At 45.1% G+C, this 70698-nt stretch overlaps 1 protein-coding gene across 1 annotated transcript; it reads right to left on the reverse strand.

Annotated features, from left to right (window-relative positions):
- Window positions 1-1479: 1479 nt before the first annotated feature.
- Tgm6 (transglutaminase 6) lies at window positions 1480-31910 on the reverse strand. The gene is made up of 13 exons (XM_046432995.2): window positions 31778-31910; window positions 24111-24284; window positions 23303-23545; window positions 22463-22581; window positions 21898-22026; window positions 19881-20058; window positions 19272-19410; window positions 18213-18316; window positions 17896-18138; window positions 15884-16225; window positions 6357-6511; window positions 5947-6080; window positions 1480-4763 (listed from the first exon to the last, which is right to left on the reverse strand). Exons 1-13 carry the CDS (start codon window positions 31782-31784, stop codon window positions 4610-4612), a joined length of 2121 nt encoding a protein of 706 aa, XP_046288951.2. The 5' UTR covers window positions 31785-31910; the 3' UTR covers window positions 1480-4609.
- Window positions 31911-70698: the final 38788 nt, after the last annotated feature.

Raw genomic sequence — 70698 nt, forward strand, 5'->3', positions numbered from 1 at the left:
TGTGAGCTAGTTTCTTAGAATAAATCTTCTCTCTCTCTCTGTGTCTCGTTGGTTCTGTTCCTCTAGTGAACCTTAATACAACCACCACCAGTACCCCAGCCTCCCCTCTGGTCGCTTGCTCCTGTTTAAGAAACAGTCTTATAATCCACTCTGAAGAGGAGCCCAGGGGTCTTTATTTCTTCCCTCCCTCCCTACCTCCTTCCTTTCTTTTTTGGTACAGGAATTAAACCCAGGATACTTAACCCCTGAGCCCCAGCCCCAGCCCTTTTTTATATTTTATTTAGAGACAGGATCTCGCTGAGTTGCTTACAGCCTTGCCAAGTTGCTGAGATTGGCTTTAAACTCGAGATCCTCCTGCCTCAGCCTCCCAAGCTCCTGGGATTACAGGCATGTGCCACCCCCTGGCACCCAGGGGTCTTTCTGAGGGATAGCCTCTAAGGCCTGAAGAAGCCAAAAAGATGACTCAAATGAGAAGCTATTAGAGGGGTCAAGGTAGTACTGTGTTCTGAGTCCCTCTTGTGGGTTGCCATTGAGCATTTGAGGGTCAGGGCTGCTGACTCATGTCAAGAAGAGGGCGATGAGCTGCAGGACACTTGGGCACGCTGGCTTAATTCATGTCCTCCTCAGTATCTGTGTCAGTGTTCTTGGTTGCAAGGAAGAAAAACTGCCTCTTGTTGACTTCAGCAAAAGTGGACGGGGTGACATTAGGCATGAGATGAAGCCAGGCACCACGGCTGTAATCCCCAGGGATTTGAGAGGCTGAGATAAAGGACTGCAAGTGAGGCCAGCCTCAGCAATCTAGTGGGGCCCTAAACAACTCAGTAAGAACCTGCATTAAATAAAAAATTTTTAAAAAGTGCTGGGGATGAGGCTCAGTGATAAAGCACTCCTGGTTTAAATCCCCAGTACCGAAACAAAACAAAACCAACTGTGAAATGGAGGAGAGCATGCTGAGACAGATCAGACCCAGGGTGCAAAATGGCTTTCCACAAATATCCAGGGGGTCGAGGAACAGGCAGCAGGAAGCAGTCTGGTTGATTGTAAATTTCCAAAAATAGCCACAGCAATATTTCCAGTCCCACAAGCGCCTCTAGAATCTTCCCCACCTTATGCTTTCCCTTCCTTTGAAACTGGGAAGAACTCTCTAACTGCCTTGAGGAATGGAGTGTGGCACAAATGACACAGGGTGGCCCCCAGCGCTAGGCCAGGGAGGCTGATGGCTTCTTTGGCACCCGCTCTCTTGAAGTGCTCACCTTGGCAACCAGCTGCCATGTTGGGAGGCCGCCCAGGCCCGTGGGAGGGATGATGGGCAGGTGTTCCAGCTGCCAGCCCCAGAGTGGGGATCGGCCAACAGCCAGCGATAACCGCCAGCAACCTGAGTCATTGAGACGGAGGAGGAGTCCAGAGTCTGCGAGCTGTCCCTGAGGTCTCAGAGAGGAGCTGTCCCCGCCCCGCCCTCCCAAACTGCAGATTCCTGGTCAAAACAGTTGTCCTTATTTTAAGCTGTAGTTGTTGGGTGATTGGTTGCATAGTCGTTGGAACACAGCAACTGTGTAGAGCAGAAGCCCCCCAGCCAGGACACTGTGACCGTGACACCACACCACTCCAGTGTCCTCTGACCTTCCCTCCATCCTGATCTTCTAAGAGCCAAGTCCCAGGAGGCAGCACGTGATTGGGTCAAGGTGCTTAGCTCAGGCTCTTTGGGGACAGGTTGAAGAAGACTTGATGTGTTTCAGCCTGAAGAACAGGAAGGGGCTGTGGGAGACAGGAGCCAAGAGCTGCCCGCCCTACCAGGGAAAGTGACCTCCTACAGAGCCCCTGGGACAGCCATGCTGTGGTTTGGGCAAGTGGGGGGACATTATGGGAAGTAGTGGAAGCTTTAAGAGGTGGGGCCTCGTTGAAAGTCTTGTGGTCACATAGGATATGCCGCTGAAGGGGATATTGGGACCCTGGCCCTTCCTTTTCCTCGATCACTTCCTGGCTGCCATGAGGCAAGCAACTTTGTTCTAACACATGTTCCCTTCCATGATGTGCTGCCTCACCATAGGCCCAAGAACAACAGGCCAATTGATCATGGACTGAAACCTGTAAAACTGTGAGGCAAAAATCAACCTTTCTCCTTTATAAGTTGATTATCTCAGGCATTTTGTTATAGAAACAGGAAACTAACATAACTCCCAAACTTACATGTCTGTTTTGTCTGCCTGTAACATTTTCTCAGACTTTTGCATAGCTGTCTCTTCACATACAATAAACACAGAGGCTATGAGTGCATTCTCTGATAGCTTAACTTCAAATACTACACCGGTTACTTAAGTGCTGTGCAGTTGTGTGCAAGTGATTTAACCTCTCTGTGCCCCAGTTTCCTTATTTGAAAAGAGAAAAGAATAATAGGAACTATTTCATCCAGTTAGTTATATGAATATTAAGTAAATTAATCTGTGTAAAGCACCTGAAACAGTTCCTAGCATGCATACTACTTTAGATTTTAATCAGTTTTTATTGTTATTAAAATTTTAGCCTTCTCAGAGAGACCTTCTCAGATTCCTCTTTATAAAGTAGGGCTATCCTAACCCCATCACTTGAGGAGAAGGCTGTCACTTTATTTTCTTTCTGGCACTTATCACTGTATTTAATGAGCTTATTTATTTTAAAATTATTTACTTGTTTACTCTTATTTCTCTTTGCTTCTCGTGACTTTTAAAAGGTCATGATTTAACACCTGCCCCCAGCAGCTAGAGGGTAAACCCTTGTGAGCATGAGCCTGGGGAACACATGTCACCATCCTGTCCTTGGGATTGAACAGAAGCAGGTTGAGGACACAGCCCAGATCCCCTTCCTGGAGGACTCTGTAGCCCCCACTGGTAGGAGAGCTGCCCGTCAGCTGTCACGGATTCAGGGACAGTCCCAGCTGCAGAGAGAGGTCTCACCCTAAGTCCTGGGCAATCAGTGACCGATGGCCCACCATCTCAGCCCAACCAGAAAACTGTGACAGGCCACAGCGGCTCCAGAGCTGCCTGCGGGGTCCCTGGGGCTGTCGAGGGGCAGTGTCACGGTCCGACTCCTCCCTCTGCCCCCTCCTGCTTTCCCTAACTCTCTTTCCTGGGTGTTGATCCCTGGGATCCCCCTGAATCAGCATCCTGCACCCCAAACTGCACCTCAGGACCAGCTTCCTGGGACTCTCTCCCTACGCTGCTGAGCTTGAGGAAGACCCGCTGCTGTTGGCAGTCACTGGAGGAACAGAGCATCTGGAGATCCCCAGGAACACCCTCCTGGCCGACTTGCTGAGCCTTCTGTGGAACACAGCGTCCCTTTTCCTGGGAGTGATACATGTTGACTTCAATCTCAAAGAAGTGGCTGCCTGCCCTGCACCTCCCGCTGATCCTCCCATATGGAGCCAGCATCAAAAACCCAGGTTTGGAAAGAGGATCTTGGAACAGAGGCAGCCCAAGAGCTTCTCCAAGCTCATGTTCCATAGGATCATCAGAGAAGAGCCTCCTTATGGGGCCCCAAGGACCACCCGCCACACTGTGTGCTTGCCCTACCTGCTTTGTGCAAAGCCCCCTACATCGATTATGCTCCACTGAATTGTATCCAGGAGGCCTCTCACCGCAGATGAGTCTGTGTTGCTGTTGTTCAGATGACTTAAATTATATCATTGATTTTAATTTCTTGGACTATCTAGAAAATTTCGGAACAGAATTTCATATCTAAGTTCATTGATCTCCAGGGCCTGATGGTATCTATCTGGTCCTTGGTGTCCTGTTTTGACTCCAAGCACACGATGTGCATGGTGCAGGCTGCTGGGATGTTTTGCAGAAGCGGCGCTGTTTGGGCGCCAAAGAAAGAAATGTCAGGCCTAGCTGGAAAGGTCAGTGAGCTCCTTGATCCTAACCGGATCAGATCTGGGGCTACAGAGTTCAGAGGAATACAATCCATTGGATGGACCCTTCTTTATCTTTTTCAGCTGCTTTCTGGACTCTGCCCCTTGAATCCAGAGCCTTCATCTCCCCTGAGGGAAAAATCTCTCGATGTTTAAAATCTAATGCTTTTCAGGAACATGATTTTGGCATAAGGCAGGGCAAGTAGCAATATGCAGGACGACTCTGCCTCCAGGTGCCCTGGGCCCAGCCAGGCCCCTCCTCTCCGCAGTGGGAGTGTTGAGGGATGCTTTAGCTTCCGGCTCTAACATCTGGGCTCTCTGTCAGGCCTGGGGGAGGACGGCTGGGTCTGGATGTGGCTAGGGCATTTGAAGGGTTGAGAGAGACACAGGGACAGGTGAGCTGGAAGGGCAAAGAGGCCACAGCAGAGTGGGCCAGGGTGACTGGGACTCTCGGAGGTGTTAGTCTCCCAGCCAGGAGCTTGATGAGAAGGGGGAGAGGATCCCTAGGTTCTTACTTCACCTATTTGTCCAAAAGGTTCAGGATGAATGAGTCCAAACCTCATCTTACAGATGAGGACCTCCACCCAGAGAGGGAAGGGCTTTGCCTAAACTCACAGAGTAGGGCAGAGACTGAAGCAGGACTGACCCAGGCCTCTCGGCTCCCATAGAAAGGTGGCGAGGAGCAAAACAGGGGCCGAATGCTCCCCCTCAGTCCCTGAGGGTCTGTCATTTGGCTGTGGCCACGTCAACAATCACAAAGCCCTTGATGTCCGGGAAGTGGTGACTGACGAAGTCCACCTGAAGCTGCCTGGGGCCACTCTTGGATGGGGTGATGTTGAACTGGACCAAGGCCTTCTCCTGGGGCTGCAGGCTGGGCACCCTGGAGGACAGGGAAGGAGGGGAGGCAGGCCATCAGTCCTCTCTCCGTCCTGAGTCTGGCCTGCCAGCCCACGGCTCCCCAGGGCCTTCAAGATCAATTTCACCTGGTGGCTTAACGTCCAAGCCTCATTAACATGTTTCCAGATCAATCTTCCCTGCCGGCTTCAGCCAGTTAATCTCCTCCTGGTGCCCTGAACAGACCTCACCCTCCCCAGGCTTTCTCTCTAGCGTTCCTCCTGCCTACCATGCCCTCCCATGCCCACCACACCCACGGCCCACACCAGGCTTCCCTTCTCCGGGAGGCCTTCCCCAACTGTCCCAGCCACAGACACCTCTGCCTGGAAGCCCTCCTAACCTCCTGGCACCAGAAAAGCTCCTCATTTCATCACCTAAGGCCCAGCTCAAATATTCACTGGTACTTCTCCCTGGGCCCACGACACCCTGACTCAGGGCTGCCTCTGATCTCCTGGACCCCGGGGATCTACCCCTCTGTTTGCAGAAATCACTCTTCTCACGGGAAAGGCCATCTGTCCCTGAGGGTCCTTCTGCAGGCAGAACCCCAGGGGTTCATCTTGGTGTTCCTGACCCTTTGCACAGGGCTTAGAGCTGGTCCATATGATCAGGAACTGTGTGAGTACAGGGTGAATGACCAGCGCTGGACAATGAATCAACAAATGAGCAGAACTCAAGGGAGTGGACAGAGGAACGCAGAAATGAATGAATGAGAGGGTGAGCGAGCCAATCACCACTGAGTGCAGTAGCGGAACGAATAGTGGAAGGAGTGAGTGAAAATGTGAATAAAAGTGACGACAGGAATGAGCGACCCAGTGAATGACAGGTCAGCGGGTGGGAGAGAGAATATGAATGAGTGAGACGGGTGAGTGTGTGGCTGAGGAAATTAATGATTAAGTGGATAAAAGCTGATGTGTCTTGTTCTTGGGGGTTCAGAATCTCTCCTGTTCCCCTCCCAGTTGTTTCTCCCCAGTCCATCCTAGGAGGAAGGCAGCCCTTCTCCCTAGCAGCGCTGGATCTGAATTTTGAACCTGTGGAAAGATGCTTCAAGGACTTGAACTTTGGCATACTGTCTGTTCACCTAGGGCTTTGTGCACAGTAGATGCTCATGAATGCCAGTATGAAAGTGCTCCCTTGCTTTCTGGGCTCCCTTAGTCCACGGTGGCACTTACTCTATGCTGAGCTGTCCTTGGAGAAGGCCACTGCCCTCCACCATCAGCACACCATCCTCCACTTTCTCCAAGAGGGGGTTGACCACCGTCACTTCCACTGTAACGGCCACCCCCACGGTGGCTGGGCCCAGCACCTGGAAGGGCAACACCCATGAGCCATCCCTTCTCCTCACCATCCCTCCAGGAACCCTGTGGTCCTGGCTAGGTCAGAAGTTGGGGCCCTGGTCATGACCATCCTGCCTGCACCCACTCCCCCTGGCACCCACCAGACCCATCCCCTGCATCCCCACCTCTCCCCCTCACCCTTGGGAGCTGAAGTTGGTGTTAATGGCACGAGCTCCCTAGTTTTTGATGTCCTCCCCCCAGATTTGAAGTGGGCCTACTGGGAAGGTAGATGTGACAGAAGCCACCTTGATGGTGATGAAGTCCTCCAAGGTAATGTCCTTCTCCACCAGGAGCTTCTCTCCTTTGGAGACAAAGCACATGGCAGCCAATAGTATCTTCTTATCTTCCGTCAGGTCTTCTTTATACTGAGAGTAAGATATTGCTACTGGAATCTTCTTCTCTGGAAGAGAAAGCAGAGGTGGGAGGTGGGGGCTTGATGTTTTTCTTCAATGGTACCCCCAAGGGGAAGGAATGCCCATCAATAGCTATACCCTTTCTGGTCCTGGCAACCATCCTGAGAAAGGCATTATTCTCTTGAGTTCATAGATGAAGAAACCTGAGGCTCAGAGAGGGTAATTTTTTTCCCCCAAAGCCTCATAGCAAGTTTATCAAGGAGCCAAGATGAGAAAAAATTCAAATTCAGGCCAGTAAGCTACTGTAACACCGGATTATCTCTCTAAGAGCATCCAGAGACATATCTGAAATTTTCTCTAGTTATTCAAGATGGCAATCTCTCAGTTCATCAACCATTCCATTAGGAATTCAGTCACTGTTTATTGACCACCTACTATGTGCCAGGCACAGAGAAGAAGGAAACCAAAGACTGCCTCAAATTTCCAATCCAATGAGACCCACTTCCTCACAACTTCTCTAAAACTTCTTTCTCCAGAAAGGGCTAGTCCCAGTCAGTCCTAGTAGCTGTGGGAAGGCTTCACTGACACTCCTTCTCAGTCGTCTTAAGTTTTCTGAGCTCCCATGGTCCTGGGTGTCTCTGTCTCCTTCTCACCAGGCATAAACACCCTCCCTAGGTATTCTCTTCTTAAGCGTATGAATTGCCACAAACCATGTGTGACCATTATATTTGTGTTTGGACCAATATGTATTTTTTTTCTTTTAGGTGTAATGTGCCCTTTTGGTTTGCTCCAGGCCCCACTCTATTGCTCTGCCACTGCTTTCTTTATCTCTCTTTTCTTCCTGACCCTGATGGCATCTGAGTTTTGAACTTGTGGAAAGATGCTTAAAGGACTTGAACTTGGTGCATACTTTCAGCCACCTAGGACTTGCCTCAGTAGATGCTCCTGAATGCCAGTGTGAAAGTGCTACCTCGTCTTTTGGGCTCCCTTAGTCCAATAAGTTTTTACCGGAAAAGCCTTTACAACAATATTAGCAATAATTCATTATTTTAAAAGTTAACTTTCACTAATGGATTAAAGCATGCTGGGTACTTTGAAGCACTTTCATGGATTAACTGATTTAATCTTCACAACAATTCCATGAGCAAATATGATTACTATCATCCCCAACTGATTGAAATATAAAAATAAGGACAAATACCACCAACCATTATATATTTGTTAGGTGTTAGGAATTATGTTATATAATTATAATTATATATAACATCATTTGTTCCTTGCATGGTGATAGACCATGGCTCCTCACGTGGTCCTGGGACCAGACACATCAGCATCATCTGAGATGTTAGAAATGCAAATCCCCAGTTCCAGCATAAAGAGCCACCATATGCCACCATGATAGGATGGACAGAGCTTTGAACACCAGTTCAGACTCTGGGAGAAAGGAAGAGAAGGGTGAACTATCACAGTGTCCAGACCAGAGCTTCCTGAAGTTGTTTAAGTCACGGACTCCATGAACCACCCTAGGAAAGCTGAGACTCTTTCCCTAGAAGAGTGATTCTCAACAGCACCATCCATCAACCCGATACAACTGACAGCCTTCGAATACATCACCCAACAACAGCAGAACACACATTCTTCTCAAGATCACATGGAACATTCACCAAGATATATCCCATTTTGTGCCATAAATAACACATTAAAGACTTTTAAAAGAATAGAAATCAGCCCCGTGTGTTGCCAGAAGCCACTCTGTCAAGGGTGGAAGTTAGCTCTGAATACAAACACCTGTTAGCTCTGAATACAAACACCTGTGCTCTGACCAGCAGGTGAAAGTCCCGGAGGGCCAGAGGAGTCCAGCATCATATGCTCTTATGTTTTTTTAAAAAAAATGTTTAATTTTAATTTATTTGTGGTACCAGGGATTGAACCCAGGGGTGCTTAACCACTGAGTCACAGGTACGGCCCCTTTGAGTTGCTTAGGGCCTTGCTAAGTTGCTGAGGCTGGCTTTGAATTTGTGATCCTCCTGCCTCAGTCTCCTGAGCTACTGGGATTACGGCGTGTGCCATTGCATCTGGCTTCAACATGCTTTTAAATGAAGAGGATAAAGCTGACCACATTAGAGAGAGCAAGAGATGCCTATAAATTGCAAATGGAAATTAGACCTCACAGATACAAAGTCTTTATCACCTTCTCCAAATACAATAAGGGAAGATGATTTTGTAGTTTATGCGTTATCTTGTCTACCCCAATGAAGAGCTATGGGGGAGTACGTGAGGAAGAATCAGGGACCTAGTTACTACCAATTGCACTGGCGATTCAGAGTCTAGAGCCATGCTCACAGCATAGGAATCCTGAGCCCACTTCTGAACAGTTTGCAGATTTAAAAAAATTTACATTTCTCCATGTCTGCCATTCCCCATCAGTAAATAATTTAATTCAACGGCAAACATGGCATTGAGCTTCCTCTAGGAAGCTCTAGGAAATTGGGTTGTGGAAACACTGAGTCCTCCCCCTTCTTGTGGGTCCTTTCCCTGCCCTGGGTGACCTGCAGCATCCCATGATTCCACATGGCCACATGTCTCTGCTTCTGAATGCACTTTTGTCTGCAGGCCTTAGCACTCTCCCATCAGGAGGTAAATGTACACTCCTTCCTCTTGAATCTGGACTGACCGAGGAGCCTGTTTGAACCAACAGATGATCATGGAAGTGGTACTGTACACCTTCCAAAATTGGGACTTAAGAGATGGGCAGCTTCTCCCTTCTCCTTTTGAAATACTCCTTCCTGGAACCATTGTACCCTCTCATGTCTTTGTACTTTTGCAATGTAGGTCTCCTCCCCACTCCAAGAACTTGTCCCCAGGTCCCTTTCTACTTCTAGTAGCCTTCCTTGATGACTTCCCTTCCTGTCCCCACTCTCTGCAGGGTGGTTTTCCATCCCCCAAGATCCCCACACCACATAGCAGCTCTAAGCACATCATCCTGATATTGTCTGTTGTCTTCCCATTTCTCCATAATCTCCAAATCACAAATTCTTCATTTTATCTGTTTTTATTGTCTTGATATGCAATGAGAATTCAATGAATGCTTACTTAATAAACTAATAAAATATGGATAAGAACCCCTGCAAAAAAAAAAAAAGAAAAACACAATAGAAATCATATCATGTATGCTCTCAGACCACAGTGGACTCAAACTAGAAATCAATAACAGAAAGATAGCTGGAGAATACAAAATACTTTGAGATTAAACAACACAAAGAAGAAAGCTCAAGATAAAGTTTAAAATATTTTGAACTAAATGAAAATAAAAGTAAAACACTTCAAAGTTTGTGGGATGCAGTGAAAGCAAAACTAAGAAGGAAATTTTTATCATTCAAAGCAGATAGTAGAAAAGAAGGAAGGCTTAAAATCAATAACCTCAGCTTTCACTAGGAAACTACAAAAACTAAATCCAACATAAGCAGAAGAAAAGGAATAATAAAAATCAGAGCTGAAATCAATGAAATTGAATGCAGGAAATCAATGGAGAAAACCAACAAAACCTACAGCTGATTGACAAGATCAATAAAAGCAATGAGTTTCTAGTCAGGCTAAGGGGAGGGGGAGACACAAGTTACTAATATCAGAAGGGACACTACTATAGATCCCATGGACATTAAAAATTGTTGAGGAATTTGTGGAAACTATATGCCCTCAAATTTGATAATCAAAAATGGTTAATTTGATAACCAAAACCCTTGAAAATTTCAATAACCTATCAAAACTCACAGAAAGAGAAGCAGACAATTAGAATGCATCTGTATCTATTAAAGAAATTGAATCAAGCTGGGTATGGTGGCACATACCTGTAATTCCAGCAATTTGGCAGGCTGATGAAGGAGGAATGCAATCCAAGGCCAGCCTCAGCAACTTTATGAGACCCTGAGTAACTTAGTGAGACCCTGTCTCAAAATAAAAAATAGGGCTGGGGATGTGGTTCAGAGATAAAGCACCTCTGGGTTCAATCCCCCTTACCATAAAAAAATAAATTGAATCAGTATTTAATATCTTTCCAAACAGAAAGTACCAAGCCTTGATTTCTTTGCTAAGTAATCAAGGAAGAAATTACCAATTCAATCTCTTTCAGAAGATGGAAGCAGAGGAATACTTCCTAATGCATTCTGCGAGACCAGCATAACCCTAATATCAAAATCTAGCTAAGACATTACAAAAAAAGAAAACCAAAGACCAATAGCTTTTATGAACACAGATGTAAAGTCCCTCAACAAAATATTAACCAATAAAATCCAATAATGTACAAAAAGAATTACACATCACAATCAAGTGGGGTTTATTCCAGGCATACAAAGCTAGTTAAATATTTGAAAGTCAATTAATGTAATCTACCAAATCCACAGAAGAAAATCATACGATTGTAACAACAGATGCATAAAAAGAATTTGAGAAAATGCAACACCTGTCCATGATAAAAAAAATTCTCAGCAAACAAAGAACAGAGGTGAACTTCCTCAACTTGTTAAAGAACATCTATGAAAAAATCTATAGCACACAGCAAACTCAATGGTAAGAAACTAGAAGCTTTCCCTTCAGGATCAGAAACAAGACAAAGATTCTCTCTTGCCATTCCTTTTCAACATCATAGTAGACATCCTAGCTACTGCAATAAGATAAGAAAAGGAAATAAAAGGTATACAGATTGGGGGAAAAAAGCAGTGTTTGCTTATAGATGACATGATCAATTATGTAGAAAATCTTAACAAATAAAAACTTCCAATTATAGTAAGATTATAAAATATAAGATTAATACACAAAAGTCAACCACTTTCCTATGTACCATAAATGAACAACTGGAATTTGAAATTAAAGACACAATACCATTTATGTTAGCACCCCTCAAAATTAAATACTTAGGCATGAATCTAAAAAATATGTTCACTATCTATGTAATGAAAACTAAAAACTCTGGGAAACAAATCAAAAAACTAAATAGTTGGAGAAATATTTTAAGCTCATTATTCTCAAGATGTAAGTTCTTCCTAATTTTAATCTATAGATTCAATGCAATTTACATCAAAAGTATTATTTTGTAGGTCCTGAGAAGCTAACTGTTTTTGAGACTTGATTCTATGTTGCCCAAGCTGGTCTAGAATCAGTGGGTTCAAGTGATTCTCCCCACTCAGCCTTCTGAGTAGCTGGGATTATAGGCCTGTGCCACCTCACCTGGATCTTGCTAAACTCATTCTAAAGTTTATGTGGAGAGGCAAAAGACTCATAATACTTAATGCACTACTAAAGGGGAGTACTAAGAAGGAGGAACTGGCCCTGTCCCACTTGAAGAGTTACTATAAAGCTTCAGGAATCAAGGCAGTGTGGCTGGAGAAAGAACAGACAAATAGATCTATGGAACAAAGTAGAGTTCAGAAATAGACGTGCACCAATATAATCAACTGATCTTTGACAAAGGAGCAAAGGAATTATAAAGAAATAAAAGTCTTTTCAAATGGTACTAGAACAACTGGATATCCACCTGTGGGGGAGGGGGAGGAAAGGGAAAAAAGGATCTAGATTCAGACTTCACATTTTCCCCCAAATTTTCTCAAAATGAACATACATTTGAATGTAAAATGCAAAATTACAAACTCCTCAAGATAGTAAGAGAAAATCTCGATGACCTTGTGTTTGGTGGTGACTTTTTACATACAACAATACAATCAAGCCTAAAGGCTTGATTCATGAAAAGAAAACATTGGCAGGTTGGATTTTATTAAAATTAAAAACTCTGCCTTGCAAAATGCACCATCAGGAGGTTATGAAGACAATCCACAGACCTGAAGAAAATATTTGCAAAAGACATGCCTGATGAAAGACTGTTACTCAAAATACACAAAGATCTAAAACCCGAAAATAAGAAAACCCAAATAAGAAAACAAACAACCCCAATAAGAAAGGAGCAAAGATCTAGAAAAATATATGGATGACAAACAAATGTATGAAAAGATATGCAATTTCATATGTCATTAGGGGATTACAAATTGGAACAATGAGATACTATTTCACATATATTACAAAGCAATGCTCCCCAACACACCACAACACAGTCTAGGAAATTCTCATTCATGCTGGTGGCAATGCAAAATGACACAGCCACTATGGTGAACAGTTTGGCAGTTTCTTACATAACTGAACAAACACTTATCATATGATCCAGCAATTGAGTTCCTGGAATGTATGCAAACAAATGGAAAACTTATCCACACAAAAACCTGCACAGGAATATTTCTATGGTTTGGGTATGGTGTAAGTGTGTCCCTCCTAGGGTTCCTGTATTTGAAGCTTGGTCCCCAGGTGGCAGTATTGGGAGGAGGTGAGACCTTTAAGAGGTGAGTTCTAGTGAGAGGTCCTTACATCACTAGCAGTGTGTTCTTCAAAGGGATTATGGGACCCCAGTCTTTCTTGCTGCCTGTTTTGGGCTACACTCTCTCTTCCTGCATGGCTCTGCCATTTGTCATGGGGCCATTACCAGAGCTTGCACTATGCTATCTGGATTTTCAGCCTGTAGAACTATGAACTAGATAACTCTCTTTTCTTCCTTTATTTTTATTTTTTGTGCAGTGCTGGGATTGAACCTAGACTCTGTACATGCTAGGCAAGTGCTGTACCTCCGAGCTACACCTCTAGCCTTAAATCTTTTTTCTTTATAAAGTTGACTGACCTCAAGGATTTCATTGTGGTAATGCAAGACAGACTAATACAGATATTTACAGCAGATTTATTCATAAACACCCCAAATTGGAGGCAACCAAGATGTTTTTCAGTAGGTGCATGGATAAAACCTGTACATCCATATAATGGAATACTTATGATTCAGTATTCTCATTCAGGAAATAAGACATCAAGAGACCAAGACACAAAACCTAACAAAACACATATAAATACATATTGCTAGGGAAAATAATGCAATCTGAAAAGGCTATAAAGGGTATGATTCCTGCTATATGATATTCTGGATAAATAAAAAACGGCAACAATTAAAAGATCAATGGTTGCCTGGGATGCAGGGAGTAATGACAGAGGGATAAATAGGTGAAGCACAGTGAATTTTTAGGTTAGAAAAACTATTTTGTATGTTTCTCTAATACTGGATACAGGCTATTATACATTTGTCAGAACCCATATAACATATAACATTAAGAGGGAACCCTAGTGTAAACTATGTACTTTATCAGATGATCCAGCAATTGAGGTCCTGGAATTTATGCAAATAAATGGAAAATAACATGTCAACACTGGTTTGTCCGTCCATGGTAACAAGTAACACTATACCAATGCAAGATGTTAGGAGAAGAGTGATGGTGGTTCAGCGGGTAGGAGGGAACTCTCTGTACTTTGCTCAATTTTTCTGTAAACATAAAACTGCTAAAAGATAAAGTCTATTTATTTAAAAATGAGTTATATATTTTAATTAATTATATGACTTAAGAGTCATATCAGTTGGCTTAAGAATATCACTTTTATAAATCTGTTCTAACAAAAATAGTCAAAATCCAGAAGAAAAAAATGGATTTTTTTTTTTGCACCAAGATGTTTACTTAGTTCTATTTTTAATAGCAATAAGCTGGTAATTACCCCAAAGAAGAGGAAAGATAAATCATCATATATTTATTCAAATATTACACATCTATTAAAATGATGTTTATGAAGAGCTTATAAAAATATTTAAATTACTTTGTAATATGAAAATCAGGCCACTAATGAATATTTGCAATATTTAATTAGAACTATGTTTTTTTTCCAAAGGCAAACAGGCATTAACAATTTGGAAGGGAAAACCTGTTAACAGTTTGTAGGTGGGTGGCAAGATCAGAGGCGATTTTTCTCTTTTACTCTTGAAATCTTTAATGAATATGTATTACTTTCAACATGAAAAAACATTGCTAAAAGCCAGGGGAAAGTGTATGTTAATTAATATTTCATTATGAAGTGTTATTTTGTGATTTAGCTTTTGTGACAAAAAGAGCTAAAAAATGTGTGAAGCCCCCTTCATATGTTTTCATGCCCTGTCAAAATCCAAAGGTTCACTTATCAGAAGCTGGTCTAGAGAAACAGCTTCAATTAAACAAAGTCGAACTGATGCTTTAGAGTTCAGAGAGCTTGTGAAAGAAGAAAGAGGGAGAGGGCGAGAAAGGGAGAGAAAGAAAGGAGACAGAGAAGGAAAGAGAGGGAGAGAAACAGACAAAGAGCAAAGGACAGGGAGGGAGAGAGAGGAAGGGAGAAAGTGAGAATAATCAAAGAAAAATCAAATAGGATACATTTAGTAAATCCTATCAAGTATGATATGTCTATGAAAAACAGTTCATTGATATATATATATTAAATATTTATTACGTATATAAAATATGTATTAAATATTTTTAATTGTAGATGGACACAATACCTTTATTTAATTTATTTATTCATTTTTTTATGTGGTGCTGAGGATCCAACCCAGTGCCTCATATGTGCTAGGCAAGCACTCTACCACTGAGCCACAATCCCAGGCCCCTTTGATATATTTTTAAAAAGCAATAAAGTCAGATAAATTTATACAAAAAGCTTCCAAAGGACTGGCGCTATTCTATTTTGTGGTGAAACATCTAGGATGAATCTTAGGCCAATACACCATCAGGCATGGACTGAGCCGCCCACTGCATATCCCCTAGTCAAGGGACTGCAGGGGGTTGAGGCAGGTGTGCCAGGAGTCTAGCATCCCTGACCTGGAATCCTGGCTTTACCACTTTCCTGCACTTGATCAGGAGTGTCTCCAAGGTGGGGTTGCTTGGGTTTGGGTCCTTCCACTACATGCATGGACTGTGTGACTTTGGACCCTGGATGTGAGTTTCGTCCTTGGAGTGACCCAGCTACCATCTGTGCCTATGCATGTGGTTGTGGGTCTCTGTCTTTGCATCAGAACTCTCAGGATGGCCTGTCACACAGAAGCACCTAAGGAACATCTCTTTCTGGTCCTCTCCTCCCACACAGAATACATGGAGCCAGATGGGCTCCAGAATTTTTTTTGGATTTTAGAAAAGTAACAGAAGGCATATGCCATACATTTTGACCAGCTTCCAGACTGTGTTGATTCAGCCTGTAAACATTCACATTCATCCGGATGAGATAGAGACTATAAATCGCCTCACCACCAGGTCAGTTTGCCACCAGAGGACGGGGACTTTCATTACTATTATTATCATTTGCCCCTCTAAGCTTCAAGTTCTCCCATCTGCAAAGTGGGGCCAAGAGGAAAGGCATTGAGCACAAAGCTCAGGAATGTCCCCTTCCTTCTTGGGAATGGGCGTAGAACCAGGGGCGCCCATGCCACCCTCAATCCTTGCAAAAGGGGGTGACTTAGCGGGGTCCCAAAAAGCCAGGGTTCTCACCTTCCTGCGGACCCAGCTTCACCGCGTGGGACTCGTGCAGGATCTCGGCCACAGGCCTGCGGGTATAGAGGACGGTGGCGCCGCTCAAATTGACTTGGACTCGCTGGGCCCGAGAGGTGAGGTTGGTCAAGCACAGAGCTAGCTGCAGGTCGTGACCCAGCACTGGCGGCTCCAGCACCTTGAACTTGCCGGTGATGCTGGGCTTGGTGGCGGGCTCCAGGAGGTCTTCACGCCAGAGACCCCGCCCGCCGGCCCTGCGGATCCACGTCCTCCTCCCCCTGGCTTCCACGCCAAACAGCTTCTTCACGGCCTTGCTGTACACCTGCCTCTCCTTCCGGGACCCTGCAGGGCACCGCACAGATCAGCTGCGAGACCTTCTTCCTTCTTCCTCCTCCGCCTGCAGGGTCCCCCTTCTCCAGGTAGAACTGTCACTCATCACCACTTCAAATTCCCACGGCTCTCAGAGGTCTCAAACTGGCAGCCGGAGAGCCATGTGCAGACCTCAGCCTCTGCCTGTGTGGGGTTCTCTATTTAAATAAATTTATAATCTGCTGCCAATAACTTCAGAGCAGGAAAATTCACATAAAAATGCAGATTTCCAGCTTCTCTGACAACTGGGTGAAAATTCATTATTGTCATTATTACAGGATGTTGGTGTCTTCTGAAGCCATGGCTAAAAGCTTGGGGCAAAAGACCCCCGTTCTAAGCTCCAGAAAGTCCAGCAGGTGGGACCAGCCATCCACTTGCAGGACTTGAGGGAGAGGTGCCCGTGTAGAAGAGGCCTCACCACCCAGCCCCACCCGACAGTCAAGTGAGCACCATGTTCCTAGAGATGGGAACTCAGCAAATGTTGGTGGTGTGTGTGTGTGTGCGCACGTGCATGTGCAAGAATACGGTGGTGTCAAAAAGAATCCAAATTAAGGTTTGGGGTGTCTGCAACAGGAAGGGGCCTCTGGTAAAGACTGGCGGTGCCTACCTGAAAAGGATAAAGGAAGCTGGCATATGTTCTCTCTGGGAGGTCTGCTTACCTGCCTTACTTACCTGAGCGACGAGAAGAGACCTGGAGGGACAGGCTAGGTGGAGACAGCCAGCCAAGACCTCTCTCCCCAACCCCAGGGGAGGCTCCAGAGCAGACCTGTCCCCTCTTGCACAGCAACCTTCCAGGGTCACTGCTTTAGTTTGTACTCAGGGGAGAGGAGGAGACAAGCTCTCATTCCTATTTGAACCCAAACTCTTTTTACTTAATAACATTAATATATATATAGCTTTAGGTGGACACGATATCTTTATTTTACATTTATATGGTGCTGAGGGTCGAACCCAGTGCCTCATGCATGGTAGGCAAGTGCTCTACCACTGAACCACAATCCCAGCCCCAGTAACATTTTTTTTTAGACAAACAGATGTGGCTGGACACAGATGGATCAGATCACATTTGTGCTCAGGGACCCGTTCCTCCGTGGGAAGGGAAGACTGTCAGAGTATATAGTTGAAGGTGACTATGAGAAAAAAGTACAACCATCTTATTTTTGTACCCCAATAAGTACAGGCTTTTTCACAAACCAGCGGCTAATGAATGGCTCTGGCAGAGGCCTTGACAGATGACAATCAAGAGCTGCTGTCACTTATTTGGAATTATGTCTAGTGCCATGTTTCCTGGGAATTCAATATGAAACATGGGATACTATCATCATCGTTAGTAGTAGTGGTAATTACTGTTATCATATGCGAATATTCCTAACAGTGCCTGGCCTAGGTGGAGAGTCAAGGACATGTAGCTGTTATTAGATGCGGAACATCTTCTAACACGGAAGGGTACTTAGCAATCAGAGGAAGCTATTAATTTAACCTAAACAAAGGCACTGGCTCAGAACCCAGGACAATGTCGAATGGAAGCTGTGATTGTCACCAGACATCTGGGAAAGGATCTGGCCCTAGGCTACTGGGAACCAGCCCTCCACAGCCCAAGGGTCATCTGGGGAATTGAATAAAAGCCAGCATGTGGCCCTTACCTTCTGGATACTTGTAGAGGCCTGTGATGTCCACACGGGAGTCACTGCCCACCGCCTTGGTGCTGATGCACCTTCCAATCTTCTTGGTGTCCGAGTACACACGCTCCCGGCTCTCGTCCTCATTCCACAGCCAGGTGATGTAGTCAGCGTTGACCTCCGCAAACACGAAGGGGCCATCGTGGGCCAGGTGCACGTCACCCTCTCGGATGGCAGTGACTGAGGTGGGGCCACACTGGAACACACCTGGGCAGGAGGGGTGAGCGTGAGCAGCAAGGGGAGGAAAAGCAGAGATCTGGGACTGGCTCTCGGAGCCCTACCTTCGCTTTCTTCCTGGGGTGTGGCATCCAGAACCTGCCAGCCATTGTAAGAGGGGCCCAGGTCCTGCCGGGCAAACCAGCTCTCGTTCCAGACATGGAAATTCCTGCCATAGAGAGAGGGTGGGTGAGGTGGCCTTGCATGAGATCTGAAGTCCTGGGAGGGAAGCCCCTGCTGTAGACCAGCCCATGAGTGCTATGGCCCCCGCATGTCATTCACTCATTCAACTGAATCCACACAGCACTCACATGTGTGTGTGTGTGTGTGTGTGTGTGTGTGTATCAAGAGCCTGTTCTTCAAGATAAGAGAAATACAACTGCAAATACGACACAGCATCCTTGCTCTCATGAAAATTAAATTTTAACAAAGGGCACCCATGGGGATACAGGCAGCATTAAGTTAGGAGATAAATGAAACAAATGCAAGTGACAACGAAAGCTGTGAAGAAAAGAGGGGTTGAGTTAGAGAATAACTGCTGGAGATCTACTCTAGGTAAAAGACATCAGAGGCCAGACCTAAGTGCAAAGAAATTCACCAGAAGAAGAGCGAGGAGAACAGCGATCCAGGCAGAAGGAACAGCACGTGCAAAGGTCTGGAGATAAGACAAAGGTGAGTATGTTCGAGAAATAGAAAGCAGGTCAATATCTCCCGGGTAGGCAGGATTTAGATGATGGAGAGCTCTGTAGGCCCTGGTAAGAAGTCCCCAGTTTATCTTCAACTCTGTGTGTTTAGGGTGAGAATACAAGTCTAGAAAAAGTGATATCACTTGCACAAGGTCACACAGGAAGGAAGTAGCAGAGAGAAACCTGATTCCTGGTTTGCCTGACTTGGCATCTTCACAGTTGGCCTCAGAACACCTCTTTGGGAGGTCGTTGTCTTGGGAAAAATACCTTGACAAACATTTTGGGGTAAGCAGGGGGACTCTGACAGCCTGGGTGGTGACAGAGGATCCAACATCAGAAAGAAAATTTTGTATGAGGAAAGGAAGGGAGGGCATTTGGGGCTGGGCTGGTTAGACTCTGACCCTGACCCTGACCTTGAGACAGTAGCCCAGGACCCACCACATGCTGTCTTCTGTCAGGTCCTCCAGGGTCCGCCCGAAGGAGTCCACATATTTGTCCACACTCAGGTTTTTGTCAGTGTCGTGGGCCGAGTTGAAGTTGGACACCACTCGTGTCGCAATCCCCAAGCACCTGAGGACTGGAGAGCAGAGAGCTGGGAGGCTCCAGGAGTGGGCTCTGGCCCCCAGAAGGCTGCTCCACCCCATTTCCGGCCACCATCCCCACAGCCTTTGTCTACTGTGGCAGGTGACAGGGCTGAGACTTCCACTCCCTCAGACACCGTCTCCTGTACATTGTCTCAGGGACTTCTGGAGATGCCACTCTGAGCAGGCTCTGAGGCTGGCAAAATCTCAGATGCCACAGAAGAGTGACCATTCACTTTTCTGAGGGGACCCAAAGTCTAAGGGGCCACAGGGCTTGCCCAGGACACTCAATGAGCTAGAGGCAAAGGGAGGACTTTCTGCCAAATAAAAATCAAAAGTCAAGTAAATGAACTGGTCTCCTAGTCATTACCTCCTCACCAATGAAGACAGACTACAGCAATGCAAATATATGTAAATGAATGCAAACAGGGAGCAGGCTGAAGAGGGGGGCACCTCTTTCTGATACCTGTGCACATGACTCCAGCGAAGACCCAGCACTGGCCGTACTTGACTGGTTTGAACCTGCTCTTGAACCATTTCTGCAGGATGGCCACGCTGCCGCGCCAGTGCAGTGGGCTGGTGCCGCTGCCATATTTGCCCTGCCACTGTCCTTGCACGACACCCCGGTCATTGTTGCTGTTCACCTGAGCAGAGGAGACACAGTTCCATGCACCATGCAGGCTTCCCACAGCAGGAGCCCCACCATTATGAAATCATCTCCTACTTGGACCGGCTAGTCAACTGGGGTCACTCCTTGCTTTTCAATTGCCTGATAAGTGGGGGTCTCTGCTGTCTTAAAAGTACCTACATTTTTGGGCTGAGAGCATAGCTCAGGGGTAGAGCAGGTGCTGAGCAGCCATGAAGCCTAGAATTTGATTCCCAGAACCACAAAAACCAAACCAAATCAAACAAAAACTCTACTTTTTGGAACTACTTACAACTTTAAATTATTTTCCATTTGGATACTCTTGTTAAAAATCATCTATAATTCAGAGCATTTCCTATTTTAAATGATTTATATTTCAGGACTGCTAGTGGGTATAGTAATTAGAGAGATAGCTGACATTTATTGAATGCCAGGCTCTTTTCTAAGGATTTTGTTGTTGTTGTTGTTGTTAGCAGGGATTGAACTCAGGGGTGCTTAACAACTGAGCTACACCGAAGCCCTTTTTATTTTATTTATTTATTTATTTTTAATTTTCAGAAAGGGTTATGTTAAGTTGCTTAGGGCCTCACTGAATTTCTGAGGCTGGCTTTGAACTTGTAGTCCTCCTGCCTTAGCCTCCAGAGCTGCTGGGATTATAGGTATGCACCACGGAGCCTGGCTATTCTAAGGATTTTGTTTGTGCTAGTGAACCTTTTAAGTTTATGGTTCTATTTTCCTCCACAGGTTCTATTGTACCCCCCACCCCCCCTTTTTTATGAGAAAACTGAAGTTCAGAGGAGTTCAGGGACTTGACCAAATCATATAGCAAGTTAGTTAAAGGGGTGACCCATGAGTTCAGGACCTGGGTGTGGAGCCTGCACTACTGTCAGCTGGCTGTAATATTCTACTGTATGGGGTTGGCCATTGCTGCTGATTTTCAGAGCGCCAACATCTGTCTGAGGTCTTGAGGTCTTGAGAGCATCCACTATGAGAAGCACAGCTTTGTCCAATTTAGGGATCTCAGATTTCCATCCACTGACCTGAACACCTGCATGGATAGAAAGCACTAGTAGGTCCCTTCACTACCTGTTGTGGAGGGAGTATGTAGCCTGAGGTCAGTTAAAGTGGGCACTCCTCCCATGGAGAGGTGAGGTCTGTCTATGCCTGCTGCTCTTGCGTCTGAGCTGGCCTCAGACTGCATTGACCACTGTCCATTGTGGAAGTGATGCTGGAACAGTTTTCAGGCCCAGGCCTTGAAGCCTGGCAGGGTCTGCTTCCTGTTTTCTTGGAGCAGTTGCTGTGGGTGAAGCCAGCATTGTGTACGAGATCCCCCCACTGTGAGGAAGCCCAAGCTAGCCATGTGGAGAGGCTACATGGGAAGAAGCCGTGATGACTGGCCAGGCTTGGCAATTCCAGCCACCCCGGGCCCAGGACCCTGGTGTGAGAGTGAGGGAGCCATTTTGAACATTCTAGTTCCAGTAGATACTGTGTGGGCAGAAAATAAGGAACTGCTGAGGACCAGAACCAAGGTCCCAGATATATGGTCCCATCAAGTTATCTAAGACATTTGCAGCCACTCAGAAATCCCCAGTTGAAGCATCTTGAAGCAGAGACAAGCCATTCTCATGTTACCCTGCTCAAATTCCTGATCTGTAAATTTTTATACCATTGAGTGTGTGTGTGTGTGTGTGTGTGTGTGTGTGTATGTTGGGCGGGGTTTATGTAGCAATAGAGAATTAAAACAAGGGATGAGTTGGGAACCCCTAGGCTGTGGTCCTGGGTTGGCTTAGGGATTCTTGAAGGAGTCTATATATAGGGATAGCAGGGGACTCCTCACCATGGCACTGATGATCCTGGTGACATAGATGGGGTTGTGACGGTGGGACACATCAGTGGCTGGGTCATCTTGGTGACTGGGGCTTCGATCCAGGATGGACAGACAGATATCCAGGATGTCCTCCTCAAACTGCTCCCCAGAGAGGCTGTGTTTAGAGGCTGGAGCCTCACCCATATTCCAGACCTTTCCACAATCCCACCTGATCCCACAGTCACTTGTGTCTATGCAGGGGAGTTTTGTCCTAATCTCGTGCCCTGCCTCCCAGGGACATCACAGAATACCCTCAAGTATCAGAAATCCTTCCTCAGAGAGTTCCTTGGGGAACAAGAAGCTCAACCTTACTCATGCCCTCCCATTCAATACTTCCTATAACTCCCCACTAGGCACAGTGAAGTCACAAACATGATTTGCTTTTGAGCCAAATCTGCCTCCTATGCTCCTTTGGTTTACATGCTCTAAGCATTGGCTCCACTTGACCTCCTAGAAAGGAGTGGACAGCTGGGTTCCTGGGCTGGATTTTCCCATACCCCAGCCCACATCCCCGACTGGCTGCGCCCCTGGAGACCTGCCCGTAGTTCCAGCCCTGCGCTCGGATGTGCTTCTCCACGCCTCGGAATATGATGCCACTGTCGTTGAGCACGTACTCCTGTCTCTCTTCCTCTGAGGCCAGAAATACATCGTCCTCTGAAAAGCAGTCATCAGGCCCAGCGTGGGCTGGGGCTCTGGCCCTGCCGGCCTGGGGAAGGGGCTGCATCAGGGCCAGCAGCAGGACTGTGCCTGGAGGCTGACCGTGGCAGGAGAAGCAAGAGGGCTTGCAGGCTCCCGTGTTGCCACTCTATCAAGCCTCATCCCTCCTGAGCAGTCTTTCCCCAGGCAGGGACCAACCCTGGCCCAGCCCAAGACGGAAGGGTTTTGGGAATCCTGACACCTTTGGGTAGTCCTTTTGGATGCCAATTGCAACCTCAAATTTCTTAAATATTAATAAGAAGACTGATCCCAACGACCCCCTGCCAAGGCCTTGTAATGTATCTTGTGTGTCACAGCATTAGCTGCATGATCTCCCAACCATAGCCTCAAGAGTTAAGTGCTGGTATCATTTCTGTATTACAGATGTGGAAAGCGAGGCTCACAGAGGGAAGCACTTTAGCAGAGCTGGGACTACCCCAAGGCTGTCTGACACCCCAGCCTTGCTCTCACCTGCACTTGGGCCTCACCTGCCTATCAGGCCCCATTCCCATCCTCTCCGACACCAGGAACCACTGGATTCCTCTGCCCATGCCCACCTCTGCTAAGGCCCAGCTCTTGGCGTTCACCTCCTTGACCCTGCACCTGCCTCCCATGTCCCATCAAGAGCATGCCCACTTCTGAGGAGGCTTCCAGGAGAACCTGTCTAGGCAGCACCTACCTGGACACCATGGATTGAAAAGGAGAACAAACTCTCCCAGCTTCCGGTCACTGTGCCTCCTGCGAGAGGAAGCCCTGGCGCTCAGCTGGTAGCGGCCGATGACAGCATCAGGAGGGCTGGCGAGGCTGACACTCATGCTGCTCTCCGTCTGCGACTCCTTCACTGCTGTCCAGGCATCGCCCACCTCCAGCTCCGCCGTCTGGAACACAGCTTTGGTGTGGAGGGCCTCGGAAGCCTTGGGCCCTGGACGACAGGAGAGGGAGTCAGAAGACCCTGCCTCTAGGAAACCCGGCTTTGGAGAAGTGGGAAAGCTACACCTTGGAAGCCTCGACTTCACCCCTTGAGGTGCTGGGAGACTGCTGAGGAGAAGGGCTGAGCAAGCCTAAGAAGGCCAGAGTGGGATGCCTCGGCTGCCCGGACCCCCAGCCACTCCTGGGACAAGGGGAAAGTGACAGCAGCCTTAGGAACCCAAATCTACCTTATACCTGACCATGAAAGGATAGAAAAGTTTGGACTCCAAAGTGCCCACCCTCCCCCAATTTCCATATCCTTCTGGAACTCTGAATTCCTTGGCATGCATAGGATTCCAGAGAGGTCATCTCACCCACCCTGCCGTCTGCAGGCAGCACCTTCCAACTGTCCCCAGGAAGCGGTTATCAGAAGTCTACAGATTTAAGGTTCAGCTCCCTTGCAGAGACTTGCTTACCCGCCTAAACCCGGGGCGGCCCAAGGCAGGGTCTCCTTTGAGTGGTCACAGGACACAGCTATTCAACTGTAGACCAGAGGGGGCGCTGGTGAGCCCACTTACCTGTCTCCACCGTGAAGATAAGGGTCTCCTCGCTGTCCAGGTCTCCGCTCAGATCCAGGGTGAGGCGGAACGGCTGGCCCCTGCGGACCACCAGCTCAGGGCAAGGATACTCCTGGGTGTGGTGCGCAGCGCCGTTCCCCGACCGCTGCCAGTCCACGCTGGTGACTCGGACCCCTGCGGAGGCAGAGCGCAGGGAGATGAGGCCAAGGCTTCGGCACCCTCCTGTCCACGTCTGGCTTGTCTTCCCATCCTCTTCGAGCTGCCGGCCTGTGTTCATTCAGCCCCTATTTTTTGTTTATTTATATTTTAAGACAGGGTTTCACCTTGCTGCCCGGATTGGTCTCGAATTTATGGGCTCAAGTGATCCTCCGGCCTTAGCTGCCCAGGTGGTTGGGACCATAGGCGGTGCCACGCCTGACTCATCCAGCCACTGTTTATCACACACACCGTTGATTCTCGTTATTCTCGGTAGTTACATTCTATAAAGTCCCTGTGGGCACTGAATTAGTGAGTACTGAACTGTGGCTGATAGGGAAAATACAGGGTTAGGTTCCTAGGAGCTTAATCTATACCTGTGTTGTTGTTTAAAGGCACCCTAGTTAATATTCATTGTTGGGTCATTACTCTTGAACTCATTTTGCCAACAGCACTATAATTCAATGAATCTAACATTTATTTTCTCTGCAAGGAACATCATGGCCTTCTTGCACTTAGGGACACTATGGCAGCACTTCAACGCTGTGCTTGGGGCCATTTTAAATGGCAGAATTACCCACCCCCAAGAAATAAACAACAACAATCACACAAAGCACAAAAATGCAAAAAAACATGGTTTTAAATGGACCAAGAAAGGACATTCATTTGTAGAATGGAAGCTGAATCAAGAAGGCAGAGGGTTGGAGCTGTGGTTGTGGCCCAGCGGTAGAGCACTTGCCAGGCATGTGGGAGAATCTGAGTTCCCTCCTCAGCATCGCATAAAAATAAATGAGTGAAATGAAGGCATCGTGTCCAACTACAACTAAAAAATAAATATTAAAAAAAAAAGAAGAAGGCAGAGGGTTGCCTGTTTGACTTTAGCTGGAAGCATACACATTAGGCATCTCTATTTTTCACCACTTGTGGGCCAAAGTCTGGAGAGGGCTGGCCATCATGCTCATATTTTTAAAGGCTTCAGCACCTTCATATAATCCTTTTTTTTTCTTTTAATATTTTTTAGTTGTACATGGATGCTGTGTCTTTATTTTGTTTATTTACCCAGTGCCTCACACGTGGGAGTGCTCTACTGCTGAGCCACACCCCAGCCACCTCGCATAATCTTTTAATTAAGGGAGAGTGGCAGATTGTATTTTCTAAAGATGGTTGCCATTCTCCATGCCCTAATGTTACGATGTTGACATGTGTCTCACTGAGACATAGGTATAGCATCCCATCCCTCCAATCTGGAAGACTTGTGAGTAAAACAGAATGACACTCTGTACTTCCAAGGTTAGATCATAAATGTTGATACAGCTTCTTCTCGGCTCCCTTGAGTTGCCTGTTCTTGGAAAACCAAATGGCCGTGGAGACGCCCACGTGGAGAGGAACCAAGGCCTCCAGCCTCCAGTCTGCTGAGCTGCCAGCTGACCGACAGCTCTGGCTTGGCAGCCAGGAGAGTGAGCCATCTTGCAAGCAGATCCTCAGCCCCCAGTCAAGCTGCCCCAGCTGAAACCAAATGGAGCAGAGACAAGCTGTCCCTGCTGAGCTCTCCCCAAATTGCAGCTTCCTAAGCAAGAAAATGACTGTTGTTGTCTTTAGCCTCGAGATGGCATGGTTTGCCACACAGCAATGGCTAACAGAAGCACAGGGAGCCATGTCTCTTACCTAATCTGCAACAGCCTCCTAATTGGTCTCACTTGTGAGTTGGTTGGGCTGGTGCCATGGAAGGTCCACGGAAAAGACTAGTTTAAGCTTGGATTAGGCTGAAGGCGCCAGTCTGGCATTGTCATTTGGGGAGAACGACTGAACATGTGAGAAGGAACTCACGCGGGTGACATATGTGTCCCAAGCATGGGAACTCCGAAGGCCACTGCCGTGGCGAATGAACAGGCCTGCGCAGGACCAGGGTTCAATAGGGACCTTGTGTGGCAGGAGCCGGAACACAACTCCCTGCTGCCTTGGGGCTTCTCACACTGGGAAGTAGAACCTTCATGTCTGGTTGGCTCCAACAGTCCTTGGGCAGGTGCAGGCCTCTGAAGCCCCAGAACTTTGAGTTTAGGTGGCCTCTGTTAAGTCTGGAAACACAGGTAGGAACCTCCACATCTTGTACATGGGCTCATGAGGTCTACCTCAACAGAACTGGAGGAGCAGTTCAGGTTCACCCACATGGAAAATCAAATGTGCGCCAGTCACCACGGTGCACTCCTGTAATCCCAGTGACTCGGGAGGCTGAGGCAGGAGGAGTTCAAAGCCAGCTTCAGCCACTTAGCGAGGCCCTAAGCAACTTAATGAGACTCTGTCTCAAATAAAAATTAAAAAGTGCTGGTGATGTGACTCAGTTGGTAAAGTGCCTTTGGGGTTCTATTCCCAGTACAAAAACAAGAAGACAAAAAATAAGAACAAAACAAAACCCAAACAAACAAACAAACAAAAGCCACCACCAACAAAACCCCCAAAGGGGCGGGGAGGGAGTAGGAAGAAAGGGGCTTCTTTCCTGAGGGCAGTTTGGATCTGTGGCCCAGGAATTCATGTTGCTGCTTCCAATCACAGTGTCTGGATACAGGCCAGAACAGGAGGCTAGTGTCCCCTTTTACAGGATGAGTCAGGAGCCGGGGGTGAGGTTTGGGGTAGTAATTAGCTCTACTTGGCAAGCCCCCAGGCTGGATACAGGGGGGCGTTTGGGATTTGATGAGGGTTCCCGGGCCCCAGGATATGGGTTCAAGCCCTGGGGCATCTGTGTTAGATTCCTCTTTTCCTTGCCACAGCCCAAACTAGCTCCGGTCACCCTCTACACATCTGTAGCCTTATCACAGATGGGCAAGAGGGGGTGGGATGAGTCAGAACTGTCATTATGGTTATTATCCCAGAATCTCAGTGACCATCTCTCTCACAACTTCCTGCCCAACATCAAATTCCTGTAGCCAAATTCTTGGTGGTTACGTGACTGTGGTCCCAGCTTGCAACCTACAAGAGGCCCCTTAGCCAGCCCCCAAGTGTTAGAAAGTCTTTCCTTCTGCTGAACGAAGATCTTTTGACCTTACAACTCCTTGCCATTTGTCTCCACGCTGCTTCTCTGTCACCTCCGAAGAACATGCTTCTTTGAAGCTTTTGCTCTTTGATCATGTGGCAGACATAAACCTAGGGATCCAGGCTTCCCGTTCCCCACCCAGACTCTGCACCTGCCCGGTAACCCACTGTCTTGGTCCCTGTGTGATCCATCCTGGGAGCTGCTCCTTTGGTGGTCAGAGTCATCCACACCCATCAGCATCACACCCCGTGACCTGCCATTTGTGGGGTCAGCTCTGGGGTTCCAGGACTCTGCATGGGAAAAGCAACTGTTCTGGTGATTACAGTTCAATTCTGTCCTAACCAGTGTCCTCTCCAGCCCTCAAGGGAACAACGAGATTGATGGATACAGATGAGGGGATCCTACATACAGAGGCAGACCAAGGTGAGGATATAACTGTGCAGGAGATGGATTCCAAACTCAGTCAAATAAACTCGATGTCATCGCCCTATGCTCAGCTCAGATTCTGCTATGGGACTAAGGCTTCTGTCCCTAACCTAGGATCAAGGATGCCGTGGTATATTTATTTGTTTACTTGTCTCTTTCCTCCAGTGGATTGATGACACTTTAAAGTTAAGGTCTGGCTCTCATACGCTCTGGATTATCAAGGCCTGGCTCAGAGCCCAGGGTGTAGTAGATGCTCCATGAACATTATTTGGATGAACAAATGAGCGTCACTTCCTGTCCCTTGGCTGGGGAGTGACAAGGGAGCTGATGCTCACTAGCATCCTGGACCCGCCCTGGAGGACTGGCACCCACACGCCATCACCTGCCCGGACCCCACCCACCCTGTAATCCCTCTAACTCAAGCTGTCACATTCTAAAACCTGCCTTTCCTTCCTAACTTCCTGCTCTCTAAAACTCCTGGGGCTGGGAGGAGGGGTGGTGTGGCCTCTGCTGCAGGGGGCAGAGTGCTGCTGACTTCTCCCTCCAAGCCTCAGTTGGCCCATCTATGAAATGACCCAGAAGGTTGTCACTCAGCCCCTTGGTGGACACCAGGGAGGGGCTGTGAGTGGCAAGATCTGACACTCGTCTGGTTCAGTGAACCTATAGCTTGGTCCTTCACCCTGAGGACATGAGGGGTGAACTCCCAGGCCTGGGCTCCAGGCCACAAAGCTCAAGACTGAGGCTGTGCCCTTCAGACCCAGGGAAAGAAGGAGTAAGTAACAAGGGCATTTCCTCTACTACCTGTCCTTCCAGGGTTTGCACCCCCCACACCAGCTTTACTGCCCTCTTTCCCTTCTTTCTTTTACCATCTTCTCTTGGCCTTCCTTTCCACCCTGCACAGCCAGTGGGAGCCCGAGTTTAGAGGCACACACTGAGTTCTAGTACAGGCTTTCCCACTTGTCGGCTGTGTGACCTGAGGCAGGTGGATGAACCTCTCTGAAACTCAAGTCTCAAGGTCTCCTGGCTGCCATTTCAATGTTTTGCCAATGTATGCCATCCTGCATCTTCTACTTACTGCCCGAGTGGCCCTGGGTAAGTTGCTGGGCCTCTCTGAGGTTCAGATTTCTTTCCCTAAAAATGACAAGATCTTCCTCATACAATTTTTTTTAAAATACACTCTACTCTCATGTATATGTTTTTATTTTTTTAATTTTATTTATTTATTAGGTGTAGATGGACACAACGCCTTTATTTATTTTAGAGAGAGAGAATTTTAATATTTATTTTTTTAGTTTTTTGGCGGACACAACATCTTTGTATGTGGTGCTGAGGATCGAACCCGGGGCGCACGCATGCCAGGCGAGCACGCTACCGCTTGAGCCACATCCCCAGCCCCTCATACAATTTTAAGGAGGATTAAATGGAGTAATCATTATAAGTAGGGTAATGAGGAAATGCAGCGCCTGAGCCAGGAAATTCCAAGGGCGAAGGAGAAACCATTAACACACTAGACAGCGAGCTCCAATCAGGATGGTGTTCTCCTTCCAGCACTTACACGCGCTGGGTCCACGGTTTTGAGTTCCACAAATGGGGGGTTTTAGATTGTCACCTCTGTCCCCTAAATCTTCCCCATCACCCCCTCCTCCCATCCCCAGTTCCTACACACATTGTTTTTCTTTTCCTTCTCTCGACTCTGCCTCCTGCCTAAGCCATCACCTGGCCCCACAGCCTCAGAACGTTTTCCAGCTCATCTTCTTCAGTGCTGTAGGGGAACTGCGGCTCATGGAGGGGGGACCCCTCAGATTGCATGAGTGTCAGCGTGTCACTTCTCCTGCTCCGTAACTGTCAAGTCCACACACACTCTGCTGCCATGTCATAGGGGGCCTCCCAGTTTGGTCCTGGCCATGATTCCTGTCCCTGCCAACCTCATCCCTGCCCTCCGGCTCACTGGCCCACCAGGTGGCCACAGACATCAGCCTAAGTCCAGGCTTGGCTTCCAGGGAAGGGTGTGGAGAAGGTCCCCTCCTGCCTGTCACCCTCCCATGCTTGTCCCTGCTGCTCTCCCTCATGGCCTTGGGTGACACCAAAAGTCCAAATGATACTGCCATCCCCAATTCTCTGTGCCAGCCTGGGCATGGCACCCAGTGAGGCTGGGCCCAAGAAGCTCTGCTGAAGCCAGCAACATCTCCCCGACTCTGGACTCAGCATAATTGGTTTTTAATGGGCTCCATTATGACTCTGTCCTTAGTAGGCAGCCCAGGTACCTGAGCTCCACGCTCTAATGATTAATTAGGAAGTTGCCTGGGGGCCTTTTTGGGGCCACTGCCCAGTCTCCCTTTCCTTCCTGGTCCTTCCTCTTAACCAGTATATAGAAACCCATCAACTCCAACCAATGTCCTACCTAGAGCCAACCCCACACAGAACGTTTCACTTAATTCTTAAGATTGCTGAGCTGAAAGATGATTGTAATTTAATAATGTCAAAATGGCCCTATTTGTTTGCTAACATGGCTCAACTGGCAGGGGCTATGGAAGAATTGCACCGAGGAGAATTCTGGGATTACATCCCGGTTCTGTAGGGAGGAGCTCTGGGATCAACTAGTGATGTCTGCCATGGACATATTTAGTGGGGTGAGGATCCTGGTGATGGGTTTCTTTCCATCAGGATCTGGCATCACAGTTATGAATTCATGTCTGTTGCTTTGAGGAACAAATCCTCCCAGGAAGCCAGAGGGACCCAGAACCCCTGAGGAATTGAATTCAATCCAATAGAGTTCACATTCGAGGCATGATGGATCTGATCCCAACATTTTACAGATGGAGAAATCGAGGTTGAAAGAGAGGAGTGAGTACCCACCAAACGGGTACCTGACCTGACACTGGGATCCCTGCCACCAACTTTGCTCCTTCCTCAGCATAACTCGCTGCTGCCAAGCTTAAGACAGGTGCTTTATCAAATGCTTAGGGAAGAGGGGCCACATAGGGAAGCCCTGAAAATCAGGTCCTGGTAGAGGCAGAGCCAGTGTCCTCTGCACCAGTCTGACAGGAGAAGCAACCCCAGGTTTGGAAACAGGTGGTCTGGGTTGTCCTCAGGGGAGCAGACTCACCCCAGGAACCAGATGGACCCAGAGGCCCAATAATATTATTAACTGCTAGGAGGGAATATGAAAAGGAAGTTAAAATATGATAAAGAGATGAAAATACCTGACTTTGAAAGTTTATTTTCTAATAAACAAGCATTGATTCACATGGGGTCACATGATGCTGAGCAATTGAAAATACATAGAATTAGGAATATCCCTTAAACACCTGTGAGTTTGGGGCTTTTTCTGCTTACTGGCTCATTACTGGACCCCAGTATCTATGAGTTTCTGAGCCCAGGAAAGTGTGCCACTCACTCAATTAGGTCTGTGGGGACACGTTTTCTGAGGCTATTGTCGACAAGTTCTCATGTTGAGATCTTGTGTGACGGAGGACAGCACGTAGCAGGCCTGTGAGATAATTTGCATTCTGATCCCCATTTTTCAGATGAGAAAACAAAGGCAACAAGGGCAAATTCCTTTGCTCAAGGTCACACAGCTCTTTTCTCCTCAGATGGAATTGCCCTTGCCCTCCAGTCACTGAGGCAGGAATTCAGAGAAGACGCTGCTCATGGGTCCTCTTTCTCCCTCCCACACAGCTAGGCCCAGAATTGTCTCTGGATCCACAGAAAGTGCAGCGGGGGAGAGAGGATTTGAGATCTGCCCTCGCCTCTCTGCTCCTGCCTCCTCCAGTTCATCAAAGCGTGTGCAGGAGGCCTGGCCCCCACCCAGCCTCTGCATGGACTTGCTGGCTGGTCTGGGGCTGCTTCCTTCCATCCCCATGCCTCTATTTTCTGATGAACATGAGGGAAGAGCTGATGGACTGTCCAGCTCTAACATCTTAACAAGCAACCATCAAAGTTTTTATCTCACAGACACTCCTGAAACCTCCCCTCTCAGGCCCTCATGCCCCGAGGTCCCCAGGCCCTGCCCACTCACCTGCCATGCGACAGCCAGACAGACTCCTTGCCTCCTCACGGTGGTGTGTGGACCGTCAGGATGGTGCGTCAGAGTAGCCAGCCAGACCCGCATTAACAAGGAAAATCTCAGGACACTCCTAAGCAGGAAAGTCAGAATTCAAAAGAGGAGGCGTGGCCCTCCTCAGCCCAGCCACGACACCTCCAAGACACATAATCACCCAGTAATTGCCTTGGTTTGCACCCACAAGGTGTCCAGTGTGGGAGTGGATCCAGCCAAACATGGAGTGAGAGCTGGACCGAGTGAGGAGAGAGTCCCAGAAGGATCACAAGGCTGACAAGAAGCAGAACTGGGAAAGAGGGGGTGCAGGGAGACATTAGAGCTTATGGCCAGCCATCATTTATTTATTTATTTTAAAAAATTCTTTTTTTTTTTTTTTTTGGTGATTGAACTCAGGGGATTGAACTCGGGGGCACTCAACCACTGAACCACATCCCCAGCCCTATTTTGTATTTTATTTAGAGACAGGGTCTCACTGAGAGAGGCCTCTCAAGGGACATGGTTATCTGCTGCAGAGCAGGGACCAGAGCCCAGGAGACAGGGCACCCAGTCCAGGGCTACGAGAGAAGATTCCTGGGACCACAGCTCTCTTCTGTAGGCATCCACAGAGGCCCAGGCCCAGGACCTCTTGCAGGGACACACCCCCAGCACCCACACCCTCCCCACACACCTGCACACACGCACGGACAGGCTCGGCCTCCACCAAGAAGCCCTGAGCTCTGGAGGAGTGACTTTGGACTTCGGCCGCCTGGGTGTGCGGCCCACATCCTTAATAAACTGAAGGTAGCATCTCCCCTTCCTGGAACAACAAGGGGATGATTAAGACAACTCGTGGACAGAGCCTAGATGCTCAGGGAGCCTGACTCACCTGTCCCTCCCCTGGAGGACAGCACCCACTCTCGCCATCACTCATGATTTGGGAGTTGGACCAGTCCTTAGAGTGCGCCCACACCCCTGTGAGAGGTGCAAACAATCCCACCCGGGACCTCCGGGCTTTCATGTGGGAAGATGATGATGTCACGCTGATTTGCCTCTGCTTACGGCACCTCCACCCTGGAGACTGGGAGAAGACCCTTACCCGATCCCCCAGTGTAAACACCTGGACCCATATCTGGTGTCATATGGATGTGCCACAAATTCTTCTGCCCTTTGGACATTGTTCAGGGCTTCCTTATCACAGCCCACCTGCCAGGGTGACCTGGACTCTTGGAGGACATAAATAAGAAGCTCTTGATTCACAGTCTGTCCTGATTCTAGGAACTGGCTCCAGCATGGACTGTGGAGATCTGGAAGCCATGGGTGTCCCCTGACCTTGGGCAAGCCCTCTCCCATCCCAAACTTTGGAATAGCCTGCTTAAACCTGAGGGATGTGATTTAGAGGCATTCTAGCTCAAAGCCTAAGATCCTGGTCTCAGAGACTGTGGCATTTACGGCCTCTAAAAGACTCCAGAGTAATTAAATGGAGGGACTTTTATTTTCAGGGAAGCTGGTTGGGAAGTCCTCTTTGTTGGGGAAATGCTTTGATGGATGGCTTGGGGCGGTCATTGGCAGGGTGTGAGCTGAGCCAAGAGGAGAGGGAACAGGGAGGGGTGGAATCTGTGAGGAACCAGGAAGGGGCGAGCAGACAGCTCTGTGCCAGGGCTATCACCCAAACACTCAGGAAAGTGTATAAAAACCCAAAAGTGTTTGATGTGGTTGGATTTCTTATAGAAAGTGGCGAAGAGGTTGAGTTCTGCTTGATGCAAAGCAAACATATTTAATGGACTCTTTGCAGGCCCACATTGCCTTATAATTACTGTCATCTGGCACCAGCCCAGGGAAGCTCCTTCCCTCATGCCCCGCAGCCGGCTGCCTCAGTGGCTGGCCAGACCCCTGGGCCCAACAAAGCTGCTTTTCTGCCTACGCAGGATCAGGCTCCTCCCCACTAATGACAGTCTTGTGTAGGGTCCTCCTTTTATGTTTCATCTTGGGTTTGCCTGGACAGGGTCTCCCAGAAGACAGGGCATTCCAAATCGGTGCCCTTCTCAACCCTAAATGACAGTTCATATTCAGATTTAGGGGAGAGAAGAGTTGCTGGGCAGTAGAGCCCTAGGCTCTTTAATCTCCTGCCCAAATTGGCTGTGTGACCCTTGGTAGGTCACTTTACTTTCTCTGAGCCTTGGTTCTCTCATCAATGAGATAAGGCCTGGGCTACTTTTTAAGGGTTCCAACATTCTCTGATTCTAAATGATCAGGCTAGAGATGGCAGACAGGAGCCAGAGACAGAGGCAGCTCCGATACCCCAATGTAAACACCTGGACCCATACCTGGTGTCATATGGGTGCGCCACAAATTCAAATCTGTGCCCATGGAGCAATCAGATGCTTTGGAAGCAGTTTAATTGTTCCTCTGTCTATAAAGATAATACCTACTCACATAGAAACTCAAGGAATACAGAGAAGGAATAAAGGCACAAGCATATAAATACATTTATGAAAATTGAATTGTGCGTGGAAGCTGTTTTGTAATCTGCCCTATCTGCTTAATGGCATATCAGGCTCCCTTTTCAGATTGCAGCGTGTCAATGTGCGCTGGCCACCACTCGTGTCATCTCCTGGGAATTCACACGCTTCAGCCCACTCCCCATGAATCAGTGGGAACTTAGGTCCCTTCTTGTTTTCTGTCCTTATAAAGAAGTACAATATCTTTGTGCCTGTATCTTGGTATTTCTTTAATGGAACAATTTCTAAGAGGTAAAATTATTGAGGTGAATCTATTCTTCACAGCAGCTGTTTCACATGTAGGAATTTATCTGATGGATGGGTCCACACTTGTGTCTGTAGACAGAGGTGCAAGGGCATTTATGACAACCTTGATTGCATCAAAGATGCAACCATGTATGTCTCCATCAATGGGTTAATTTCAAAATATCCATGCAATAAAATAACAATGTGGCCGTTCAGAAATAGGAGATGGATTGATACAGGGTGGGCAAGTTTCTTAGATGCATTGCTAAGTTAAAAACAAAAGTAAGGTTAAAGAAGGAATTGGGGGAGGAGGAGGAGGGATAGAAGCCAGGAGTGGGGGAGAAGCTTGGTTTCTGAGCTCTTAGAAATATTTTTCTGCATAGGCAGAAAAGCATGTAGGCATGCACTGTCTCTCCAAAAAAATCATTTAAAAGAATAACAACACTGTGGTGTAGTTTGCTAGGCTTCCCTCTATATACACACATATTTTCAAAGTACCATTTTTCTTGCAGTATCTCTGGCCCTGAATGCTTTGTGGCTTCTCATTGCAAGGCCAAGTTCAAAGCCTTTACTACAGGCTTCAATGCTCTTTGTAACACAATCTTGACTTTTTTTTTTATATATATTGTTTAGTTGTCATTGGGTTCATATGCAGTGCTGGGAACCGAACCCAGTGCCTCACACATGCTAGGCAAGTGCTCTACCACTGCGCCCCAGCCCCAGCCCACAATCTTGGCTTTTTCCAAGGCCTCTTGTTTCTCTGTCTGAACACGCTGCCTCACATGGGCTCAGCAGCATCTCCTGGCTCCCACCAACCTCCCTTGGCATGAAGATGCTGACCAAACTGCCATCCAGCTTGCTCCCCTCTGGGAGGCCTGGCCTGGCCACCCCAGCCTCCGGGGTCTTGCCTGTGTGGACCTCCCTCTGTAATGACCGTGTCCTTCCACTTCAGACTCCTTGACTGAAGATGTGGCGAGGGCTTCCGACCTCTTGATCCCACCCAGTCCTCAGCAAGGAAGTCATACTAGAGCTCCATGACCTTTTGGGGAAAGTGGAAAGAGAGAGGGGGCCTTCCATGGATAGTGGAGGATGGAACAGGGGCCTTCTCCAGGGAGCAAGGCAGCAGAGGCCCATTTGGACTGTGCCCTGACACAGTGAGGGCTTCTTTTTTTAATTTTTTTTTCATTTCTTCTTTTTAGTTACACATGACAGTAGAATGTATTTTGACATATTATACATACGTGGAGTGTAACTTCCGATTCTTGTGGTGGTACGTGCTGTGGAGTTACTCTGGTTGTGCATTCGTATATGAACATAGGAAAGTAATATTTGATTCATTCTCTCTTTCCTGTTCCCATCCTCCTTCCCTTCCCTCCATTCCCCTTTGTCTAATCCAAAGTACTTCTATCCCCTCGCCCCACCTTATTGTGTGTTACCATCAGAGAGAATGTTTGGCCTTTGGTTTTCTGGGATTGGCTTATTTCACTTAGCATGATAGTCTCCAGATCCATCCATTTCCCGGCAAAAATCATTCATTTTTATAGCTGAGTAATATTCCATTGTATGTATAAATCACATTTTATTTATCCATTCATTTGTTGAAGGGCACCTAGGTTGGTTCCGTAGCCTAGCTGTTGTGAATTGAGCTGCTACAAACATTGATGTGGCTGTGAGTGAGGGCTTCTTCACATGCTTAAGACATCAGCAAACTGTAGGCATCAAAACAAATTTTTTTAAAAAATCAGAGTAATCATCTTGGGAAAAATAAGAATTTTGTTGAGTTTACTGAATTTCCATGTCACCATTGTTTTAGTTATATGCATTGGTAGGGCCCTTTGATATTTCCAGGGCTCAGGACCTCCATCTAGCACTGCCTTGAGGTGCTCAGATAGCTGTGAATCTAAGTGTGTGGTCCTTGAACCAGCAGCAGAGGCATCACTGAGAGGCTGGAGAGAAACACAGACTCTTAGCCTTACTTCAGACTCCCTGCTCTAGTTTGGATCTTAAATGTCTTAAAAGGCTCATGAGTTAAAGGCTTGGTGCTCATCTTGGTATTGGGAGGTGGTGGGAACTTGAAGGGGTAAGGCCTGGTGGAAGGTCTTCAGGATACATGGGGCATGCCCTTGGATGGGATACTGAGACTTGGCTCTAACCTCTTCCTCTCCGTTAATAACATCTTGGTCATGAGGTAAGTGGTTTTCTTTCCCTCATGCTCCTGTTGTGAGGTGCTGCCTCACCACATGCCTAAAGCAACAGAGCTAATCTATCATGGAATGAAATCTCCAAAATGGTAAGCCAAACAACATTTTTTTCTCTTGACAAACAGATTACCTTGGGAATTTGTTATAGTAACAGAAAACTGTCTAACACAATCCCTGAATGAGAAACTGCATTTGAACAGTTCCTTGGGTGATTCATATGTGCATTAAAATTCAGAAATCTAGAGCAGCGGTCTTCAGAGGGAGATTCATGGTCCCCAAAACTCTTTAAGGGAATTTCACAACATGATTAAGGTTTTCTTTGTTTGTTTGTTTGCCTGTTTCACTCTCATTCTCTCTCGGGTGGAGTTTTCCAGAGGCCACATGATATGTGGTATTGCAAAAATTGAAAGCAGAAGCTCCTATGAGAATCCAGCTGTTCTCCATTAAGCCTTACATTTAAAGAGATGGGCAAACAAGAGTGTCCATAACATAATTCCTAATAACAACAACAATAAATAAATATAAAACAATGGCGCTCTAATGCTTGTCTTGGTTTTGGAAAATTCAGTTATTTATCTTAAGTATATGTTATCTGTGTTAAGAGGCAATGGATTTATTATTATTATTATTATTATTATTTAATATTTCTTTATTTACTTTAGTTTTAGGTGGACACAATATCTTTATTTTATTTTTATGTGGTGCTGAGGATCGAACCCAGAGCCTCATGCATGCCAGGCGAGCGCTCTACCTCTGAGCCACAACTATAGCCCTGGGTTTATTATTTTTAAATGGATTAATGAATACCTAGTTTTAAGTTTCTCAGTGTTAACTTCCAAATTGGTAAATTCCCATAGATATTACCCACCCAAGCAAGTTCTCTGGGATTCTCAATAATTTTTAAGAGGGTCACGTCTGAGAACTGCTGGTACAGAACATGCTTCTCCTCTAGGATTCTAGTTCTGTCCCTTAAGAGAAAACGGAAGACTGACCAAATCACAGAGGAGGGGGCCTAGGACTAGAAAGGAAGCCACGTTCCAGAAAAACCCAAGGCAGCTGTGTTCTGCAGGGGCATCCGATCCCTCTAGAGGTTCCCCTTCTAGGGTGGGGAACCCTATTTTAAAGATTTTTTTAAATATATTTTTTTAGTTGTTGATGGGCTTTTATTTTATTCATTTCTTTATATGCAGTGCTAAGAATGGAACCCAGTGCCTCACACATGTGAGGCAGGTGCTCTACCACTGAGGCCCTGTGGCTCCAAGGGGCTGCAGGCCTGGTGCTGCCATGGGCAGATTCCAAGGCTGGATGCAGGATTTTCAGGGTGCTGTCACTGGGAGTCACTGACATCGCCTTGGGATTCATCTTCACAGGACAGTGAGTCACTAGGACCCATCAGAGCTAGATCTGGACTGGTCAGGTGACAGGCTTCCCGTCTCCTCTCTGGGCCTCTGTTAACTCAGCTATAAAATGAAGATGAGACTGCTTCCTCCCACCCCGGGCAAAGTTATGGGCAACTAATAAAAGGCTGTGAAGCTCTAGCTCATCTCTATACCATCTCACCTGACAGTAACAACCTTGGTCAGGGACCTAAGCCGCCGGAATTCAGCTCCAGGAGGAGCTGCCCACCCAGCCAGAAGGCAGATGCCCTTGTCTCATCCCCAGCAGACCTGTTCTTGCCCCCTCAGTGTGGGACAGAGAAGCCCTGGGGCACCCCAGGATGTTAGAGGTGGCTTCATGCACCTGGTGCCCAGGTGTTGCCTGTTCATCCATCTGTCCATCTTTCAAACATTATGGGGACCTAGCAGCTGCTCTAAAGCTACAGAGTTCTGTGTTTACTGTGTTTTTGCTTTGAATGCTCAGGAGTCTCCTTCTTCCTGGTCCCCTCCCTCATTCACTGATTCGTCCATTCTCCATTCATCCACGTTCTGAAATCTGTTTAACAAAGACTTCTCATGCCCACGAAAGGGCAAATCCCTGTACCCAGATGTCCCTGGCTGTGGCCCTTTTCCTATCAATGTCTAGATGCCATCTGATTCTAGATCCTCTCCTTGGTTCATGTGGACTCATTTATTTTATGATGGGGAGAATGTTTTTGAAATATTTGTAGCTCTATTTCCTGTCAATCATGTTAAACTGGAAGCCGAGTGTCTCAGTGATTCAGGGCTAGGGCAGAGGGGTCCCAGAGCAGTGGACTATTTTCCAGAATGGATTGCCTGGGTAGGTTGTTTTGGTTTCTGTTTTGTCTCTCATAAGACAATGCTGTCTTTAAAGCTAGGCTTTGCCAAGGAAATACCTAGTAAACTCTTTAAACTTCCACCAGCAATCAAGGAGTCAGGCCTAATGGACTTGACCATCAAGGTTACTATCAGCCATGGCCAGAGAGTTCTGGATATACCATTTAAAGGTTATGCTTTCCACTGTGGAAAGGAAGCCCACCTCTGTTGATGTGGGAAGGGAGGCCAAGGAAGACAAGCAGGAGGATTCTCTACCGACCTCACCTCTTTCAACCAAATTTCCAGAGATAGGGAGGTGTTAGTAGCTACATAGTTTCATGGGAAAAGACAAAATTAAGAGGACTTTTCCAACTAACTTATGGAAGAAAAACCAGAATAGTGGTTGCCTTTGGGGTTGGTGTGGGAATAAAAATTAACTGGGAAAGGGCATGAGGGAAATTTCGGTTGTGATGGTTTGTTCTGAATCTTAATTGGGATGTTGGTTGCATAGGCTTTTGTTAAAATTCAGCAAAGGGACACTTAAGATTTGTATATTTCATTGCATGTGAATTAAACATCAAGAAAAAAGCTACAAACAAAATTTAAACTCTAGTTAACGATAGGCATGTTGAAATATTTAGAGAGATGTGTACCAATGCCTGAAAATTATTTTGAAGAGCACCAAAATGGGATGGTTGAATAGATGGATGGATAGATGGATGGATGGATGATAGAACATATATAGTAACATATTAATGGTAGACTCGTAGGTGGTAGGAATATGGTACTCACTACTAAATTCTTTTAACTTCGCTGTATGTTTGAAAATTTTCATAATATTATTTTTTAAAAGATCTTTTGCTCCATGTGGTGTCCTGTTGTCTAGCTACCCTGCATCTTTTGAATGCCCTGGCTACAGATTGTGAATTTCTAGCCTCAATTACCACTGCCCCAATCCAAAGGTAGAACACAGAAATACCAAAACCCAGGTTCCCTTTCAGGAAGGACGCTGCCCTGTGACCTGCACTCATCAAATCAGATCCCAGCCAGCAGGACCCCAGCTCAGAAGGGTGCAAACTGATGACATCCGCTGTTTGTACATCAGTGTTTGCTGTCCCAGGTGATGGCAGCGACGAGTGTCCGTGGGGGTTGCGGTTTCCCAGGAAGGGCAAGGGTGAGTCCCTGCCCCAGGAAAGGCATGGGCAGAGCAGACTCAGGAGCATCAGAAGCAGCTGCCGCTTCCTCTTGAGGCCAGTCTGAGGTTCTGGATGGCATTCCTGGAAGCTGGGTGCTCCTGAAGGTTTGTGGGTCCTCCTTACCCTTTTAATATGCTTATTCAAGAATCCTGATGCAGGGATCCTGAAGTTTCCATATGCCCGAGGGAGGGGGAACTGGAGATGCTGAAAGGGCCTGTTGACCAGCAGTGGCCTGGATTTAGGACCGAAGCCACAGGAGTAAGAGCCTCTCATCTGGAGGCATATGGAAAAGACCACAGGACCCCAGCCTCCAGACCCTGAGAAGCAGCACCATGCCCTGGAGGCCAGATGGGCTGGCTCAGGTGCACCTACCATGTCACGAGTGAAGGGCCAGACTTGATAAGTCTCTCAGGAATCAGAGAACATGTGGGCCCCAAACTCCATCATAGAAGCCTCATTCCAAGTCCCCCAGATGAAGATGTCTGAGAGATTGGGCGTTCATGCAATAGGGACCCTGTCATCTCTGGAATAGTCTCAAGTGCCATTGATTCACGTTGAAAATGTATTTTTTCCTGGGACCTAGCAGGACCAGGGATCATGAAGATTATATCAGTGATTTAAAAAAGTAAAAGCCACATATGTTTTACCTTTTTGAGAAATTTTAATGCTATTTACTGTGTACTTCCTGCATTCCAGGGGCTGCTCTCCTGGTCTTTTTTGTGTGTTACGAGGCACTCGTGTCGTTCTTACTTGGCAGAGAAGGAAACTGAGGCTCAGAATGGATGCATATTGTCCTCAAGGTCACAAAGTTGCTAATCCATGGAGTCAGAATTGGAACCTAGATAGCCTCAGTTTAGAATCTACATCCTTGACCATGGTACATCACGATTCTTGTACAGTTCCTTCATTTCTTTAATACATGGCCAGTGCTGTCATGGATAAGGACAGGCTCAGCAGAGACAAGGAGGTTGTCATGTTCTGGCTTTGGGGATCCAATTACCACTTTGTTCAAGATTCTGAACTTTATCCTGTTAACCGCCAAACACATGGGCACCTTTACTGTGCAAGAGGTCAGATGCCCTCCTGACCCTGGGCATTACTTTACTCAGCATTTCTCTATTCATTCATTCATTCATTCATACAATGTTTATTAACATCTTCTGCTCACAAGATGAAGGGGGAGGGGGAACTGGAGTAAAAATGAAAAAGAACAGTCTCTCGCCTCGAAGGGACTCAATATCATAAGAAAGAAAAACAAACACACATAATAGCTATGACAACACAGGGTAGAAATTGGTGCTTCCTCAGAAATGCATGAACAGAGAGCTGTGCTAGCTCAGAGCTGGGAGAGGACATTTCTAGCAAAGGTTTCCTAGGAAACAGAGTCAAAGTAATTTAATTCTGTCAGGAGAATGATATTCTTCCTGTGAATCCTAAGTGCTTTTTTATTACATCTCAAATGGAATCAGTTGGAGAAAAGATATAATCTTGCAATCTAATTCCTAATCTTCCCTGCCCCCAAAGAATTCTCAAGGGAAATGAAAAAGGAAGAAAAAGACAAAATGATTAGGAGTCAGAGTCTTCCAGCTCTGACTGCTTCCGGGCCAGTCCAGGCTGGATCAAGTTCAGCCCAGTCACTCCAGAAAAGCAGACAGGAAGGTTGTCCCCCCAAACACAAAAATACTTTACTGAGAGCTTTGCAGGAAAGAGAGGTTAAAGGAGACTTTCAGATTGAAGTGGACACCTGCAATAATTTCCTGAAACCTTGCCAAAATAACATAGGAGTTCTGATGCTCTACAGCACGGCAGGGTGACTCTAGTTGACATTTATTGTCTATTTCAAAATAGCTAGAAGAGAGGGCCTTGAATGGTCCCAAGGCAAAGAAATGATGTTTGAGGTGGATACGTTAGTTACCCTGATTTGATCATTACAGGTTGTATGCATGTATCAAAATATCACATTGAACTCCATAAATACTACGTGTACAATCAGCATGTAACAATTAAAAACAAAGAGTTTCTATGCAAAAGGCATAAATGCTCCAGGATGGAGAACCGTGGGGAAGGTAACAGCAGCGAAACTCTGACAGCTGGAAAGCAGAAGGTAGGTTGCAAATAATTTAGCAGGTCTGAAAAAACTGTTCCTAACGCGACAGTGGAGAAATCCAGGCAGTGATGAAAACCGACCCAATATTCACTGCAAAATCCCCTCAAAGGCTCTGGGATGAAGGGACTTAGGGTAATAAAATAAAAAGAATTGGCTGAAAATCTGTTCTCCTCCCCAGTCGGAGCTTAAAGACTTTCCTTTTCCCAGCCCAATGAAAGTCTGCGGCCTTATTCGTTGGGGGAGAGTAAAGCAGAGGTAGTTGTTTGTTTGTTTTGGCACTAGGGATCCACACCAGGGGTCTTGACCACTGAGCTACCTCCCCAGCCCCCCCCCCACCTTTTTTTTGTATTTTATTCAGAGACAGGGTCTCACTGAGTTGCTTAGGGCCTCACAAAGTTGTGAGTTCTGACTTTGAACTTGCGATCCTCCTGCCTCAGCCTCCCGAGCTGCTGGGATTATAGGTGTGTGCCACTGCGCCTGGCAGAGGGTCTTTGACTGAAGCCCAGCAAGCTCCATTGAGAGCTGGGCTGCCACACTGAAAGTGGGGTATGAGGGGACGTTTACATCCTGGGTGCTGAGTGGCTGGCCCTGTCCACTCTGCCTTTGGCCCACACGTCCCAGTCATGATGCTGGCAGCTGGGAGCTAAGGGTACTAGGGATGTATTAGAGTCTGTAAACAAGTCTGGATGGCGCCTGGCAAAATGCCAGAGGGAGTGGTTTGTGAAGTAACACCAGCGAGCCATGAAGTGTGGAGATTCCTTATTGGTTGACTGATGTATCTAGTTTATGCTAATTAGATAAGCTGTGTGGAATGTATAAATACTGCTCCTGTCCTGCAATAAACGGCTCCCACTCCTGCTGTATCAACCTACGCAAGTTCCTCGTCACACACCCCCCCTCCCCCCCGGTTATTTTGCTGCAGCCGGACTGCGGCAGGGATGGGAACTTCTGATGGTAGAAAGGAAAGGAAGTCAAGTGAGTGGAGTACAGAGGCACGTCTTAAATTGGGGCTCAGCAGTGAATGCGAGGGAGACGGGGCTGCTCCCTGAACGAAGGGGGACACAAGGTTTCTTTAAATTGATTTGCTGGGGTGGACTAGACTCTGGCAATTTCCACTGGCCAGGAGCAGCATTCCTAAAGATGTTTCTTCTTGAGTGGACACTTGGACTGCTGGATGGTCATGGTCAACTTGGACTCTTGTAGCCGGCGCCATCAACCTGGGCAAACATCCTGGCCTTGTGGCTCAATCCGGGCCTTGTGATGGGGCTGAAGGGCTTGGGCTGCTTGGGCCACTATAGCTGCTGAGAAAGAACAAGTTTGGGTGGAAGGACATGTACCAGCTCCAAGGGACAGTTGACACATCTAGATGCAGAACCAAGTAGACTCTGACTCTAAGTTCAGCCTGCAAAGGGCACAGACACAATGTCACCCACCCGACTTCTGTAGGCCCCAAATATTTGTGATACAGGAAATGAGAGATTCAGCATAAAACATTTACAGAAGAGTCAATTGTTCTTCAGCAAAAGTAGCCTTTAAGTCCCTGCAGGGTAACCTAGGCAACCATTATCATCATAACCCACATGTCAGAGGTGTTATCTACAACAAAGCCAGTGGGAGGCTAATAATATATTACCAGCTGTGTTACCTCCCAAAAGAGTGATTTTGAAGTTGACTAAGAATAAGTGAAGCTAGAGGGTTTCTTTAGGCTTTTCCCCAGGAACAATTTCATCTTGTGCAAACATTCTGCTTCTCTCATGTCAGGTCTGTTCAAAAGAGCACAAGGGTAGAGAAGCAACCCGCTGTGCTATAAAGGGTAACAGTGATGGCACTCTGTGGTTTGTTTCATTGTTCTTGTCTTTGTCCCTGAGTGTCTCACTAATACCTCTCAGGAGTCTGACCAGCTCAAAAAGCAAGATTTGAAACTATTGACACTAGAGGGTCCTCAGCCAAATAGCCTTAGGCAGTCACCCTACGAGGACACCCTCAGACACCAACCTCTCTTGGGAACTTCCTGTCAGCTTTGTAAGTCCCTACTCTTAAATATGAACAGACAAGAATTACTGGCCAGCTGAAGAAAACTTCTGACATGAAAGAGAAAGGAAGAAACTAATATATTGAAATGAAAAGCCGGGAGACAACAGTTTTTTTTGAGAAGACAATTAAGGAAAATAAACTATTCTTGATATTTTCAGAGCTGTGAGAAGACACTGAAGTCATGAAACAAGAACAGGAATGATAAAGCGACATCCAACACCCCCCCCCCCCCAAAAAAAAAGCCTGGAAATTCCAAACAGGATAGCAGAAATACAAAATCTCAATATGTCAATAGGAGAATATCAATCATCAAGTATTGTAAAAAGAAAAATCAGGGGGAATGAGAAAGCCAGTCCACCAATTTCACTATTTGAGCAATTGGAGGAGAAATAGAAGGAATGAGAGAGATAAAATGAGTGTGAGAGAAAGTGAAATAGCAGGGTAGGGGAAAAGTATCAATAAAATATTTTAAGAAAAAAAAAGGATTTAATTTTTCAGGTTTTTTTTTTTTTTTTTTTTTTTTTTTGCTTTTTTGAGCCTGTGTCTCCCCCCATGTAATTCAGGCTGGCTTTGAACTCCTGAACTCAAACAATCCTGCTGAATCAGCCTCCAGAGTAGCTGGGTGCAGGCCATCTGGAGTCCCAGCAACGGGTGGGACTGACTTTCCAAGTTAAAAGGACTCACTGAATGCCACACAGGAGGGGTGATGATGAAAACAGCCACTCACCAAGTCTTGCGAAATTACAAACTACTAGGGACAAAGAGAAGATCCTACAAATTTTCAAAGGAAACCAAATCACACACAAAAGAACCCAAGGGACTTGAGTTCTCTCAACAATAATACTGCAATGTAGGAAATTTGGGAGGGAAAATAATTTCCATGTTAGAATTCCATGCCCAAATTGAATTACAAGGCAAATGTAAAGATAAAGACTTTAAAAAAAAAACAACATTAAAAGAATGAGCCAGGTAAAAAGAAAACACATGTGATACAGGAAACAAGAGACCCAGCAAAGAAATTCTGCAGATTTCAGGATGATCCTAAAGGAAAACTCCTGAATGTCACCTGGGAATTGGGCCCACAGACCAACCAGTCCAGGGTACAGTAGATGAGGGGGCTTTGAAAGAAACTTCTTTCGGATGTTGAATCTGACAGAACAGCTGGTGTATCTAGACATCTTGATGGGCTATTGTAACAACTGGCTAGGGTTTAGTGTTGAAATAATATTAAGGACAGAGAAAACTAAGCAAATAGAAAGCCTAGACTTTGAATCATTAACTCAGGAAAGGAAAAATAAACTTGCTTTAACTACTCAGATCACCTGTGTGTGTTTACGAAGTTTAATGATATAAGGACTATGGCCAGGCACAGTGGTGCATGTCCGTAATCCCAGAGACTTGGGAGGCTGAGGCAGGAGGATCACAAGTTCAAGGCCAGCCTTGGCAACTTATCGAGACCCTGTCTCAAATTTTAAAATTAATTAAAGAGTGAGGGAGACACACACACACACAGTGGGTAAAGTACCTCTGGGCTCAACCCCCAGGCCCCCCCAACCAAAAAAAAAAAGTAAGGGCCAATGAGTTATTTAACTGAAGTTAGGGCATAGGCATAGGCATCCTGGGAGATGGAAGATGGGAAGGCTGGACTTGGGTATGGTGGTGGTGGTGGTGGTGGGATGTGAGAGGGCTTACCCACACTTACTATACTGGGAAGTCACTGGATGGTTGTCACCATATTTCAGATAAAACAAGAAGCAAATACATTCTTCAGAGTATGCTATTTAGAGATATGAATGTCAATTTTAAAGCAATGAGATAAAACAAGGTGTATTTGTCTTGTCATTTTGTGTAACAAATGCCCACAAATTGAGCAGCTGAAAATATCACCCATGAAAAACCAGGATGGTTTCTCAAAAGTTAAGACACAATCACCTTATCATTCCAAGATTCTACTTCTAGGTTTAGACTCAAGAGAATTTAAAGAAGGGACTCAAACAAACACATGTACACCCACGTTCATAGTAACATTTACAACAGCTAAAGAGTAGAGACAATCCACATGCTCATCAACAGGTAAATGCATAAATAAATTGTGGGCTATAAGACATTGGAATATTCTTCAGCCATGAAAGGAATGAAATACTGATACATGTCACCACATGGATAAACCTTGAAAACATCATGCTAAGTGAAAGAAACCAGACTAAACGTCATATGTCTGGTTACATGTGGAGTGGCACTGTATGGCTCCTTGTACATGAAATAGCCTGAATCGTTAAAACCACAGAGGACAGATGCTAATGGTTGCCAAGGGCTCGGGGAGAGGGATTGGGGTGTAACTGCTTAATGGACTTTGAGGTTCCCATCTGGGGTGATGGAAATGTGTTAAAACTACATAGAGGTAATGGTTGCCCAACACCGTGCTGTGGTAAATGCCATTGAATTGTTCACTTTAAAGTGGTTAATTTTATGTTACAAGAATTTCACCTCAATAAAAAAAACTGTATAATCTAATTGTACAGTATCATTCTGGGTTAGTGAGTGTAGCCTTCCATTAACCTGATTAAGAGAAATCTACTGCATGGCAGAGTTATAACCTGATTTTTTTTTCTTCTCTTTCTTCTCCTTCTTTGTTAATTTTGGCCCTTCCACTCTCTTCAACTAAATTCCATTCCAAAAACTTATACTTCCTGTTAAGAAGCTTTAACACTGGAGGAGGAGGAATGTGATTATTAATAACCCTTTGAAAATGTCCTGGTCCCATTTAGCTTGAGACATCAACTCGATATGATAAGTCTGTAATCTCCAGCAAGAGAGGGAATATCCAGAAATCATGAAACTCAGAGAGCCAGAGTGGGGGGTGACCGATGTTTTTCATGTCAACCTTGTAGAAAGGTTGTGTATGTGAAATAAAACTCTGTTTCTGAAAACAGAACACCCTGTTCATTTACTATTTCATGTTTTCCACTGTTGGCCCTGGGAGGTAGTTTGCAATACAGATGTTCTCTTTCTGCCAAGCCAAATGAAAATCTCTCTGATTTCTTCTTCTCTGGTCATGCAGAGAAAATTCTTGCTTTCTAAGGGACCATCTGATGATATCTGACCCACCTGAATAATCTCCTTGGGCCATATAATGTGACATAATCAAGGGAGTGCTATCAGACAGTTTCTATCCACACTCAAAGGAGAAGGGATTTTATAAAGGCTAGGGTCACTGGTGGTTGTGTTGCTTAAGTTTCTCCAGAGAAACAAACAATTTTGTTATTTACTTAGTTATTTATTGAAAGAAATTGGCTCTTGTGATCATGGAGGCTGAAAAGTCCTGAGGTCTGCAGGCTGAGCCAGCGAGCTGGAGACCCAGGACAGCCAGAGTTTCAGTTCCACCCCAGATTTCAGGACTTCTTATCACAAGAGCCAATGGTGTAGTTGCAGCCTGAAGGCTGGAAGGTTCTAGATGCCAGATGAGCTGCTGGTACATTTAAATTCGAAGCCAGGAAAAAGCCAGTGTCCCAGCTCAGTCAGAAGGAATTCCTTTTCATTGGGAGGAGGGTTACCCTCTGTATCCTATGCAAGCCCTCAACCGATTGCATGAGGTCTATCCACAAGAGGGAGGCCAATCTGCTTTGCTCAGCCTACCCATTTAAACACTTTCAAAAGTACCACCAGCTGAGCAAGCAACGCAGGAGGCTGAGGCAGGAGGATCGCAAGTTCAAAGCCAGCCTCAGCAACTTAGTGAGGCCTTGTCTCTAAATAAAATATAAAAAAGAGCTATATAGAGGTAATGACCTTGAAATAATAATAAACCTTGAAAACATTATGTTAAGTGAAAGAAACCAGACAAAACGTCATACGTCTGGTTACATATGGAGGGGAACTGTATGACTCCTTGTACATGTACTAGATAGTAACTCAAAGGGTCAGAATTAACAAAGAAGGAGAAGAAAGAAGAAGAGGAAGAAAAATGTGGCTTAATGATTTAGTACCCCTGGATTCACTCCCCAGTACCAAGAAGAAAAAAAAGAAGTACCATCATAGAAGCACCCATAATAATTTAAGCACATATCTGATCTCTCTGTTGCCCAGTTAAGTTGCCACATAAGTTTAACCATCATAGTGGTCATATTGAAATTCTTCCTACATGGAAAGAGTGACAAGTTGCCACTGCAGAGAGACAACTGAGGAATGGGAGAGGGTGACTGATTTTTTTCATATCAACTTTGTAGAGATATTTAACTGGTCCTTAAACCTGTGCCAAATACCATGCCCCTTTCACTGTAGGGTGAAAAGTCTGTGGGGCCAAGAGGCAATGACCATACAGAACCTGTGGCTCCATTTTCTATCTAGATGACACTAAAGGTTCTGAACAACAGCTCAGATCCTCTATGTGAATCCTGAACAGGTCTCTTACCTGAGTCAATCCTCTTGTGCATACCTCCAGACATGAGAAATGTACCAGTGTACTAGCTGTGTGTGATGGGTAAAGATATCACACGAACATGTTGCCTGAGGTGTCTTTTTATTTATTTTTATTTTTATTTCTTGTATGATCAGCACAGACAAATTTTTGTAAAGTCATAACACAGAGAAATCCCAGGTATCTTTTATTTGATTTTCTCCAATAGTAACATCTTGTAAAAATCTATATAGTATAGTATCAAAGCAAGGATATTAACATTGACATAGCCATCAAACTTATTCAGATTTACCCAGTTTTAAACTCACTAATGTGTATGTATATGCATATTACTGAATTCCATACAGATTTTATCATACATAATTTGTGTATCCATGACCCCAGCCAATACACAAAAAATTTTCCCTCACTAGAAGATTCTCTTCCATGTTCTTTTATAGCCACAAATTCTCTCCTCCATTTCTAGCCACCGATATCCACTAAACTGTTCTCCATTTCTATAACTTTTGGCATTTCAAGAATGTTATATAAATAGAAATATTTAGGAGGTAATCTTTTGGAGTAGGCTTTTTTTTTTCTATGTAGTAGATTTTTTTTTAAATGAGATTCTTCCAAGTGTTGCATGTAACAAGAGCGTCTTAATCCATTCTGCCACTGTAACTAAGTGCCCGAGATAATAGAAATTTATTTCTCATGGTTCTGGAGGCTGGGGAGTCCAGGAACAAGGCACTAGCAGGACTGGTGTCTGGTGAGTTCTGCTTTCTATTTCCAAGATGGCACCTTGACGCTGCATTGTTTAGAGGGGACAAATGGTTGTGTCTCTACATGGAAGAAGGGATGGAGGGCGAGACAGTGTTTCTTCAAATTCAAGATCCTTTGTAAGGGCTCTAAACTCATTCATGAAGCCAGGGCTCTCTTGACTTAATCATTTCCTAAGGCCTCCACCTTTTAATTCAGTGGGGACTGAATTTCAACATGTGAATTCTGAGGGGCATGCATACTGCGGCAAAGAGTTTGTTCCATAGCAAATAGAAACTGTCCATGAAAAAGGCCTAATGACCTTTTAAACAAATACTATAGAGTATCTGTCTTAAAGATGCTTAAAGAACTAAGAGTAAATGTGGAGAAAGAAAGTCAAGAAAAGGTGAACAACAAGGAAATATCAAAGAGATAAAAAGCAACAAGATGCCGACAAGAAACTCTGTAACTGAAAAGTATGAGAACTGAAATAAAAACATTTTATTAGAGGCTGTGGTTGTGGCTCAGTGGTAGAGCACTTGCCTTCCATGTGTGAGGCTCTGGGTTTGGTCCTCAGCACCACATAAAAATAAACAAACAAAATAAAGGTATTGCGTCCATTTGCAACTGAAAAAAATTTTAAAAAACCATATTTTATTAGAGGAATTAAAAGGCAGATGTGAACACACAAAAGAAAGAATTAGCGAACTTTAAGACAATGGAAATTACCAAATATGAGAAACAAACAAACAAAAAAAGATGAATGAAAAGTGAACACAGACTAAGAGACTCGTGACACATCATCAAAATGATCAACGTATGTATAATGGGAGTCTCAGAAAGGGGAGAGAGAGAAAAGGGGAAAGAGAGACTATTTAAAAGATTAATATAGCTGAAAGTATCTCGAATTTGATGAAAGACATAAATGTAACATCCAAGAAACTTAATGAACTCCAGGTAGGAGTTCAAAGAGACACATTATAATCAAACTGTCAAAAGTCAAAGACAGAGAAAGAATCTTGAAAACAGCAAGAGATAACAACTCATCTTGTACAAGGGGTCTTAATAACTTTACTGGACTATTTCTCATCAAAAACTTTGGAGGCCAGAAGGCAGCAGGTTGACCTATTCTAAGTGCTAAAAGGAAAACAAATAAACAATCAACTGTCAACCAAGAATCCTCTATTCAGCAAAACTCTCAAAAGTAAGCAAGAAATTAACACACTTCCAGGTAAATAAGACTGAGGAGGCTCATTGTCTTAGGTGAAAAATCTTACTAGATATTAAGTCAAACTTCTATTAAGAAATACAGATCTCTGTAAATATATGGACAATTATAAAAGCTAGTGTTATAATAACAATGGTTTGTAACTTTAAAAATTTTTTCTACATGATTTAAGAGATGAATAAATAAAAACAATTTTTAGACAAAGCTAGTGTATTATAACTGTAGTTTGTAACCACATATTTTGTTTTCTATCAACTTCAAGAGACCAATTCTTTGAAATGCATTTTTAGTTTTTGTTTCAAACACAATGGATAAAGAAGCAATTTTGTGACATCAACAATTGAAAAGGTAGAGATAGAACTATAATGGGGCATAGTTTATGTGTGTCATTAAAGTTAAGGTGGCACAAATTTAAATTTGAGTGTTGTAGCTTTAGGATGTTAAATGTAATCTCCATGGTAACCACAAAGAAAGTAGCTACAGAATGATTCCATTTATATGAGGTATCTTGAGTTGTCAAATTCAGAGACAGAAAGTAGACTAGTGGTCACCAGGGACAGGGGGTGGGGTGATGGGGAGCTATTGTTGAATGAATGTAGTTTCAATTTTGCAAGATAAAAAGAATTCTGGAGACAGATGGTGGTGATGGTTGCACAATAATATAAATGGATCTAATGCCACTGAACTGTGCATTTAAAAATGGTTAAAATGGCAAATTTTATGCTGTGTGTATTTTATGACAATGAAAAACCTGGAAAAAATACTTTAAAAAAATCTTATTTTTTGGAGAAGACGAAAATGTTCTCTGTCTTAATTTGGGTGAAAATGACAGGGGTATAAACAATTATCAAAACTCATCAAAATGAGCCCTTGAGATCTGCGTGGCTTTTTTTTTTTTTGGTATGGTAATTATATCTCAACAATAATTTTGAAAACATTAAATTTTTAAGTACAAATTCCATCCATGTATGATTTTGTCAAAAATGAACTCAACTATTACGTTTATCTATAATGCTCTCATGAAAAATTTGAAGCAGAGACAGAATCAGTGGTTTTCAGAAAGGGATGAAAAATCCTGAAGATGGTCCACAATGGACAGAAATTTGGCATGATGGACATCAGTTGTATTCTCTCTGATACTTCATGCAACTTGGCTTGAGGAGAAGCCACTGCTGGTGACAAGTCAGGTCACAATAACAGCCGCTTGTCAGTGTGATCAGCACATTACAATTTATACAAAAATCTCAAATATGCCATCTGTATGATTTTGCTCAGAGGCTGGTCATTATTTCCAATTGTTGATAGGGAAACTGTTGATAGGGACACTGACTCATTTTGGCAAAGGACCACATCTGGGGGTTGTCTCTGTGCCATTCCCACTCTGCCCCTGACCTCCTCCATTATCGTGTTCTGGCCCCATCTCTCCACGGGGACTACACAGGATGTCTCCTTGCTCAGCCTCCGGGAGCCGGCATCTCATCCTGAGTTTTACAGGTGGCACTCTTCAGCTGGAGAGAGAGCTGATGCCTATCTTGGAGAACTGCCCTGAAACAGCCCAAAGGGACATGGCAACTGTAGGCGGTGACCACATAAAACAAGTAAACATCCTCTGCCGCCCTTCAACAAACTGCGTGGCATGTGATGTCCCCGGTGCTGGCTGGGTCTGGAACGGACCTTCCCACTGAGCTGGGCCATATGCTGGGGATTGGCCCCCCTCCAACGGGTGCTGAGAGGACGTCAGAAGTGCCCAGCAGGTACAACATGGTAGGGGATCTCCATGACCCTCTAATTCTCATCTCTCACTTTTATCCACTACAGATAAACAGACATAAAACAACACCCTGAAAGTGTCTAAAAAGTTTCTTCATTCAATTACCACTGAAATCCCAGTCTTCAGAAGCCACTATGTGTGATTTTTTAAAATAGTGATTCTTAAACTCTTTTTCTGCTCTAAAAATTGACCTGGGGTGATCTCATCCATGCTCATGACTTTGAATGTCACTTACAGTTTGATGTCTTTCAAATCTCTATCTCCTGAGTTCCAGAAACCAATAACCAACGATTACTGGAAACTATACTAGGATAGCCTCAGAATCCAAAAACGCACGTCTCCAATCTGCTCGGATGGCGTCTGTTCCCATCCCTGAACCAACCTGGAAGCCTGGGGTCCTCCTCTATTACCCTGCCCTCACCAGCATCCAGCCCCGAGGACCAGTTCACCTTGTTAGAACATTAGCTGAAGAATTCTAAACATCATATGAAGTCACGTGTATTGAGCTTCTCCTTTTGGCTACTTTATACTGAATCCAGGTGGCTTCTTGGATGTGATGTGGGACAGGCTAAGGCCATTGAGAGCTTGAACTTGAGTGAAGAGAGTGCAGGGGCAGTGTTCATCACACACGTCCCATGGAGGAGCCCTGTCAGGTGTCTTGGGAGGCAGGTTAGGAGCAGAGATATGGGGTGTCTCTGACGAGTTTCCCCGGAAGCAAACCTTAAGAAAATAATGGTGCATATAGTTGCTTTGGGAGGCGACTCAAGTAAGCAGAAGTGAGGGAGCATTAAGGGTAACAGAAGGAGCTGGGCACAGTGGCAGACACTTGTAATCCCGGAGACTGAGGATTGTGAGTTCAAAGCCAGCCTCAGTAAAAGTAAGGCACTAAGCAACTCAGTGAAACCCTGTCTCTAAATAAAATGCAAAATATGGCTGGGGATGTGGTTCAGTGGTCGAGTGCCCCTGAGTTCAATGCCCAGCACCTGCTGCCCCCTCCAAAAAAAAAAAAAAAAAGAGTAACAGAAGGAAGGTAAAAAATGTCAATTAAGTGTATGTTAAAGAGTTGGTTACTATGGGTAACTGGGACTTAGTGCCACCAGGGATTCTGTGAAGAACTGTATGGAATGCACCTCAGAACTATCCCTCCAAAAGAGCAAATGACCAAAAGACCTCGGGCTGATACCAGCCTCCAGCCTCCACAGCCTGTGGGTTATCTCCAGGGGTGTTAACGTCCCCACATTTCTCCAACGCACCTTCACATGACTGAGTAACCTCTGACGCTCCTCTGAAGCAGAGCAGGGAGGCCTGCATATGAGATCCTGCGGTGGTGCTCAGGGCTCTCCGGCCCAGCTGTGCTCAGAAGACAGGGTGAATCATGGATGTCTCCTTGCAAGGGGGAGGTGGAGTGAGCCCAGCCCCCGGCCCCCACACCCGCCAAATCATGCTACTTCCCTGATTACTTTATGCACATTAAAGTCCCATTAGTTGTTTGATTTGAAGAAAGCATTTTGCAGCTGGAATCACTTGAGAAACACTTTCCTTCATAGTCAGCACTAGTGAATAGATTCACTGTGTGCCTGTTACTAACACATACGTGCGTATGTACATACGTGTGTCTATGTGTGTATGCGAATATATATTTGCTCTGTGTGTGTGTGTGTGTGAGCCAATTTGGGCATTAAAATCTCATTCAACTCACACTGGATCTTGCTAAAATGATCTGCAGAGAGGACCCTCTTTGAGTTGCTATTTGCATTTAATGTAATTATTGACAAGATGGGATTTACACCTGCCATTTTGCTATTTTTTTTGTCTTTAATCTTTGTTCCTCTTAGTCCTCCACCACTGATTTCTTTATGTGAAATATTTTCCTGTATTTAATTTTCTTCACTCTCATTTTTAAGTTATTTTCTTGGGGGTTGCTTAAAAAATATCTGAATTTGATGAATGCTACCTTACTCTCCCCCACATCCACAAACTGTGCTCCACCACCGCTCTTCCTCTTGCCCCTCTTTGGTGTAATTATCAACACACAAGTGGCATCTTGATACATAGTGAATTGATCAATGTAGTTTTATAATTATTGTTTTAGGCTGTTGTTCTAAAAATTATTTAAAAACTTCTTGAATGCGGCTGGGAGTGTAGCTCAATGGTAGAGTGCTTGCCTAGTGTGAGTAAGGCCCTGCCCAGCACACCACACACACACACACACACACATAGACACACACAGACACGCACACATTTTTAAAACTTGTAGCAAACTATAAATAAGTTAAAACTTACTATCTGAACCACTTTTAAATATGTAATTCAGAGGCATTACGTACATTCATATTGCTATGCAACCATCATGACCATCTAGAACTGTTTTCATATTAGAAACTAAAACTCTACTCATCCAACAATAACTCCCCATTCCCTGCTCCTCTCAGCCCCTGGAAGGCACAGCTCTGGTCTCTCTCTCTATCAGTGAGTACCTCGGATAAGTGGAATTGTACAGTATTTGTGCTTTTGCGCTTGGTGTATTTCACTTAGCATGGTGTCCTCAAACTTAATTCATGTTGTAGCACATGTCAGAATTTCTTCCTTTTTAAGATTGAATAATCCAGTGTGAGTGTGTGTATGTGTGTGTGTCGCATGAATGCATGCATGCATGCGTGGTGTGTATCCATTTTGTTTTACCCATCACTTGGGTATACAACTAGAAGCAGAACTGTTGGATTATATGGTAGTCCTACATCTAATTTATTTTTTGAAAAAACAAATTTATAAAACATCCTAATGTTTTCCATAAAGGCTATACTATCTTAGATCCCCACCAACACAAATCAAGGATTCCAGTTTGTCTACATTCTTGTCAATACTAGTTATTTTCTGCTTTAAAAAAAATAGTACTTATCCTAATGGGCGTGAAGTAGCTTATCATTGTAGTTTTGATTTTTTTTAAACATTTATTTTTTAGATGTAGATGGACACAACACAATGCCTTTATTTATTTATTTATTTATTTTTACGTGGTGCTGAGGATCGAACCCGGGTCCCACCTGTGCTAGGTGAGCACTTTACCGCTGAGCCACAATCCCAGCCCAATAAAGTGTTTGTTTTTTTTTTTTTTTGGGGGGGGGGTGCTGGGGATCAAACCCAGGGCCTTGTGCACATGAGACAAGCACTCTGCCAACTGAGCTATATCCCCAGTCTAGTTTTGATTTTATATTTTTATATTTCCTTAACGATCAGTGATATCGAGCACCCTTTCATGTACTTACTGACCATCTGCATTTCTTTGTTGGAGAAAGATCTGTACAAGTTCTACGTCCATTTCACATTTTGGGGCTGATTTTGGTTCTTGAATTTTAAGGTTTCTCTCTATGTCCTGGATATCTACTCCTTATCAGATATGTGCTTTGCAAATGTTTCCCCCCATTCTGTGGTTTGCCTTTTTACTCTGTTGATAGTGTCACAAAAGTTATTAAGTCCCATTGTGTATTTTTTCTTTCATTGCTTGTGTCATAGTTAAAGAAATAATTGCCAATTCAATGACATGAAACTTTCCTCCTGTTTTCTTCCAAGAATTTTATTGCTTTAGCTCTTACATTTAGGTCTTTGATCCATTTTCAGTTTGCTTTTATTTGGAATATTAGTTAAGTTTCAATTTTATTTTGTAGCATGTGGATGGCCGGCCTTCCCAGCACCGATAGTTGAAAAGATTGTCCTTCCCATCATTGGATGATTTAGGCACCTCTGTCAAAAAACACTTGACTATAAATGTCTTCACAATCTTATTTACGGGCCTTCTTCTTCATTCCATCAGTTCACACGTCTGTCTTTATAGCCAGTACCACACTGTTTCCGTTCCTATAACTTTTTTGTAAGTTTCAAAAAAAAAAAAAATCAAATAGGAGAATATAGGACACAGCCTTCTAAGTCCTCCGGAAGATGTCAGATCTTTTCCATGTGGACATTTTACTCCCAAGATCTTAAGGGTTTTGCCTTCTTGTTTGACCAAACTGGTATCACCAACCCAGGCGGCCACTGATATTAGACAATGACTCCTGATTATTTTGACAAACACCCAGGGGACAGGGCTTTTCCTACAGAGCAAGCTCCAAGTTAGATCAAAGAACAGCATCCTGTGAGTGGAACTTTTACAGAGAGATGTAAGATAGATCAGATAGTAATAATGCTTTGAGGATGAATTTTCATTTTTTTATTTTTATTTTTGGTATTGGGGAGCTTCAAACCTACTCTTTCCCTCTGGTGGCTACAGGGCTGCTGATTTTACAGATACAGTGACTCTGAGGGGTCTGGTTTTTAAAGTTATCACAGAGAAAAGGAAGGGATAGGAAAATAAGCCAAGTTATAAAGCCACAGATCCTAATTCTTTTATTGAGAATCAGCAAATTTCCATTAATAAATGTTCATTAGATTATTGTAAATTTAATTTCAAGAGTTCATTTTTTTCTCAGTGTTGTCATTGCTTTCTGTCCTGAATTTCCATCTGTACAACATTCATTTTTATGTATGCATACATATTATATTGTGGAAAATCTTGTGTAAATATGTATATGAAAGTGTAGATATTAGAATAAGAAAGTCCCAGGTACCCATTAAGCCAGGTTCACCAGGTAGTAGCCGTGGCTGCTTTGGTTTCATTTTGATCTCTCCTGTTTCATGAGAAAGGAGAGGTCTGAGGCAAAGACACAGGGATTCCTCACCAAGGAGGGCTTTCCAGAGGGCGAGCCGTGAAGTCAGGGCCATGTCTCTGGGTGAGAAAGGAGGAAGAATTTCTCCATGGAGCTCCATCTTCCTGTGATGGGATCACCAGACAGACTGCTCAGAGCTCTGTACTTACAGATGCATATATGTGGAAGCTGAACTTATTTTTGGTATTGGGGAATAACTTCTGAGAGTCCAGAACACAGGGGAGAGCTGCAGCAGTGACTGGGACAAGTGACAGGTGGGGCTGGAAGAATCTGGAGTGCTTGATACACATCTACCTCTTGCCCTAATGTCCTGTACTCTCTCAGGCTGGACTAGGACATGCATTCATTTTTAATTGTTTTGCTCTACTGTGGCTTCAAACCAGGGTCTACATATGTTAGGTAAGCGCTCTACCACTGACCTACACCCCAGATCAGGGCATGCATTTTTTGGGAGTGGGGTCTGTACCAGGGATTGAACTCAGGGGCATTCGACCAGTGAGCCACTTCTCCAGCCCTGTTTTACTTCTCCAGCCCTATTTTGTATTTTATTTAGAGACAGGGTCTCACTGAGTTGCTTAGCACCTCACTGTTGCTGAGGCTGGCTATGAACTTGCAAACCTCCTGCCTTAGCCTCCCCAGATGCTGTATTTTAGGCATGCGCCACTGCACCAGGCAGGGCATGCCTTTATAACAAGCTTCCCAGGTGTTTTTCCCGTGCCCTTAGAGAGAGGTTCTTGCTAAGTTACTGAAGTTCCTCCTAAATTGCCAAAGCTGGCCCTTAACTTGTGATTCTCCTCCTAAATGCCCTGCTCCCAGCTGTTTTTTTTTTTTGTATCAGGGTTGAACCCAGGGGGTACTTAACCATGAGCCACATCTCCAGCCCTTTTTATGTTTTATTTTGAGACACGGTTTTTCTAAATTGCTCAGGGCCTCAGTAAGTTGCTGAGGCTGGCTGAGGCTGGCTTTGAACTCATGATCCTCCTTCATGTTGCTGAGATTACAGATATGTACCCCAAAACCTCCCGGCTCCCCAGCTGCTTTTAACGCACTCTTAGGGTGTTGGTTCTCTCTCTCTCTCTCTGTAGTCATAAATGGAAAGAATGTCTTTGTTTATTTTTATATGACGCTGAGGACCGAACCCAGTGCCTCACACGTGCCAGGCAAGCACTCTGCCATTGAGCTAACAGCCCTAACCTTGTGGCAAGCTGAAAACACTGGTTTCCAGTCTTGACATCAGCTAGTTGTTACATTCCACGGGCTGGTTCTAGTCTAGGTCTCCCTCTGCTGATGATGATTAATATTGCAGCAGGCCGTCACCAGTCCTCACCATCCTTGGGTCTTAACATTCAGGCCACAGCTACCTGCATCTGTCCTTGTGACTTCAAAAAGAAGGGGGCCTTCTGCTCTGCTCTAGGCAAACCCTCAGAATTATGCGATGATTTCTCAGCCTAGGCATCTTCCTGGTGCCACGGATCCAGCCCTGTTTAGACCACTTTTTTTTTGGGGGGGGGAGTCTTCTAGGGATTGAATTCAGGGGAACTTGACCACTGAGCCACACCCTCAACCTATTTTGAATTTTATTTAGAGACAGAGTCTCATTGGGTTGCTCAGTGCCTCACTAGGTTGCTGAGGCTGGCTTTGAACTTGCAATCCTCCTGCCTTAGGCTCCCAAACTGCTGGGATTACAGGTGAGAGCCACCAGGCCCGGCTGAGGCCACTTCTGATCAGAGGTGAACTCAAACCTCACTTCCTTCGAATATCTTTCCAATTACGTCCAGGCAAAACGAATTGTCCTTGCTGGTTCTCTCGAGTCCTGGTGCTGTGGGGGTTGGGTGGGAATCATGTTGACTAAAATGATGTTTTTTGTTTTTTTTCCCTAATGCCTGGCTCTTGTGGTAATAATTAAAGCTGACTTGTACTGAGCCTTTCCCTCTGTCAGGCTGTTCTAAGGGCTCAATATCATGAAGTCAACCATGGTCATGATTCTTTATAGTGGGCACATTTTTATCTGCATCGTACAAGAGGGAAACTGAGGCACAGGGTGTAGATAATTGTCCTAAAGTTATACAGTCAGTTGACAGGCAGAGCCCCTTGGTCCTAGTAGTCTGTGAATAAATATTATTATATATATTGTTACTGTGCTCAGGCACTGTTAGCTATTTGACACTGATGATCATTTTAAGTTTTGCAGATGAGAAATAGGGACTCCGGGAGGAAGAATAAGAGAATGGAGCCTGTTGGGTCTGTCTGTCTGTCCCATGCTCCCCAAAGCCAAGGGACCTCTGTTGGTAGAATTTACCAAGTATGCTCCATGGACTGTGTGCCTCACGGTACTGTGGATGCCATTAAAAGTACACTCCTCAAATTCAGGAATGGGTCGTGAGAATCTGCATCTTAATAAGTATCTCCTGTCAATCCTGATTCATACCAACATTTGAGATATCTTACTGACCTGCCCCGCATCCATTAGAGCACATCCTTCCAGTCATTTTAGATAAAAATATAACAGCTAAAATGCTTTCTCTGCAAGTAATGGACTCCCCAACAATAGTGGCTTAAGATCCTCAAGCTCTATATTGTTTATTTAATAAAATTTCCAGAATTCATCCCCAAGACTGATGAAGCAGCTCAGCAGCACCACAGAGGACTTAGTTCTTTTAATCCCTCTGTTTCCCTACCCTTGCTGGCTGGCTGCTCTTCATACTTGTGGCTGCATTGGCACAGGATGGCTGCTGTGGATCCAAGCATCTTGCCCACATCATTACTTCCCTAGATTTTGTTGCAGCAAGGCCACGACAAGTTGCATAACATAGACTGAGCCAAGCAGATATTCTCATTGGGAAATTTTAATTGGGAGCTGGTGGCAAGAAGGAGGGGACATTTGGAACTCCATTCTAGGAGATAATAGCAATGGTTTCGGTGGCCACAATGGATTCTTAGGCCACGCAATGAGGTCTCACCTGATAGGTTTATGATGTCATTTTGACAGTTATGGTGGCTGTGTGGCTACTAGGGCCTTGTACACACTAGGCCGATGCTCTCCCACTGAGCTACATCTGTAGGGCTTTCCCTGTTTTCTAAGTTGGATTCTCTCATTTTTTCAGGTAGTCTTGGAAATATTTCAGCATCTTCACATATTTTCCCCTGCCCTTGATTCAGCCGGAGTCGGTTTCTCCTGCTTGCAGTCAGGTCTATCATGCTTGGCTCCAGGTCTTAGCTGAAACACGATTCCATGAAGGATCTCGCCTGGCCAAGAAGGAACACTGCCTATCGTTCCCCAGGTCAAAACCTGCCTTTCCTTCATTACATTTATCACAATCTGCCTGGATTTGGTCTGTGTACTTGCTCCTGACTGGCTCCCCATTAGGATATGGCCCCCACCTCCAGGCCACAGATTCCTGTGTTTTTATATGCAGAGCAAAATCCCTGCTCAGAAGGGCTGTATTTGACTGAATAGATGGATGGGTGCCTGGATGGTGAGAAAGCTTGTTTTGAGTCGGGTTGACCTGGGAGTCACTAGGTGGACTGATGAGTCCCGTGTTGCAGGTCACATTCCTTCCTGCAGAGTGACCTGGAGACCTCAGTTCTGCTCCTCCATGATGAGCAGGCCTCTTGTTGACTACAAGCAACTGTTTTTAAGCAGCATCACAAGGGTTGTCTCTGCCCTGGGTGGGGAAAGTATCTGTGCCCTCAGCAAACAGACACCAGCCAAGCACAACAGGAGACCATAATAAAATAATACTTAGAATAAAGGTTATAATTGGCTTTAATACCTACTTGGACATTGACAACCCTGGAAATAATAGAGGAGATGGTCATGATGACACTGGGGAATTATGCACCAGGCTGACGTGCGCTGAGGCTTCTTCTAGTCACTGTTGCTGCATAACAAGCTACGCCAAAACTCAGTTGTGAAAAATATTTTGTATATTCTCAAGGGTGAGAAGTTTGAACAAGGCACTGTGGGATGGCTGGCCTCTGTACCACAGTGTCTAGAGCCTCAGCTTGAAGACTCAAGGTTTGGGGTAACTCAACATCCAGGGCTTAGTTACTCCCATGGTTGGTGGCTGGAACCTCAGCTGGTCTATTGCCTGGAACACCTGCATAAGCCGCTTCATGTGGTCTGGGCTTCCTAAAACATGGCAGCTAGGTTCTGAGGGTCAGTGGAGACACACAGAACCACTGAACTGCTCAGGCCTAAAGATCAGGGTGTCAGCTGCATGCCTCTTCCTTGACCTCCTGCACCCAATCCCTTGGCCTGACTCATGGGCTCTGTCTCCACTTCTGAGCCCACCCATTGCTACCACCCTGGTCCATGCCACCATGATGCCTCTGTTACCTGGATGGTTGTGGTAGCCTTCTCCATGGATTCTCTGCAGCACCCAAGGCTTTCTTTTAAACAAGAGCCAGATCCTGTCACTTCTTTGCTCAAAACCTTTCTGGGCTTCCCATCACATTCAGAATAAGAGCCAAGGTTCTCACAATGGCTCATGAGGTCCTGCTGGAACTTTCTTTGCCTCCCACCTTCTATCCTCACCTCTGATTACCTGCACCCTCACCTCTCCACCCTGGGAGCGTCGCTTCCTTCTTGTTCCACACACATGCCAGGCATGCTCCCACCTCGGGTTTTGCCCCACTGTTCCCTGCAACTCGCTCCTTTAGATTCACACGATTTCCCCTCCTAGTTCATGTCAGGTGTCAACTCACATGTCCCCCATCAGAGAGCCTCTCCCGTCTGGTCCCTCCCCCCCCACATGCTCCATTCTGGCTTTTATTCACCAGTGTAGTAATTGTTAACTTGGATTTTTATTTTGTATTTATATGATTATTCACCGGGACTTCTAACTCATCACCTCTACCCATCTTACATCCCTCCCAATCCCCATGACTCCAGACTTCCAGAAAGCACAAATCATTTCTGATGAGTCTCCATGACTTAGGCACAGTAGGGGCTCAATAATCATTTGTGATTGTGAAATCTTGGTCATGGAATTTAATGGCATGGTGACCCCAGAAAGTCATATCCTACAGGATAAAAAGCATTAGATTGCCAATGTCAAATAAGAAAAATACTCAAATCCTTCTGTAGAGTCATGCTCCCAACTCCCACAGGCATTACATATTACGCGGGACTGAAACACTGTCAGATATTTGTACATGGGTCTGAATTTTTCCCAGGAACCAGTAGGGGGTGCTCCAATCCCTGAGGGCTCAGAAATATTGGAAAAGGCTCACTGCAAATTAGCAACAAGTGTGTCCACTGGCATGAGTTGGGGAAAGAGGAGATGTCTGATATTTTAAAATTCCTTTGTATGCTTATCTAAAGATATTTTTATGTCGTGAATATATTTTTGTAAAAAATATTTTAATGTGTCTGCATATATTTAAATATTTTTATTTTAATATAGAGAAAGATAATTTTTTAAGGAGTAGCCATAAAGTCTAAATATTCAGATTTTAAGTAATCAGAAGCAATAAAAGAAGTAAAATAGAAATACTTACTTTAAATAATAAATATAAATAAATGTATGAATAAGTAATATTTAACTTTTTTCCAAATTAAACCCCCTCAGTTCTGTGTCCTCTGAGGCATGGTAAATGTGCAGGTTTAGTCAGTGAAACCTGAAGGGTGTGTGAGGTTGATGGAATTGCTGCATGAACACTCCTCTGTCATTGCAGTTTTGCACAGTACAAGTTATGCCCCATGAAGCCTCCGGAGGGCACATTGAACTTATCACATAATGTCACCAAGCACCATGTTGCTATGGTTTGGACCCTAAGTGTCCCCAGAAGTCCATGTGTTAAAGGTTTACTCCCCAATCTATGGCATTATTGGGAGGTGGTCAAACCTTAAAGAGGTGGGGCCTAGTGGGAGGCCTTTAGATCATTGGGAGTGTGCCCTTGAAGGGAGTAGTGAGATCGTAGCCCCTCCTCACTCTTTCGAGTTCTGGCAATGAATTGAGGGGTTTTACTCCACCATTTGACCCCCCCCCCCCACCTCCACCCCATGATGTGCTGCCTCACCAAAAATAACAGGCTGAAATTTCATGGACTGAAATCTCCACAAGTATGAAAAACAAACCTTTCTCTTTAGAGGGTAATCATCTCAGGTATTTTGTTACAGTAACTGAAAACTGACCAACATACATATTTTGTGATATGATATCACTACATTATTTTAAAAAATACTATAGTTGATCATAAAAGAAAGGCTTGTATGGGAGCAAGGAACAGAGAGAACTTGCTCTAAACCACTGTTTCCCCTTGGTACCAGGGAATAATAATATCCACCTTTGGAGGTTGCTGAGAGGACAAATTATGTACTGGCAAGGGGAGCCCCTGGTACTGGGCATGCTCCAGGTTGAATGTAGCTCTCTGAGGCTGGCTTCCCAAGGAAATTGTGATACAGGTTGGGAGGGAGAGTGGCCCAGAGCCAGAAGAGGAGGCCAAAGAGGTTGCTTCTGGGAAGAGGGATTCTTGGGTCCCCTGCCAATGACACTGCCTCAGCATAGGAATGAGAGAGCCAATAACTTAGCAATTACAGAAAAGGAGACTGAAGGAGTCGTCCAAGAGTACTTTCACAGGGCTGGGCACCATAGCAGAGACACTTCCTTGATATTCTGCATCATTTACCTCCCTGTCTCTTTGTAACCCTGTTATGGCATTTATAGCTGGACAGGTGGTACCGCATGACATGCAGATCAGGCACTGGAGCCAGACCACCCAGGAGTGAATCCCAGCTCTGTCCTCCGTTGACCTCACTTACCTGTGACCTCAGAAACTTCCTCATCTGCAAATGGCAATAAGACTAGCACTATCCTTAAGAATTGCTGGAAGGGTTAAATAAATACCTCTCAAAGTCTTAGAACAGAGACCAACAGAGTGTTCGCTCTCAGTGAATGGGAGAAATGACAATTTTTTCAGTCATTCCAAGCGGTCACTTCATTCATCATTTAATTCATTCAGTTATTCATCCACAATATCATTCGTTTAACTCTTTCATGAACATATATGGGTGCTTAATTTATACCTGATACTGTCTAGATGTGGAGGTTGTAGGGCTAAAAAAAGAAATGGTTCTTGTACATGACAAGTACATGGTCTAGGAGAGGGGACAAAGACATAGGCCAGTTGACTTTAAGTCAAAATGTTCTAAAAAAAAGACCTGTGCACAGTGAAGGGGAGAGCAGAGGGAGGAGAGGCCATGAGTGTTTGGGATGCGGCCAGGTGGAGAGATTCAGGAAAAGCTTCCCACAAGAGGGGACTTTTGAGTTGGGTGCTGGAGAGCGAATAAATGTTTTCATGGAGATGGAAACTAATAATATTTAATAATATATTTTGCTGCATAACAAACCACGTGAAAATGTGATACAGCAAGCAGATCTGTGGTTGGCTACTTGGATTAGGCTCAGTTTTCTACCAGTCTTCATTTTAAATTCATTCCTTTAGTAGATGTGGAGGTAGTTTTTATTGCTGCATCTAAGTTATGCAAATTTATTTGCATAAGATTATTTGTAGTATCCTTTTATTATTCTTCAAATAACTTATTTCTTTTCTTTTCTTTTTTTTTTTTTTTTTTGATACTGGGGATTGAACTCAGTGACACTTGACCACATCCCCAGCCCTATTTTGTATTTTATTTAGAGACAGGGTCTCATTGAGTTGCTTAGTGCCTCACTTTTGCTGAGGCTAGCTTTGAACTTGCCATCCTCCTGTCTCAGCCTCCCTAGCCACTGGGATTACAGATGTGTGCCACCACGTCCAGCTTTTTATTTCTGATGTTGGTCATTGTATCTTTAGTTTTTTCCTGATCAGTCTGGCTATAGATTTAAGGAGGAAGCTGCATTTATTGATTTCTTTCTTTGTTTCTAATATAGGATACAGATTTTCTTCAGCATAGGATGGGGTTTGTCCTGGTGAGTCTTTCTCAACATAAGCCATCACTTTCCACAGATGTTTGGAGCCACTTAATTGCAAATCTGCACCAGCATTGGTGTCCTGGTGGTCACAGTATTAAATCCTGTGTCACGAAAAGTGTGGCCCAGTTGGGTACATTGGTACATGCCTGTAATCCCAGCAACTCAGGAGGCTGAGGCAGGAAGATTTCAAGTTCAAGGCCAGCCTCAGGAACGTACGTAGCAAGACATTTTTTCAAAAATAAGAATTTTAAAAAGGGGTGCATGCATGGGTATGGCTCAGGGGTAAAGTCCTTCTAGGTTCAATTGTGTGTGTGTGTGTATATATGTATGTATGTATATGTGTATGTATGTATGTGTGTGTATATATATATATATATATATATATATATATATATATATATATATATATATAATGGCCCAAGTCCCTAAAAGTCCTCCTTGTTCTGCCCCCTACTCAAGGGCCCTCAAGTCCACTCCCATAGTATTTATTGTTGTGGTCCTGCTGTCTTAAGTGGGCTAATTTCCACATATCCTTTTGGACCACAGTCTCTTTATTCTCTATTTAGGACTGAGGGTCTCTAACTGATTTATGCCGTGACTCAACATTTACTGGCCTGGAAATGCAGAGAGAGGGTGGAACAGACCCTGAGTGGGGCTCTGTTTCCTTGTAGAGGAGAGGCTTCTCTAGCGTCTCCCACATGGCGGGATACTAATAGGAAGGGCGTCATCCATCTCTATGGGCTTCGAGGGTTCAGGGGCCTCTGGAGAACCCAAATCTCTGAGGTCTCCATCCAGATGACCCTCTCCACATCCCCTGGGATGATATGGAATGAAGATGGGCTCTCCTCCAAATTACTGTTCTCACGCCACTCCTGGTACCACTGATTAGCTGGTCCTCCAGATAATAGACCAGGAGTTGGAGTTAGGAGGTTAAGAGATTTGTTGAGTGTGTGATAAAGACTTTGAAAGATAACAGGGGGAGAAATCAGGGATGTGCAAACGAGAGCTTCCGTCTGCAATGGAGATCTGTCAATTTCAGTCACCCTGATGGGGAGCCCCAGAGCAAAATTCGCCCACTAGAGGAACCCAGTGATGGGCAGAATTCAACAGGTGCCGTTTCTCCTGCTGGCTCAGTCATTGCCTGGAGCTACCCAGGAAGAGCATGCCTCAAATGCTGAAAAGGAGCCAGAAGGTGCTATCAGCTGAAGCTGTCAGCTAACTGCCCTCCTTGCAGAGGAACAAGATATTTCTCTTTTTTTTAATTAATTTTTTAATATATTCCTCTTTTTTAAATTAATTTTTTTAATATATGACAGCAGAATGCATTACTATTTGTATTACACATATAGAGCACTATTTTTCTTATCTCTGGTTGTATACAAAGTATATTCACACCAATTCATGTCTTCATACAGGTACTTTGGATAATGATATTCATCACATTCCACCATCATTTCTAACCCCATGCCCCCTCCCTTCCCCTCCCACCCCTCTGCCCTATCTAGAGTTGGTCTATTCCTCCCCATGTTCCCCCTCCCTACCCCACTATAAATAAGCCTCCTTATATCAGAGAAAACATTTGGTACCTGGTTTTTTTGGAGGGGGGAATTGGCTAACTTCACTTAGCATTATATTCTCCAGCTCCATCCATTTACTGCAAATGCCATGATTTTATTCTCTTTTATTGCTGAGTAATATTCAATTGAGTACATTTGAATATTCAATTGGCACATTTATTTTATCCATTCATCTACTGAAGGGCATCTAGGTTGGTTCCACAGTTTAGCTATTGTGAATTGTGCTACTGTAAACATTGATGTGACTGTGTCCCTGTAGTATGTTTTTAAGTCTTTTGGGTATAGACCAAGGAGAAGGATAGCTAGGTCAAATGGTGGTTCCATTCCCAGTTTTCCAAGGAATATTTATACTGATTTCCATATTGGCTGCACCAATTTGCTGTCCCACCAGCAGTGTATGAGTGTGCCTTTTCCCCACATCCTTGCCAGCACTTACTGTTGTTTGTTTTCATAATGGTTGCCATTCTGACTGGAGTGAGATGAAATCTTTCAGTAGTTTTGATTTGCATTTCTCTACTTGCTAGTGTTTTTATATATTTATTGATTGACTGTATGTCCTCTTCTGAGAAGTGTCTCTTCAGGTCCTTGGCCCATTTATTGATTGGGTTATTTGGTTTTTTTATTATTTTTTTTTATTTTTAGCTTTTTGATTCTTTATATACCCGAGAGATTAGTGCTCTATCTGATGTGTGAGGGGTAAACATTTGCTCCCAAGATGTAGGTTCTCTATTCACTTCACAGATTGTTTCTTTTGCTGAGAAGAAACTTTTTAGCTTGAATCCATCCCATTTATTGATTTTTGATTTTAATTCTTGTGCTAAGGAAGTTGGGACCTAATCCGACATGATGAAGATTAGGGCCTTTTTCTTCTATTAGATGCAGGGTCTCTGATTTAATTCCTAGGTCCTTGATCCACTTTGAGTGTAGTTTTGTGCATGGTGAGAGATAGGGGTTTAATTTCACTTTGTTGCATATGGATTTCCAGTTTTCCCAGCACCATTTGTTGAAGAGGCTATATTTTCTCCAATGTATGTTTTTGGTGCCTTTGTCTAATATAAGATAATTGTAATTTTGTGGGTTAGTCTGTGTGTCCTCTATTCTGTACCATTGGTCTACAAGTCTATTTTGGTGCCAATACCATGCTGTTTTGTTATTATTGCTCTGTAGTATAATTTAGGGTCTGGTATAGTGATGTCACCTGCTTCATTCTTCCTGCTAAGGATTGCTTTAGCTATTCTGGGTCTCTTATTTTTCCAGATGAATTTCATGATTGCTTTTTCTATTTCTATGAGGAATGCCATTGGGATTTTGATCAGAATTTCATTAAATCTGTGTAGTGCATTTGGTAGTATGGTCATATTGCCAATGTTAATTCTGCCTATCCAAGAGCAAGGTAGATCTTTCCATCTTCTAAGATCTTCTTTGTTTTCTTTCTTTAGGGCTCTATAGTTTTCATTGTATAGATCTTTCATCTCTTTCGGTGTTGATTTCCAAGTTTTTTTTTGGGGGGGGGGACTTTTATAAATGGGGTAGTTTCCCTCATTTCCTTTTCAGAGGATTTGCATGGATATACAGAAATGTCTTTGATGATTTTGTTTCCTGCTACGTTGCTGAATTCATTTACTAGTTCTAGAAGTTTTCTGGTGGAATTTTTGGGTCTTCTAGGTATAGAGTCATATTATTGAAGCCAGAATTAGACAGGCAGTCAGTATAGATAGGTAAATCGAGTCAGGTCGGATCCAGGAGGCCAATTTTGAGTGAGTCCGGGAAGTTGGAGACTGTCCCCTGAGGGATTGGAATGTTAATTCCTTCAGAGCCCTTCTTCCACCCTTATCCAGAACCTGCCCCTGCTCCAACCTGTTGCCAAGGTAACCTGTCCCAGGAATTGCCCCTCCCTACAGGGAGCTAGAAGTTGTGAATTAATATGTCCTGGGCTGCTCCATCCTGCCCTTCCCCCTTCAGCCCACCTGTTTCCCACCTTTGGCATCCCACGGAGCATTCCTGGGCCTAGTCATGTAGGCAGAAAGGAGAAATATAAGTGTGGGGGAAGGCAGGAGAGCAGAGGAAGCCTAGGACATATAAAAAGGGCAGAACACCTCGCTTCTTGGGGTACCAGGATACCAGCTATGGCCCCCTTCTCCCTCCTGGGAGAAGTCTATGTTACCCCTTTTTAAATAAACCCTGCTTCATAAGCTTGCCTCGGCCGGCTTCTCTAATGTTCAAACTTCAACATGTGGGGAAGCAGGACTCATCCCCGACAACCAGAGGTATCATTATCAGCAAATAGTGCTAATTTGAGTTCTTCTTTTCCTATCCATATCCCTCTAATTTGTTTCATCTGTCTAATTGCTCTGGCCACTGTTTCAAGGACTACGTTGAATAGAAGTGGTGAGAGAGGGCATCCCTGTCTTGTTGCAGTTTTTAGAGGGAATGCCTTCCATTTTTCTCCATTTAGAATGATGTTAGCCCGGGGCTTATCATAGATAGCCTTTACGATGTTGAGATATGTTCCTGTTATCCCTAGTTTTTCTAGTGTTTTGAACATAAAGGGGTGCTGTATTTTGTCAAATGCTTTTTCTGTATCTGTTGAGATGATCATATGATTCCTATCTATAAATCTATTGATGTGATGAGTTACACTTATTGAAAAGGTATTTCTTGAAGGGACAAAGGATTGACACATATCCATGGCTGACACAAGAATGGATCAGGTGTTCTCATATAGTGATCTTGGGCACTGTCCCAAGAGGGGGAGAACAGAAGTACACAAAGCTTCTCAAGGGGCTGGCTCTGAGAATTCACACCATCTCACCTCTGCCAGGTTTTATTGGCCAAAGCAGGCCAAACACTGAGGTTCATCTCAAATTCAAGGGGTAGAAAAATTATTTTTTTCTTAATTTGTTATTATATGATAACAGAATGCATCTTGATGTTGATCCATAATGGGGAGGGGGAAGGCATGGTAAAGTGGAGGAACTTTGATTGGGCAAAGGAGAGGGAGGGTGGGGGGTTGCATGGGGGCAGGAAAGATGGTGAAATGAGGAAAAATTATTGTGGCTAGTAATTAGTGTAGCCCCAAGGAATGCTGGCTGGTGGAGATGATGCTTGAGGGTATTCGTCTGGGGTAAGCCTCCCATGAATGGAAGGAGATAGAAATTTCTGGGATTTCTTTCAGTCAGAATCCAGAGCAGAGGGAGTCTGTCTGTTTTACACAGATGATCCTCAATGGGGTCTGGGGCAGGGTCTATGAGGAATAGAATGTCCCTATCCCCAAGCCAAGGCAAAGGGCTACCCCAACAGTCCACAGAGAGGGGGAAGATGTTTAAAGAGGCGTCACAGCGCACCTCGCTCTGCAGCTGGGGGCCTGCTGTGCTCAGTCATCTGAGTGGGGGCCTGGTGGGAGTTCCTGGGGGCATTTAACATGGGGGCCAAATGTGGACACAGATTCTGCTGCTGACTTCCCTCAGGAGATTCGGGTAACTGCGTGAACTGCAGGCAGACGACAGGGCATTTGAGGGCAGCCCACTGGTCTATTGCTTGGAGGGGCAAGATGGGGTGAGCTTCCCAAGGGCCAATGGCCCCCATGAAGTGGGCCACCATCATGAAAGCACCACCGTGAACTTCCATGGCACCTGGGTGCGGGGCTGTACTTCCAGGGCCAGAACCGAGAGGGCCACGTTGGCCCACATCAGGAAACATGTCAGTAGGGAGACTGCAATGAAATACTGCCCGGTCAGGGATTGGTCGCCCCGCGACTTCAGCACCAGTGGAAGTGGACCTTTGCCACTGAGTCTCTCTCCACTGCTCTGGCTTTGAAGGAGCCAGCAAGGAAGGAGGAGAGGGACGACTAGGACAACCGTGCCCCCTTCACAAGCCTGGGGCAGGACTGAACTGAGCAGGAGGGGAGAGGTCTTGGGCTGATGTGGAGTCAAGATTTCTGTTTAGACCAGACGGATCCCTTTAACTGGGAGAGTGCGGTAGAATTGTCACAAAGGGATTAACCAGAGCAAGTGACAGGAAAGCTATGGAATCTGCTTGGGGTTGTTTTAAGGGGC

This window comes from Marmota monax, unplaced genomic scaffold, assembly GCF_021218885.2.
Source record: "Marmota monax isolate L192 unplaced genomic scaffold, Marmota_monax_Labrador192_F-V1.1 WCK01_AAM20220418_F8-fsc00014, whole genome shotgun sequence".
Classification (NCBI taxonomy): domain Eukaryota; kingdom Metazoa; phylum Chordata; class Mammalia; order Rodentia; family Sciuridae; genus Marmota; species Marmota monax.

Excerpts from the sequence above, each read along its gene's own strand:
- Tgm6 (XM_046432995.2), bottom strand. Across the intron at positions 16,226-17,895 it reads CCTCTACAAGTATCCAGAAG|GGTCCCGGAAGGAGAGGCAG; the intron begins GTAAGGGCCACA and ends GGTGCCCTGCAG. Across the intron at positions 6,512-15,883 it reads GAAGCTGGGTCCGCAGGAAG|AGAAGAAGATTCCAGTAGCA; the intron begins GTGAGAACCCTG and ends TTTCTCTTCCAG.